General features: G+C 35.7%; 2 protein-coding genes across 2 annotated transcripts; one reads left to right on the top strand and one right to left on the bottom strand.

Moving 5' to 3' along the window:
- The first annotated feature begins 32,005 nt into the window (after nt 1-32,005).
- Nucleotides 32,006-33,442, top strand: LOC141685736 (uncharacterized). Its single transcript, XM_074490823.1, has one exon. It carries the CDS (start codon nt 32,006-32,008, stop codon nt 33,440-33,442), a length of 1,437 nt encoding a protein of 478 aa, XP_074346924.1.
- Nucleotides 33,443-41,044: 7,602 nt separating this feature from the next.
- Nucleotides 41,045-42,028, bottom strand: LOC141685735 (uncharacterized). Its single transcript, XM_074490822.1, has one exon. The coding sequence runs from the start codon at nt 42,026-42,028 to the stop codon at nt 41,045-41,047; it is 984 nt and encodes a 327-aa protein (XP_074346923.1).
- Between the last annotated feature and the right edge of the window lie 30,061 nt (nt 42,029-72,089).

Raw genomic sequence — 72,089 nt, 5'->3', positions numbered from 1 at the left:
AAACTTTCCTCGCACTTTTCTGTCCAAACAAACTTCTCGTTCTTTCTCGTTAACTTTGTCAATGGAACGACAATCTTTGAGAAATCTTGCACAAATCTTTTATAGTATCCGGCTAATCCCAGAAAACTTCTGACTTCCGTCGGAGTCTTGGGTCTTTCCCAATTCATTACAGCTTCTATCTTGGCTGGGTGCACTTTAATTCCATCTTTATTGACTACATGACCAAGAAATTGCACTTCCTTTAGCCAAAATTCACACTTTGAAAACTTCGAATACAACTTTTCTTTTCGCAGAATTTCCAAGGAAATCCTCAAATGCTCCTTATGATCTTCTTGCGTTTTTGAGTAAATCAGTATATCGTCGATAAACACAATAACGAACTTATCCAAATACTGCTTGAATACTCTATTCATAAGATCCATAAATGCAGCTGGCGCATTCGTCAAGCCAAATGCCATTACCAAAAACTCATAGTGTCCGTATCTCGTTCGGAACGCTGTCTTGGGTATATCTTCCGCTTTGATCTTTAACTGATGATATCCAGATCTTAAATCAATCTTTGAGAAACACGAAGCTCCTTTCAACTGGTCAAACAAGTCATCGATTCGCGGTAGGGGATACTTATTCTTGATCGTCAACTTATTCAGCTCACGGTAATCGATGCACCATCACATACTTCTATCCTTTTTCTTTACAAACAACACTGGTGCACCCCACAGGGATACACTCGGTCGGATCACTCCTTTGTCCAACAAATCTTGTAACTGAGCTTCCAATTCCTTTATTTCGACCGGCACCATGCGATAGGGAGCTTTTGACACTGGTTCCATACCAGGAGCCAAGTCAATCGTAAACTCGATCTCTCTGTCTGGAGGTAGTCCAGGCAATTCATTAGGAAATACATCCGGAAAATCTCTTACTACTGGAATATCCTCGATCTTTACAGATTCTTTCTCCACGTCCACGACATGAGCCAAATAAACTTCGCATCCTTGATGTATTAATCTTCTTGCCTCAATAGCCGTTAGAAATTTCTTCTCTTGCCTCTTTCCTTTAAATATCACTTCCTTGCCATCCTTGGTTCTTAACTTCACCTTCTTACTTTTACATTCTATTTGCGCCTCATGGTTTGACAACCAATCCATTCCTAGTATAACCTCAAATTCTCCTAACTTAAAAGGAATTAAGTTAGATGAAAAGTGCCGACCTTCTATAGACACATCACAATCAGGACAAATCTTATTAACAACAACTTTCTCTTGATTTGCTACCTCTATAATCAAATTAGGCTTTAGAGGGTACGCAACACAATTTAACTTATCAAGAATACTTTCAGAGATAAAAGATCTAGTTGCTCCAGAATCCATCAAAACTTTTACTTCTACTGAGTTTATAACAAGCATACCTGCCACCACGTCCACATCTTCCACCGCATCTTTCATTGTCATGTTAAAGGTTCTAGATCTGGGTTGAGCTGATGGTGCTGGGAGAGACGGCGGTCCAGCAATTCTGAGAACATTAGCCTTCTGCACAGGCTCCTTGCAATTTCTAGCCATATGGCCCACTTTGCCACACTTGAAACAAGCCAAATCAGGCTTCCTTACTCCATTTGAACATTCTGAAGAATAATGCCCCTTCTGGTTGCACTTAAAACATGTTATGTCCAGCTTATTACACCTCCCCGGGTGTCTCTTTCCACAGTTCCTGCATTTTTGCATCTGGGGCCTGCTATCCTTTCCCGGTTGTCCAGCTTTCTGGAAACGGTTATTCTGAGCTCCATTCCCGGGTCTAAACTTCTGGAACTTTTGGTTCTGACCTCCACCATTCTTCCCAAACTTCCCTCTGAACTTTGAGCTTCCTTGCTCTTGCTCAGAGCTTTCAAACTTCCTCTTTCTTCCTTCATTTTCTCTTCGAGCAGCTTCCCGCTCACCTTCCACAATCATTGCTTTCTGAACCAAAGCAGCATAATTCTTAATCTCCAACATTGCTATTTGACTCCTAATCCACGGCTTGAGTCCCTGTTGGAACCTCTTAGCCTTCTTCGCTTCCGTATTTACGTACTCAGGTACAAACCTAGACAATTCTGAAAACTTCACCTCATATTCTGCTACCGACATTTCCTCATGTCTAAGATCCAGAAATTTCATCTCCAACTGATCTTGCATATAACTTGGCAAATACTTTTCCAGAAACATCTCCGTGAACTTCTCCCAAGATAAGTCTTTGCCTTCCAACAACACCTTAGAAGACTCCCACCAGAAACTTGCGTCATCTTTCAAATAATAACTTGCATACTGAGCTTTCTTATCATCCTTAACTTCTGCTAACTCAAAGGCTTTTTCCATCTCTCTCAACCACGACTGCGCTTTAATTAGGTCTGGCAAACCTAAGAACTCTGGAGGATGAACAGATTGAAAGTGCTTACAATTTCCAACTTTAGGGGCCACAGGTTGTTGCAAAAGCTGAGCAAGTCTGCTCATCATAGTGGTTTCTGGGTTTATTTCTGGGTCTTGGGTGGGAATTTCTTCTTCTTGGTGGTCTGGTGAGTTGGCCATTTCTTACAAACCTGATTGAGCAATTATTTAGCAATACGATGGCATGACATATATATAACAATAGTTTCTAGGAAATCTCTTTTGTGGGTTTTAAGTTTTACCCAATTTTGCACATGCAATCCTTATTACTACATAATTCCTCATATCAGTGTTGTTTTATCATGGCACGTAATAGGGTTTTATGATCTTTAAACATGGTTGTACGAAAACATGGCATTGAGAATAGTTTATAAGATAATCAAGGTGCACAATGGAAATCAAGACAATAGAATTATTTAAACAAAGGTTACATAGAGAATATTCTGGATATTAAGCATCTGAAATAAGGTACAATAAATAACAGGGTTAAATAGAGGAAAAATTGGAAAACATCCCCCTATCTACCCCTAACTTCCAACTACTACTACTACTACTACTACTACTACTACTACTACACTGGTCTGAAATACAACAAGATAAATGAAAAAGGAATCCCGGCATCTGACCAAGTATCCCAAAGCCTACCGGCGTTGAAAAACAACGACAATCTACGGGCTCAACCAACAGTCCCATCTAATCATCTAGAATCTCTCTCAACACAACCAACATCTAGCGAATGATCTTATGCAGCCTCCGGGCCTCAGCATCAGTATCACTATTGGATGGTCCCTCATCCAATCTCCTCCTGGCAACCTGCTCCACCATCTTCACCCGAACTCGCCACTCATCATCCATAACAGAAGCACTCTGCCTAGACTCTCTGGCTAGTCTATCCACCAAAGCTCCCAACTCAGGAATGCGGGAGTACACAAAGTCTCGATCCTGGGCTAACTTGCCACCAACACTGACAGAAACAGTCTTAGGCATCTCCGACTCTGGCTCAGGGGCAGGGGTCTCTGAATCTGGCCTCAGGGGTGAAATCTGCATGGGGATCTCACTACTCTCAGAAGGGTCCTCCTCTGGGTCTGAACTAACATACACAGGCTCCTCTGGAGAGGGTGGAACGGGATCCACAGGGGTACCAGTCAAACTAATCTCTGAGTCTGAGTCACTACCACTACTAGGATCTTGAGAGAAAACACAAAACATCAACCAAGAAATAATGTTAGGGTTAAATAAAGCTTCCAGCTAACTCAAACCCTAACTCTAGTTTCTGCTTTACCAATCAACACTTTTCCTTAGACTATACCTAATAGTCTAACTCAACTCTATATGAGTCGAACTCTCTCGCGATATAGATATATTCCCAAAATACCCCTTTGTAAATCCTAACTTGTCTCAGGGACTAGATCCTGTAGCTCTGATATAAACTTGTGATGCCCTCAATCTCGGGGTTAGGAAATGAGCACTCACACACCTCTAATCTATTAATTAAATATGCATAAACCCCGATTAACCACTAACAGGATCAACAGGATAAAGTATGAGACAAGATTACAACTACCAATCATAATCATAACTTACAAACCCAAAATATTATTAAATAAACAATATCGATTCCGGCTGGGAACCGATAGATAACCCATTATATCTTTATACACTTCTTTCTAGGCGCGAGCTCACTCATAAAAACCACTACCTGCTCTGGAAACCGGAAGCCCTCAACACAGTAGGGACCATCAGGTACGCTCTTACGAGCAGTGCGCCTAAGCCTGGCCATCTTCTTGCTTAACTGCCATGGTTAGATTAAGACAAAACAAATGAGTATAAAACTCAGCAAGTAACTGAATAGCAGTTCTACAATATCAAATCACAATATGCTTTATCAAACTAGGGCATTCAACTTTAATTAATCTAGGTGGAAGATTTCCATCTTTTTGGGTTAAGGAAAGGTTTCTGAAGAATAGCATGGGGCTTTCAAGGAACAAGGCTCAAAGCAGGACGAAAGCCGACATTCATCACAAATCATTATAGGATTAAAATAGATCTTCTGATAGAGGAAAGCAACAGTATTCCAAAATATAGAATCAATCATATGATCAACAATTTCAAGAATCAGGGTTCTCGAGCTTTAAGCTCCACAATGACATAATCAACTCTTTTCAAAGCAATATAAACCATTTTCATTTTCAAAAAAAATCAATTTACTGAACAAAGTTTCAGTTCCCTTTTTAAATAATCACTTAGAACCCTTGATTGGATCACTTTATCTTTCCATTTTGATTGGATCACTTTATCTTTCCATTTCATTATATACGGGTGACCAGCCCGTATCGACCTCCATTCCGGTCTTTAAGGTACCAATCGGCATAATTTCAGCCTTAAATTGGACTAGCCCCACTAGCCTCTTACCATGACTGGACTAGTCCCACTAGCCTCTTACGTCCCAATCCAATACATCATGAATTCATTTGGAAAACCTTGAGTTAGAAAAACAAGTAGGTTTTCAAAAATTCATTTTATCATTACCAAGCATTTGAAATCATTCGGACTCTTTCAAGTCGAAACTCATTCTTAAATCAGATTTTAAGGAAACAAAGGGAGTAATTCAAAGATACGCAAGGAACAATTCATAAGAATTTTGTATCAGGGATAACAAAGCACTAAATTCGAAGGATTGACATTGGTTTAGGGATCAATAGGATGATCAAAGAAACAGAATATCGTTAAACAGGGTTAACCAAGATAATCAAAAGGTTCAATATAATTCATGGCATAATAGGTAACTTGAACAGAAAGGTCAGATTATCAAAGAGTGAAATCAATAAGCTTATCAATAACAGGTTATCAAGAACAAGGATACTTCAAATCAATATCAGGGTTTCATAAAACAAGGGTTTCATAAAACAAGGGTTTCATGCTTAAACAGTTCAATACTCTACATGGTATGAACAACATTCTCTTTATAATCATTTACACAAGTAATCAGATTTACTTGCCTGGATTTGCTTTCCTGAAGGTTGAACTACTGCCACCTAGTAAATCCTTTCCTTTCCTAGCCTGAATGCCCTCATGCTCCGAATCTACAATATAACCAAAAATCTTAATTAGATTCCCAACTCTCGTTCCCGGAACGATCACTCTATACGATAACTCGATTATATCTTTGACTCGAGTATACGAATATAGCTTATACATATAAGCACATAGCACATAGCATATCCCTTTCTCGTAACTTTTATATCCTTATATACTTAGCAATCAAAGCGTACTCGCTTAACCTTGGCTATTTCTCAAATCATACTAACATAACTCTTTTACGACCATAACTATTACTTATAGCTCTTAATAACAAACGATTTAATTTCCTTTTTCTTTTATCCCTTAAGTCAAACCATACATACAAAACACATCCACATATATTCAATTTCAGTCTCACACATTCATGCACAACTTATGGAATTTACAAGATTCATTTATTCACTTTAACCTTATCCTTTTTAATCAAAAATCCGAATCATAATCACATTAAGGGCCAAAATCAACTTCTTTTAATCATCAAAAATTTGAACACAACACTACTTAATCTTTGTCATGCAACCAACTCTCACTTAGCCATTAAATCACTTAAGTTCACCTTTTTACTCCTAAGAACCCCATTCGGGTTTTTTCCATAAATCAACATACAAGAATGGATTTTTAACATGCAAGGCAATACATCACATTTCCCACTTATTTTAGTTCTTAACTAGATCATTCCATTCACTTAAACACAAAATCATGCAACACCTTACTCATTCAACCAACATGCATTCACTTAATCAACAATTAACCCCTTTTTATCTCATTTTTCATTCGACAAGAGCATGATCTACAACCCAAGGACTAATCAATAGCATGGACATCTTGATCTTCTTTAAAACTAACATGCATTCACTTTTTAGGCCATATAAACTTAGTGTTCATCAAAATCAATTCACAAAAATCGAATTCCTCTTTTTAATTAACAAAAAGCCGAAGCAAAAATCCACATGCAAACCTCAATTTTTGATTTTCTAAGCAACAATCATTTGTACACATTCTTTTACTCCCTAACACAATCAATGGAATCATTTTATCAAGCACACACTCGATTTTCATCAAAGAAGCAAAACCCTTTTTCAAATCTTCAAGAAATCATAACATGCAAAGCAAAAATCAAATGATCACACCATGGAAAATCCACCGGCTCTCCTTTGGATCATGGTCGGTGGTGGTCGAACTTGAAAGAGCCCATAACAGATCTCTTCTCGAGTTTATGACCTCCAAACATGCTTGAATTCACTCTCATGGTTATGCATCAAGAAATGGTTTTTCTTGAACACCACCATAGTGATTATCCAACAAAACTTTTATAATTACTTACATGCAAGTAGGAATCGAAGTGTATACCGAAAATAACAACTAATGGTAGCAATATCTTGGTGTTTGAGTGTGTTTTGGTGGTTGCATGCAAGTGAGAGATGTGAGAGATGAGAGAGCCGAGAGAGAGTGAGGAAAGAAAAAGAAGAGAGAAAAAAGTGAGTGCACGGGAAAGAAAAAGAAAATGGGGGAGGAAGGGGTGATTTATACTCCATCAAAGCAAGGGCAAAATGGTAATCTAATAATTCCTTTTTGACTCACACATTCTTTCTCTTTTTACTCAAATGCAACAAAATTCAAATATAAAATATATCTCTCTCGGAAAGGTGAGAATTACTGAAAATGACAATTTTAACACGTAGGTCTCGAAATTAGATTTTTATCCATTACTCATAAAAAGAATTTGAGCGAACGGTTGATTTTATATGAATTTCGCAAACTTGCTTTAATAAATACATTTTTCACATATAATCAATTTAAAAATACAAAGATCAACAATTAAATTCACTCATCATTTTTAAAAAGTCTCTAGGACCATTACGAAAAAAACAGAACAAATCCCATATTTTTATCTTTCTCGGATGATTTTATAGAAATGCGCGATGGTTAATTAAACCTTTATTTAAATCACGTAATTCCTTTAAAATTCACAAAATTGACACAGAACACATAGTCATGCATACAGTCAAGCAATCACATATATACAGTCATAGAACTACTCCGGTTTGATCATAGAACTTATCCCTCTTTAATCTTTATCCTCTTTTACGCGTACCGGGTCACATTCAGCCGGACGGCCCGACACTCAGTGTTTCGATTACGCTTCTCATTATCTTCACCAATCAACATGTCACTTAGGACGAAATACTTTATTTATTCATTCACTTCATTCAATCACACATAATTCACATTTAATATTTTTTAATTCCATATTAGGACGGGTTCCGTTCTACCTGACGGCCCGACACCACAGCTTAACTTCTAAGCTGACTCTTGAAATTGGAACGTTTTTATCCACGCTCCCAAACTCTAGTATACAGATAAGACAAATAATCATCACTTAGTCACATAATTATAATCACATCATAAAACACATACTTTATTCTCTTAATTACGTCGCAAAATTCTCAGTCGTCACATTTTCTCTTTACAGGCTTGCCAATTTGGTGTCGTTGAACGTTACATTAAGGCTTTCAATCACCTTCTGATCAGCAATCCATAAACCCTGTATGCTTTAGATTTCAGAGAGTAGCAAAAAAATATGCCTTCTTCTATTTTAGCATCAAACTTACCCAAATTCTCATATCCTTCTTTAAGCACAAAGTATTTAGCTTAAAAAAATGAAAGTATTTCAGTGTTGGTCTTTTGTCAACCATGATCTCATAAGGAGTCTTTCCATGATCTTTGTTAATCAGGGTACAATTTTGAGTGTAACACACTGTGTTGACGGCTTCAGCCTAGAAGTAGGTAGGAAGTCTTGATTCACTTAGCATAGTCCTTGCTACTTCAACCAAGGTACAATTGTTCCTTTCTACTACTCCATTTTGTTGTGGAGTTCTTGATACTGAATATTGTCTCAAAATACCTTTTTGTGTAGAATTTATTAAGAAATGCATTCTTGAATTATGTTCCATTATTTGATATAATCTTTCTGAGTGGTATCTTTGCTTCCATCTCAATATTCTTTATGTGATCAATAATCATCTATTGTGCTTCATCCTTTGATTGTAAGAACAAAACCCATGTGTACTTTGAGTAATCATCGACTATCACTAAATCAAATCTCTTCCTTGATAGTGACAACACATTCATTGGACCAAATATATCCATGTGAAATAACTGAAGATGTTCGGTTATGCTTGTCATGTCCTTGCTTCTATGTGATGCTTTATTTGACTTCCCTTTTTTCACATGCTTCACAGAGTCTTTATTTACAGAATTCCATCTGTAGTAAACCTCTCACCAACTCCCTCTTTACCAGTGAGTTTATTGTCCTGAAATTCAAGTACGAGAGCTTCTTGTGCCATAACCAACTTTGTTCTGATGAAGCTTTGTTGTAGAAACACCTCATCATCCCATCACAGGTAGACCTTAAGTCAGCTACAAACAGATTATCTTTTTTTACTCCCTGTAAAGTAAGATTCTCATCTTTTCTATGAGTGATTAAACACCTTTCTGGTCTGAAATCAACATTGTATCCTTTATCATAAAATTGACTGACGCTCATAAAAATATGCTTAATCCTTCCACAAGAGAGATGTTTTCAATGATGAAATTCCCAATTTCCAAATTGCCATATCCCGTAGTAAATCCTTTCCTGTCATTTCTAAAGGCAACTATAGGGCCGACTTTCTCAACCACACCTGTGAGCAGGGACTTATCACCTGTAATGTGTCTAGAACACCCGTTGTCTAGAATCCACATGATCTTTTCCTTTCGTACCTTACCCTGCAAACACAGATTGATTAAGAATACTTTGTTACCCCAAGCTTGCTTGGATCCTTAAGGTTTAGGGGTAGAAACAAGATCAACATTTAAAGTAACCTTAACAGGATTAACTTTCACTTTTACTATTTCCTTCTCAGTGCTAGTCTCAACATTGTTGTTAGACTTGGAGACAGAAGGTACAAAAGTCTTTGCCTGCGTGTGCTCATTACTCATGCTTGTCTTAGTGTCAGTGCAAATGTTAGCAGTTGCATGAAAAGATTTAAAATACTCAGAAATGATAACAAAATGCACATAACATACAACCAGCTACTCCATAAGGCTCATGAAAATGAGGCATGTTAGGCATGTTAGGCATACTAGAAGATGCAATAGATTCTACTTTAACTTTTGTTCATGCGTGTGTAAGGTGTGCAGCAGAATTACATTTATTACACAATTTTCTAGATGTAGATGAGGAAGATGCAAAATTAGATTTCTTATTTACACCCACCTTGTCATTCGTGTTCTTCTTAGACTTAACCTTAACACTCCCATCAGTCTTAGAGTCATTTATGGTGTCTGATTTCTTAATTATGTTTGGTTCTTGTTTATCAACTTTGTTACTTTTGTCAGTTTTGGGTTTTTCCTTACTCACTGAAACCTTGAGAGTCTTTGGGGATACCTCTACCTTCTCTTTCTCCTTATCCTCAACAATCAATTCCTCATTGATCAACAAACTTACGTCATCTATAGGTTCTGAAACAGATTCAGTGAACAACAGAGATATAACATCCTTAATAACTTATGGTACCTTCTCCGAGATAAACATATGTGTCCCTGATGCACCAACATGTTTCTTATCTGCTAACTTAGAATAATCAAGTCCTATAGATGTTTTAGAATTAAACATCTGACTATCTATCATCTCCTTCTGAACCACAACTACATATTTAAACGCCTGTAACTTCTTTTCTAAATCATCAATTTACGTTCTAAGAATGGCTTCTATGCAGTTAACCTTATTTTATAAGTACTCAATTTTCTATTTAAGGTCTTCTAAGGCAACTACAAGAAATTCTAGTTCTTTATTTCTAGAGTCCAGACTTTCAACTTTAAAAGTTAACTTATCATTTTCAAGTTTATATGCAAACATGATTGTATGAACATTATATAATTCTAAATTAAGTTCATGCATAATAGATTTTTATTCAGATTCAGACATATCAATAGTGGTAAGTTCAGTAACCTTAGATGATTGTGGTGATTCCTCTGTAGAGTCTGTCATAAGAGCTAGATTCACATAATCTTCCTCTTCATCTGAATCAGTATCATCTCAGCTTTTTTCGGAAATGTATGCTCTTCCTTTCTCCTTAACGACATATGCATTCAGCTTTTGTTTCAGCTTCTCATTCTGTCTCTTCAGATCTTTGTAAGTTTCGTTCTTTTCATATGAATCTTTTCCCTTTGCTTCCTTGGGCTTTCTGTATTCAGATGCAAAGTACCTCAATTTATTGCAGTTGTAACATCTTGTTTTGCTCTTGTCTACCCATCTTGACTTGTAACCTCCTCTAGAGCTTGAACTTGACGAGTAGCTTCCTTTCTGAAATCTGTCAGATGAACCCATTAACTTGTAGTTGGGCTTTCTTCTAAATCTAACATGACTGAATTTTGAATCCATGTAAGCCATCAATTTATCCTCCAACTCTTCAAGTTCTTCTTGAGTATAAAACTTACTTTCATCTTTCGGCTTACCTTGAGAAATTTCAGCTACAACAATTTCCTTGATTATCGAAGATGGTGTAACCTTGACTTCTGAAGTTTCAGGTTCATGAGCAACAAATGCAGTGGTTTATGCAAGTTTTGTACTCTTGTTGTCAACAGAACTAGGGACATAGATTATAGCTCTTTGCTCTTGTTCCAATTCATGGGTTCTCCATTTTCCATAAATCAGATTTAGGGGCATGGTGATAAAGTTAAGTCTTTCTCTTATGGATGTGTTCTTCTGTTCCAAGTGAACTGGTAGAGTCAGCATGAACTTCCTGTTAGACTCACGCATCGAATAAACTTTCTTTTATAATTTCAGTTCGCTCAGCAGTCTTGAATATCTTTCAAAAACAGAAGACAGTATTTCTCCGGGTTGTATTTTAAACGCCTCATATTTAGTCGTCAGAATATCCATTCTGTTTTCCTTGACTCAGTAGTACCTTCCATTAACAATTCAATGGTTTCCCCTATTTCCTTTACACTATTACCTCCTAAGATTTGATGACTCATATCTTTATCAGTTGATTCCACTATTATGAGGTGAAGGATTGTGTCCAGACTTATCAACTCCTTATCGGTCTTTATATATTTGGACGGATCCCTGGGGGTAGATTTGGAAGAAACTCTAACACCAGTTGAGGTAGTCGATTCAGCAACCACTTCAATTGAAATATAAGGACCATTCAGTAATATCCCAATATATAATGGATTTGAAGCTTTAATGAACAACATCAACTTTTTCTTCCATAGGTTGTAATTTTCTTGATCAAACGGGGGAATTTTGATACTTCCAATTCTTTGGTTCTTCATCATCTTGGCGGAATTAAAATTATATAAAATTTAAAAACTTCAAGATTGAGAAGTTTACAAATTTTAAAAATTTCAAGAAAGTTTTCCAAGAACTTGTTTGATTTGGTTTCTTTCTTCACATCTTCATTTGTATGTCAATCAACAAGCTCAGATACCAATTATTAGTCCCAAAGTATCGTAGAAGGGGGTTGAATAAGATAACTACAATTTTTTTCGATTCGTTTGAAATTCTTCGTTAAATATACAGAATCAAAATAGACACAAAATAATTTGAGAAATATATTATTTTATAATTATAAACCTTGAGGTTACTACACTACAATCAATCAGTTGATCAGCTACAATAAATTTAAAAACATAACAGTATGTTTACAAGGTAATAAATTTGGCCTTCAATGGTACTTCATAAAAATATAGTTGGGAGCTGAGGAAAATAACTGAACGAATTGATTTCATTCTACTTCTTCTGGGTAGACTTCAGTTTACTTTAGACACATGGCTTATTCTCAGCCAAGCACCATATTAATTGCTCCTTTGATTTCAATAAATTTACCAAGTGCTAAGTGGCAAAAAGAGTGAACTTCCTTGACTATTTTTCTTTTAAGTTGCGACCACAAGGAAATAGTTTTTCTTAAAAATAATACTCCTGAGTTATGACCACTAGAGAACCAAATGCCTTAGAAATAATTCCAATTGTTCGCACAGGGAAATAAACTTTCCTTGTTTGTTTATCTTCTAAGTTGTGCACACAGGAGTCACTAGTTCTTCTCTTTCGCCTCTTTGCTACTAGGTACAATTTCTTACTTAGAATTTATTCTATGTTGCGCCTAAAAGCAAGGAGACACTTCATTTCCTTTGTTCCAAGTGCCAAGTTATGCATACAAGGGATGTAAAACTTCCCGCCTTAGAAACTTTTGCTGAGTTACGCCTAGGGTGATAGACTCCCATACTTAGCATATTTTCTTTGTTTTTCAAATACAACTAAATTTATCATTTTCATTGATCCATTTTATGTTGTATTAGTTCTAATTCTTTTGCATGATTAAATCAATCCTTTTATGATATGTTGACGCTTAATGCACTGGTCTGGTTCACAAATGACTAACAATAAATTGGATTCACTCAATTTATTTACTATTCTGAGCTAATACAACTTGTTGGTCATTCATTACTTCAATCACTAAAACCCTTGATCTTTAATACATCATATAAATACATTTCATTGTCACTAGAAGTCCTTTGACATTTTATTCTTCACGAAGGCTTGAACATGTTAATGAACTTCTTTTCATGACCTGGTTACATACTTAGAGCATTAATTTTATCTGTTTATTATCCAGTCTTCGTCTTCAAGGTTCTTGTGCTTCATAGTTAATATTATTTATCTATTTTTGTTTAATATTAAGTTATATTTCCTCAATTATATATTACGATACATTATACTTTACAAATTAATATATATATTTTTTGGTAAATGGGGTGATTTGCTAATTATTGTGTGTTTAATTTTTCTAGAAAAACAAAAATGGTTGTAGATGAGCAGACATCAGATGTGTAACCATTAGATATGAAGCCATCGGATACACATGTTTTTGTTATAACTCGGAAGCGCGAGCGTGGACGCAAGTACAAGAATAATTCAGATGTTCCCAACTTTAAATTTGTAATTAATTTATAATTTATTTAATCCCTAAATCTGTGTTTTATCTTCCAAGTCCATTGTCCATTATTGATTGAAACTACTATCTATATTGTTTTGTAGGAAATAATTCAGAAAAAGCACACTTCACCAAAACCACTTGACGGTATCGAGGAACTAATTGCTAGAGTAAAAAGCTCTCATGGTCCAGTATGGCTCATTGACATACACGACATGAAGGCACTGAAAAATTATACTCCAAATATATCAGATGCATGCTTAGAAAAGTTGACAAACAAAATAAAATAATACGTTGTAGATGTAGAAGACAAGTTTAACATGAATTTTTCTGATGAAGTTGCCAAGTTTAAGAAGGTTCAAGACAATGTGACCTTGGTTCTCCATAAATTAATTGAAGAAAATCCAAGGATGAACATTGACATGACTCAAGTTTTTGGGATAATTTCAAGTGACACATGAAATTATATATAAAATTTTTTTTGCAACATCAATTATGTTACAATATGTGTGTTTCCATAGACAACACAGTGAGTCCCATATGTGTGGCCCATTTTTTTCCCAGTTAGTAACTTTATTGCAACATAAAATCTATGTTGTTATACTATAAAAAATTATGTTGCAATTGGTATCTATAGTAACATAAATTGTTGTATTACCTTAGATTGACCCCGATGTTAGGTTAGACACATACAGTTACTCCCTTTCATCCAACACCCAAAAAGTATTGCAATAGGCCTCTTTTGGCATATGAAAATATTTTTTGGGGTATAAAGTAACACTAATTTGAGGTTTCTAGAAGCCATATATGGCATAGTGTACTAAATTAACAATTACATAGTCATATTTGGACATGACCCAACTCGTCAAATCCTCCAAGAATATTTTATTACTTAACAAGTTGTCAAATCTTTAACGCAAAGTTTCGAACTCAGTGTGAAAATCTCTTCTTCTTTTTATTTCTATGATATCTCATTATGGGCTTCATTCGGCTCGATCTCTCCCACCTTGCTTCTCTCGATTTGTGAAATCTTCAACCACTACGCCATATATTACCTATCACAATAGTTTGATTTAAGGATGTTAAGGAAGTGAAATTTTTTGTTATATTAGATACGACCATCTTAGCCTACCAAAACACTGAATATTTGATGTTACTATAGCCTTTTCACCATGCTACCATATATGCCAAAATGCTACACACTGTAATATATGAGAAGTATGTTACTATACGGTATAAATAAATTAAATATTAACATTTTATAAAAAAAATTATATATACATATATATAACTTTAAAATTTATATAAATTGAATCTAATATTGTGAAATTAAGATATTTAATTTCTATAAATTGAATTTAATTTTTTAAAGTTATAAAATGTGATACATATATGATATTAATTCTAAAATTCTAAAATTAAAAAAATGTATAATCTGAATAATATATAAAAAAAACTAAAAAAAAAAGTGCGCTGAGTCAAGGGAAATTTTGGATCGATAAAATTTGGACACGCGGGAGATTGAATTTTTTTGGGCTTCATTAAGTCAACATATTATCTACATACACGCTCTTCATTTTTTTCTCACTTTTCTCTCTCTCATTTTCTCACGGTTTCAAATTCAAGGGTTCCACGCAATGGTAGAGCTAAACTTACGGTTCACACTAAACTCACAATCTTAGGGCTCTAATTGAAATTAGGTATTTTTTTAAATTGGGAATTTTTTTTTATTTGATTTTTTTGTTAACTTCCGTTTTTAATTGATTTTGTTTCTTCGTTTTAGTTTGGCTAATTGAGGGTTTAAGTTTTAGCTTGGCTGATTTCGGGCTAATCGAGTTTCAGCTTGTCTAATTGAGGTACTACTCTTTTATTTATAACAAAATAGTATTGTATGCTAATTAATAATATGTGATGCATGTTGTATTTTATGTTATATTAGGGTCAATTCTATATTACCTTTGATAGCTAAGGTAGCATGCAGACAACTTCGAATTAATGTTACCTTAGCCTTTTTTGGGCTACGGTAACATATTCTTGAGTTGTAATAACATAACTTAACTATTGTTGTATGCCATTTACGACGTAATGAACTTGTGATTCCTTGATTGATGTATGGAATGTAACATCCCGATATTTTATAATTATTTTTAGTTGGATTATTTGATTTAATTATTTATTAATATCAATATGTTGTAATTAAATTAGTTTGTGTAAGTTTATTTTTATATTTATAATCAGAATATTATTTTAAGAGTATTAGTTTTAAAAAAATAGTAATGCTTTATTAAAAAAGAATGAGGGTTTTAATAAAAAAGGGATAAGGAAGAGAAGAGTTAGGGTTTGCGTTATTTTGATCAGAGAAGAGAGGAGAGAGGGAGAGAGAAAGATAAAATAGATGGAGATTGAGATAAATATCAAGAACTTTTTGGAGGGTTATGAATTTGGCATTGGTGAAATTAGGGTTCTTGTGATTTGTGGTTCTGAAATCGTTATTAGCATTCTCGGTTACTAAGATCTCGAGGTACGGACATCTTTTTTTGTACTCTTTCTTTTCAAATTCTAATTCGTGTGTACGAATATATTTCTTGTACTCTTTATTTTCGTATTCGAATTCGTGTGTACGGACATCTTTTTTGTACTCTTTCTTTTCGAATTCGAATTGGTGTGTACGGATATCTTCTTTGTTCTCTTGTTTTTCGTTTTCGTATTCTTCATTGTATACGATCTGATTTCTTGTTAAATTCATATCTAATTCATTATCTGTTAGAATTTGTTGATTTTGATCATTTCGGAAAGGTCTTTTAATTTCCTACAACTTTAGTTCCTTGCCATTTGTGAAACTCGGTCTCTAAATATGAGTTTTTCTGCAATTTATATGACCTGCCTGTTTTACTTCGGGATTTGAATATCCAACCTTTGAAAAATCATATTAAATTGAATATTTGTTCAAATATTATGAGCAATACCATTATGGAAAGCTCTTTTCGATATCTGCAATTTGCGTTTACATTCTGCTGCTAAATTCTGTGATTTTGATGTCTTAAACATCAAAATACAATTGTAATCAGGGGCTTATTCCATTCTGCAGTCCGCATTTATTTGTTTTCTGAATTCGTTACTTGTTCGTTTTTGACAAGCCTTACCATTCTGGAAAGGTCTCGGAATTTCCTACGACTTTCGTGTTTTGTACTTTTTCATTTGACTTCATCTTTATGTAGTAATTTGACATTCTTTGAAACTGATCAGATTTGAGCTTATCAATAATTAGTGGTTTGTTATGTTATTTTGTTTCGTGATGTTGAGTTATTGTGTTTTGAAGTTATTTGATAAATTTATATATGATTTTGGAGATGTAAGATATTTGAGTGTGTGATCTTTGAGTATTTATTTTGAGTTATTTATGTTATTTGTATGACTTGGGAGTTTGTAAGACATCTGTCGCGAGTGGATAATCTCGTGTTTGGCACTTCCTATGCGATGTACTTAAATTGTATGAGCATGTCGCCGAAGTTGTGGGACACGTATAGCCAAGGCTAGTATGTGTATGATTTGGCCTTTTGGGTAGCACGTACTTATTGTCGTGCAAGCCCCTGTAAGATATTGGGTAGCATTTGCTTTGTCCTGTGCAAGCCCCCGTAAGTTTTGATGACTACATATTTCTGGATTACCGAAAATGTAGGACATCCTGTAAGTGTAAGATTGTCTCCCATGTTCATATGTAAGCTATTTTTTGTATTATTTGTAAGTGTGAGAATATGTGTAAGAGTATGTGTAATGGTATGATTTCATTTTATCATTATTCTTTCGATTATATTATTTGTGATTATTATGTATAATTGATAAGGATATGTGTAAGAGTATGATAAGTTTTGGGTGGTAAGCATTTAGTTTTTTTTGTGAGTTGATTATTCATTTTTTATATTGTCTCATTCACTATTATTATTGTGCTTCATTCAGATATTCAGTTGTGTTCTTAGTCTCGTCATCTTTTAATTTTTGTTCAGTTATGCTTTATTTTATATCCGTATATGAGCCTTTCGTTCACTGCCGGTCCTTTGTTTTCTTGTTTTCCTCCGGCAGGTATTCTCTCTTTTAGGTGGGTTATTTAAGGGGAAGAGTGCGAGTTCCAAGACATTGAGGAGTTTTGTATTTTCTTAGATTTTCTTTAGAGTTTGTTGATTTATTTGTAATTTAGTTGTATTTTATATCAAGAATTAAAAGTTTTGCCGGATTTTAATGGAGTTTGGATTTAAATAAGTATTATCTTGAGAAATTTTATTAGTTGGGTTGTTAAATGGAACCCTGTATAATACATTTTGTTTTAGCATCGTATCCTTTTGTCAAATATTATAAATAAATTTGGAAAAGTTAACTACAGTAATTATAGAGCCACTTTCTAAGCTTTCACTTAGAAATTACTTTTTAATAGAAAAAACTACGCAAGAAAACATACCATAGTTCATTTATCTTTTAAATCTATGTTTCCTTGGTTAATTCATACTCATAAAGTACGCAACAATCAGAGCAACTACAAAATATATCATTTCCTTAACATAAATCATACTTCTATATTTGATTTATGGAATAAATGTCACCATTAAAAATCTTACATGCATTTCTTACTTGCATTATGGTCTGACCAGCCTCATTAATATTTACAAAACCATATGAACAAGTATAAAACATTCTTGCAACATCTAGAATAATCTTCCATATGGATTGAGTATGTTTTGAGTAAAAAATAATTAAACTTGTCACAACGATCGATATATATACGAAACGATTATACATATAAAACAAGGATAAATCACAAACACCAAACAAACTTTCATTAAAACTATTTATCGAGACCAATAAGGACATTGGACACAATAATGTGAGCATAAAAGAACTTAATAAATAATAAATAGTTTAACAATATATAAGTGAAATGATTTGTGAAAGACTTGTGTATGGGATAAATGAGATTCTATTTTGTACATAGTCGGGACGTTGAGTTCTAATTTGATTTTTGAGGTATAGAATGTGTCTAGAGCACGAACACAGAACACAATCTAGAATATTCCTGACATTTCTTTGAAATTCAAAGGAAAAAAATAACAATACTAGAAAGTTCAAGAGAATACTTGAACAAATTGGGCTTGAAAAGGGCTGTTAACCCAGTATCAACAAAGGCCCAAAAGAAAAGCCTAAATTCAAAAACAATTAGAGAAGGCATAAAATCTAAATTTAAATTCCAAATTTAATTTGGAAAGCCAAATAGCCCAAAGTTGGCCCATCAAAAAGACCTGCATTTTTTACCTTATTTTTGGTCAGAATCCAGGACGTGAATTCTGGTCAAATTACTATAACTAGAGGTCCCTAAAATGACCCAAACTTCAACCTTATTTCTGGTTGAAATATAGGACATGGATCCTGGTTGAATTTCTTCGACTAAAGGTCCCTAAAATAACCCAAATTTTGAACTCATTTCTGGTCAAAATTCAGGTCGCGAGTCTTGGCAAAATTGCTTCGACTAGAAGTCCCAAAAAGTTTAGGCCTGTCAAGATTGGACACTACTTGACAACCCAACACGAATTTTATGATTTAGGACTATCCTCATACAGGGTTATGTCGAAAACAGGTTAGACCGAAAATTGACCCGAATAAAAAATACAAGTTACCGGTGCGCCCGCTTAATTGGAACCCGACCCACATAAGTGAAACTATATTGAAAAAATTATTAATATATAATATACTACTAATATAATTGATCAATTAAACTTAAACTTATGAAGCTTCAATCATTTTTATTATCTTCTTTATTTTTCAATATATATATATATATATGAATTTCAATTAATTAACATGTCTTGAATAATTTCATTACACAAAATATAATATTTTTAAACTTAAAAATGTATATTTTTCATAATACAACACAAACGAAAGAAATAATCATATACAATGGCTTGATAAATAAAATACTCAATTAAATTTACTAAATTATTTGAATAACTATACTACTAGTAGATAAAATATTCATCCATTAGTGGGTTGGGTGACCTGTTTAATGAATGGGTCGGGTTAATGTCAGACCGAAAATTTGATTTAAGAATATGACCTGTCACGAACCCGACACCTAACCCAAAATTGACAGCCATAAAATGACCCTCATTTCAACTTCGGTCCTGATTGAAAACCAAGTCGTCAATCCTGGTCGAAATGCTGAGACCAGGAAGCCAGGGTTGGCCATGTTTTCGACCAAGATTCCAGTCGAAAACCAAGTCGTGAATACTAGTTGAAAATTTAAAAATAAATTTTGATAAATCCCAAAAAAACTAGAAAAGTTATAGAAAAATCTTAAAAAATGTGATATTTATAGAAAAATAGGGAAATAGTTTATAAAAATTCATAAAAATGGCACAATATATTTTGATAAATATATCAAAAATAAAGGAAAAATACTTGAAAAATGGTAAAAAAATCCTAGGAACATGAAAAATATGGGAAAATAAAGGGAAATTGTTATAATTGTCATATAAAATAAGATAGCCTCGAATAAGGCCAATCGTTTAAATGTGTAGGTTCCTCATCACTAAATAATGAAATGATACATGGAGAAGAACGTGAACATAACTTTCGTGAAACCTCCAAATGTTTCCCCGAAATTGGGGGCATATGATATGGGTAAAATATAACCCTTAGGCGCATTAAATATGACGTTGATTAAACCGAGAATGGTTCATTTAGTAAGGCTCAAATATTAAGGATCAGTAATTAATGTTGCATTACTTAGCCCCCAAAGGCCGAAAATTATGATCTAGTCAAAACACAATAAACTTAAAATGCTAGGCCCACTAGTTTAAAAGGACGAAATTACATAAGGCCCACAAACTATGAATTTATTTATTATATTCATATATCATAATTTAGCAACAATAATAATCAAAAAAATAAGTTACTCAATTGCAACACAATTCTATAAGAAAGAAAATCTTTACTTCCCATGACTTCAATTCACCTTGATTAGTTGTATTTGAGAACAATTCACTCTTAAGCCATTTGAGATGGAGTTCATTGAGAAAATGTGGTTTTAAATATTTAGCTTCTTATTTGATCCTTGGATTTGGGAATTAGTGCAAGTATTTGTGTTTGAATACATCAATACTCTCATTCCACACTTTTGCATATTCAAACACTATTAGGTATATTTGTTAGAGAAGTTCTTAAAATCAAGAAGAAACCAAGAATTACATTTAACCCTCCCTTCTGTAATTCAACTGTTAGATTTTCTAGGATTAACAATTGGTATCAGAGCGAGCTCTTGATACACTAAGAGTTTAAAGATCAAAGAAACTAACAAGATGAGCAGGAAGGATGTTGGAGTAAAGATTCCATTTTTGGATAAAGATAACTATCACCATTGAAAAGTGAAAATGCACCTGCATCTTCTCTCTCAAGATGAAAGTTATGTGGATTGCATTGAGAAAGGCCCTCATGTCCCTAGAAAAGTTGCTACAGATATTGAAGGAGCTATATGTGATGAGCAAACTGTTCCAAAGCCACAAGCAGAATGGACAGATTAAGATATTGAGCAAGTATACAAAGACAAGAAGGCCATGAATATTCTGTTCAATGGTCTTGATAGAGATATGTTTGACAATGTCATCAATTGCAAGATTGCTAAAGATATTTGGGTTACAATTCAAATCATATGTGATGGAACTGAGCAAGTGAGGGAAAATAAAATGCAACTTCTAATCCAGTAGTATGAACATTTTCATTGTGAAGACAGTGAATCTTTAAGTGACATCTTTAGTAGATTTCAAAAACTAATAAATGCACTGAAACTGCATGGAAGGGTCTCTCAGACAAAATATTCAAACCTGAAGTTCCTTAGATCTCTACCAAAGGAAAGAAAGTCTATGACTGTCTCTCTCAAAAACTCACAAGATTATAAGGAGTTTACCTTGGAGAGACTGTATGGGATTCTAAAAACTTACGAACTTGAGTTAGAACAAGATGAGAAAATATAGAAAGAAAGGAAGAAATGAGGATCTATAGCACTGGTAGTTGAACAAGAGAGAGTGAAAGAGATGAAGGTTGAAGCTGGGGAATCTGCACCAAACTCTAGGGTTTGTGAAGGCAAAGGAAAGGGGTTAGTAGCTGAACATGAAGACCATCTTAGTTAAGATGAAATGGAGGATATAGATGAACATATAGCTTTCCTGTTAAGAAGGTTTTCCAAGCTCAAATTCAAAAAGAATTTTGGAGCAGCCAAGCCAAATAGAAACATGGTGGATAAATCCAAATTTAAGTGTTTTAAATGTGGCTTGAGTGGCCATTTTGCAAATGAGTGCAAAAAGCTTAATCCAAGAAAAAGAAATTTGAGCAAGTTGACTATTAAAAGAAATAATTTGAATTTCTCAAACAAAAAGAAAGAGCTTTCTTGGCTCAGGAAAATGACTTGGCAACATATAAAAAATATTATATTCCAGTGGGTTGTGGTTCGGGTGCATAATATTTCTCAAAATTACATGTTCACGCTCCATATAACTAAAATTACATATATAATCAGAATTTATTTTTGTTCTCATTATATTTTAGTATTTGAAATCCCTACATAAACAGTATTATGATGAAGAAATCTATATCTTGTACTGAATTAAAAAACCTATAGTGTTTTTTCTTTTTTTCCGATTAAATAGTTTGTCGATTGAAGTTGAGCTGGTTCCATATTGTACTTAACTATGATTAATGTTTTCTCTGGTGACGAAAAATATAAGGACCTTCACCATCATATATGTCCGACTCAGGTAAATGCAAATAGATTATCATAGATTCGAATGTGCGTCAACATGATAAAATATATGTTGAATTAAATAGTTTAGATACCCATATTTCAAATTTTAATGAATTTTTTTCGGACGTATTTATTTTCTTCCTACGTAGTAGTGCATAAAGTCACATACCTTCTATAGCATGATGTTGATTTAGGTGGCAAAATATCTTTGAACAAAAAAGACAATTTTATTCATGGGGAGGATTGTTGTGAACTTGTGTTTCCTTGATTGGTGTATAAAACCCTGTGTAACATATTTGATTTTACCATCATATCCTTTTTTCAAATATTGTAAATAAATTTGAAAAAGGTAATTATAATAATTATAGAAACACTTTCTAAGCTTTCACTTAGATATTACTTTTTAATAGAAAAAACTACGCAAGCAAACATTTTGTAGTTCAATTATCTTTTAAGGCTATGTTTTCTTGGTTAATTCGTACTCATAAAGTAAGCAACAACTGGAGCAACTAAAAAGTATATCATTTTCTTAACATAAATTATACTTCTATATTTGATTTATAGAATAAGGGTCACTATTAAAAAATCTTACATGAAATTCTTATTTCCATTATGTTCTGACCAGCCTCATTAATATTAATAAAACCATATGAACAAGTATAAAACATCCTTGCAACACTAGAAAATCTTCCATATAGATTGAATATGTTTTGAGTAAAAAATAAATTAAACTTGTCACAATGATCGATATATATATATGTATATATATAACCAGGATAAATCACAAACACCAAACAAATTTTCATTAAAACTATTTATCGAGACCAAGAAGGACAATGGACACAATAATGTGAGCATAAAAGAACTTTATAACTAATAAATAGTTTAATAATATATAACTAAAATGATTTGTGAAAGACATGGGTAGGTGATAAATGACATTCTATTTTGTACATAGTCGGGACGTTGAGATTTATTTTGAATTTTGAGGTACAAAATGCATCTAGAGCACGAACAAGGAACACAATCTAGAATATCCTAGACATTTCTTTGAAATTAAAGGGAAAAAATAATAATAATAGAAAGTTCAAGAGGATTCTCGAACAATTTGGGCTTGAAATGGGCTATAAACCCAGTATCAACAAAGGCCTAAAAGAAAAGCCCAATCCAAATAAAATTTAGAAAGACATAAAATCTAAATTTAAACTCCATATATAATTTAAAACAAGCAAAATAGCCCAAAGCGGCACAACAAAAAGACCTGCATTTTTGACCTTATTTCTAGTCGAAATTTAGGTCATGAATCCTAGTCGAATTACTACGACTAGAGGTCCCTAAAATGTCCTAAAATTTGACCTCATTTCTAGTTGAAATATAGGTTATGGATCCTAGTTGAGTTTCTACGACTAGAGGTTCCTAAAACAACCCAAATTTCAAACTCATTTCTGGTCGAAATCCAGGCCATGAGTCATGGCCAAATTGCTTCGACTAGAGGTCCCAAAAAGTTTAGGACTGTCAAGATTGGACACGACCCGACAACCCGACATGAATTTATACTCTTTAGGGTTGTATCTATACAGGTTATGTGGAAAACATGTCAGACCTGAAATTGACCCGATTAAAAAAGACAAGTTACGGGTGCGCCCGGTTAACTCGAACCAGAGCCGCATAACCCGTGAAAATATATTTAAAAAAAATAATATAAATAATATACTACTAATATAATTGATAAATTAAACATATACTTATGAATGTTCAATCATTTTTTATTATCTTCTTTATATTTTAAATGATATATATGTATATATATATTTCAATTAATTAACACGTCTTGAATAATTTCATTATATAAAATAATATTTTTAAACTTAAAAATGTATTTTGTTCATAATACAACACAAACAAAAGAAATAATCATATATAATGGCTTGATAAATAAAATATTCAATTAAATCTACTAAATTATTTAAATAACTATATCACTAGTAGATAAAATATTTGTCCACTAGCGGGTCGGGTGACCCGTTTAATGAATGGATCAGGTTAGTGTCAATATTTTGCGGGTAAAAAAATTTCAGGGCCGGTTTAGTGTCAGACTGAAATTTTGATCTAAGAATATGACCCATCACAAACCCGACACGTAACACGAAATTGACAGCCCTATGACCCTCATTTCGACCTCGGTCCAGGTTGAAAACCAAGTCGTCGATCCTGGTCGAAATGCTTCGACCAGGAAGCCAGAGTTTGCTATGTTTTCGACAAAGATTCTAGTTCAAAACCAAGTCGTGAATACTGGTTGACAATTTGAAAATAAATTTTAATAAACTACAAAAAACTAGAAAAGTTACAGAAAAATCTTAAAAATGTGAAAATTATAGAAAAATAGGGAAATAGTTTATAAAAAATCATAAAGATGGCACAATATATTTTGATAAATATATCAAAAATAAAGGAAATATAGTTGAAAAATGGCAAAAATTCCGAGACACGAATAAGGCCAATCGTTTTAAATGTGTAGGTTCCTCATCACAAAATAATGAAATGATACCGGAGAAGAACGTGAACTTAAATTTCGCGAAACCTCTAAATATTTCCCCGAAATTGGGGGCATAATATAACCCTTAGGCGCATTTAATGCGACGTTGATTAATTAGAGAATGGTTCATTTTGTAAGGCTCAATTATTAAGGCTCGATAATTAATGTTGCATTACTTAGGCCCCAAAGGCCGAAAAAATTATGATCTACTCAAGACTCAATAAAGTCAAAAGTCTAGGCCCACTAGTTTAAAAGGACGAGATTGCATAAGGTCCACTACCTATAAATTTATTTATTAGATTCGTATATCATAATTGAGCCACAATAATAATCGAAAAAATAAGTCACTCAATTGTAACACAATTCTATAAGAAAGAAAATCATTACTTCTCATGACTTCAATTCACCTTGATTAGTTGTATTTGAGAACAATTCACTCTTAAGCCAATTGAGATGGAGTTCATCGAGAAAATGTGGTTTTAAATATTTAGCTTCTTCTTTGATCCTTGGATTTGGGAATTAGTGCAAGTATTTGTGCTAAATATCCGTAGAAAAGTTACCAATTTTTAGCGTGTTCAAATATAAACACAAAATAGCATAGCACATCCTCGATTAATTACAAATATTAAATTTGAATACCTCCAAGATATCCAAGCCATTATTAAAAGAAGGAAAATGCTTGGTGTAAAAGAATGATAATTACGTAAATATGCTCGTGTACTTCACTACAAGAAAAAATGCTAATTTCGACTGGAAAAATCGGTCAAATTTAGCTTAATTCGACCGCGCGCGATCGAATTTACCTAATTTCGACCGATTTTGAATCGGTTGTAATAAAGGGAGTCGAATTTAGAAGTTCGGTCATATTTAACTAAATTCGACCGTCTAATTACAACCGGAAAAATACAACCGCTTAAATTCGACCGAAAGAATTCGACCTGAGGCAGTCAAATTAATTTATCAATTTAAAATTTAAAATCCCACCACAATAATTAAAATTTTCGAAAAAGTTTGAAAGTCCCGCCCAAAACATAAATTCAATTGTATGTGGCCAAAAATTAATTTTAACTGCTTTTGGTTGTAAAATAAATTCGACCGAAATCAATCAATTTTAACAAATTAATTTAAAAAAAAACAGCATATATTAGTGCTCCATACAAACAAAACCAAAGATCCAGAATTTCATAAAGATCAAACGGGTGGTTTTTAATCACATAAGCAATTACTTGGTTTACAAAACGGTCCCGCAAACTGAATTAAGATTTACCATAGTCAATCTAACTGTTTTATAATCAAATAGTTAAACAGAAGTATAAAACAATCCCAAACGATCAAAATGGCTTTCATCCTTGCATAAAATCTTTCAGCCTTCTTAATTGCATCAAGCTTCGCACCAATCAACTCCACTCCGTATTTTCTCAAGTGCCCCACTTTCTGCCAACGCCACTGCAAGGTTAAGCGCTGTCTGCCCACCCATTGTCGGTAACAAAGCATCAGGTCTCTCCTTCTCCAATACTTGCTCAACTAATTCAGGCTTCATTGGCTCAATATACGTCATATTCGTTGTCTCAGGATCAGTCATAATAGTAGCTGGATTAGAATTAATCAGAATAACTTCATACCCCTCCTCTCTAAGCGCCTTACACGCCTGAGTCCCAGAATAATCAAACTCACACACTTGTCCAATAACAACATGACCAGCACCAAGAATCATAATCTTCTTTATATCCGTCCTCTTTCCAACTGCTTTATCAAACATAATCCCATTCTCCACCTCATTACTCTTCACCGGAACGGAATTAATTCTGCTTCGGGGTTTCATAGAACAAACAACTGAAGACCTATTAAAATTAAAAGAAGCACAAACATTCTTTCTTGACAGGTTTCTTGAATAGAAAAACAACCGAAACGAACTGGGTTCCGACAAATTAAGATTTAACAGAGTCACAGAAGAAGCTGTATTGCTAAGTCTAGTTGAGGCATTTGGACAAACAAGTTGATGCTGCCAAGAATCAATGAACAATGAGCAACAGTAATGAGTAGAGCATTCCTCTGGCTCTTTATAATAATAAATTGAAAAAGTTTCGAGTGACCGGCTAGGCCTTTTGCGGATTGGGTTTTGAATGAATTGTCTTACCTTTCTCGCCTCCTAATTAAAATAAAAGATAAACTAATTGAATCAGAGATACACGTAACAGAGAGAGAGAGAGAGAGAGCGAGAGAGCGAGAGAGAGTGAGGGAGGGAGGGAGGGAGGGAGAGAGAGAGAGAGAGAGAGAGATAGAGAAAGAGAGAGAGTACAATTTATCGGCTTTAGAGACGAGCTTCTGGGGATCGGAAGCTGCCCTGGCTGATCACTTTAATTTTCCGCTGATCTTTGCAACAATTAACCATCATCTCTTACTTGGAGAGGGAGAGAGAGATTGAACAAAAAAAATTGGAGAGTCAGATACAGACGACTGATTAATGTATGTGAACATGGTGGCGCGACGTACATGAAGTAGTAATGATTTGTAGGGTTTTGAGATGGGGTTTTGAACAGGGTTTGTTGGTCTTTATAATTGGGCCTAAAATCTGATCCCACAATTTGCTTTATTGAGTAAAAAATTGATCGGTGGATAATGTATTTGTAAATGTAAAAAAGAGAAGTAAAATAAATATTTTAGTGTCAAGTTCAAGTTTTTAGGTTTTCAAAAAGAAATGTTATTAGCTTTTGAAGTTGGTGGACAATGAAAGAGATGTTATTTATTTACTCTCATGAATGGATTTGATGAGATTTAACGTAAAAATAGATTTTATTTTAATTTATTATATATTTTGATATTTCAAGGGATTTCTTTATATTAATATTCATACGACTATCCAACTACCTAGTGAATTTAAAAATAATTTTCAACTATCCAACCCTATAGATGTCAATAAATATATATATTAGTGATATAACCAAAGTTTTTAGATCAAAATAATTTTATTTGGTTTTCCATTTTAAAAGTAAAACATCAATTTTACTAGTACAACTACCTAGTGTTTAGTCCTGATGTTTTGATTCTTTTTGAAAATATTTTTCTTCGATCCAACTAGATGGATATTGATAGATATATATATTGGTGATATAACCAAAATTTCAGATCAAAAAGTTTTTATTTGGTTTGTCATCTTTACAGTCAAATATCAGTTTGACTAGTACAACTAACTAGTGTTTAGTCATAAATTGGTGTTTCAATTTTTTTAAAAATATTTTTCATCGATCCAACCATATGGATGCCAATAAATATATATATTAGTGATATAACAAAAATTTCATATCAAAATAATTTTATTTGGTTTGCCAGTTTAACAGTTAAACATCAGTTTGACCAGTACAACTAACTAGTGTTTAGTCATGAATTGGTCTTTCGATTTTTCCAAAATATTTTTCATCGATCCAACCGTATGGATGTCAATAAATATATATTAGTGATATAACCAAAGTTTTAGATCAAAATAATTTTATTTGGTTTGTCATTTTAACAGACAAATATTAGTTTGACTAGTACAACTAACTAGTGTTTAGTCATGAATTGTTTCGATTTTTTAAAAATATTTTTCAGGGATCAAACCGTACGGATGTCAATAAATATATATATTAGTGATATAACCAAAATTTCAGATCAAAATAATTTTATTTGGTTTGCCATTTTAACAGTCAAACATTAGTTTGACTAGTACAACTAACTAGTGTTTAGTCATGAATTGGAGTTTCGATTTTTTCAAAAATATTTTTCATCGATCCAACCGTATGGATGTCAATAGATATATAAATTAGTGATATAACCAAAATTTGAGATCGAAATAATTTATTTGGTTTTCCATTTGAAAAGTCAAGCATCAGTTTGACTAGTGCAACTAACTAGTGTTTAGTCCTGAATTGGTGTTTCTATTTTAAAAAAAATATTTTTCATCGCTCAAACCATACGGATGTCAATAAATATATATATTAGTGATATAACGAAAATTTCAGATCAAAACAATTTTATTTGGTTTGCCATTTTAAAAGTTAAGCATCAGTTTGACTAGTATAATCAACTAGTGTTTAAATCCTGAATTGGTGTTTCTATTTTTTAAAAAATATTTTTCATAGATCCAACCATACAGATGTCAATAAATATATATATTAGGGATATAATGAAAATTTGAGATCAAAACAATTTTATTTGGTTTGCCATTTTAAAGGTCAAGCATCAGTTTCACTAGTACAACTAACTAGTGTTTAGTCCTGAATTGGTATTTCGATTTTTTTAAAATTATTTTTCATCGATCCAACCGTACGGATGTCAAAAAATATATATATTAGTGATATAACAAAAAGTTTAGATCAAAACAATTTTATTTGGTTTACCATTTTAAAAGTCAAACATTAGTTTGACTAGTACAACTAACTAGCGTTTAGTCCTGAATTGCTATTTCAAATTTTTTTTAAAATATTTTTCATCGATCCAACCATAAAGATGTCAATAAATATATATATTAGTGATATAACTTAAGTTTCAGATCAAAATAATTTTATTTGGTTTGCCATTTTAGAAATCAAGCATTAGTTTGACTAGTACAACTAATTAGTGTTTAGTCCTGAATTGGTATTTCGATTTTTTCAAAAATATTTTTCATCGACCCAACCGTACGGATGTTAAAAAATAAATATATATATATATATATATATATATATATATTAGTGATATAACAAAAATTTAGATCAAAACAATATTATTTGGTTTGCCATTTTAAAAGTCAAACATTAGTTTGACTAGTACAAGTAACTTGTGTTTAGTCCTGAATTGCTATTTCGATTTTTTAAAAAATATTTTTCATCGATCCAACCGTAGGGATGTCAATAAATATATATATATATATTAGTAATATAACTTAAGTTTCAGATTAAAATAATTTTATTTGGTTTGCCATTTTTAAAATCAAGCATCAGTTTGACTAATACAACTAACTAGTGTTTAATCCTGAATTGGTATTACGATTTTTTAAAAAATATTTTTCATCGATCCAAAAATACGGATGTCAATAAAAATATTCTCCCCAATATTCATAATTTCAAAATATTCACTATCATTAAATAGGTTTTTTTATTAAAAATTAAAATTATGAAAAATCTTAAATACAACCTAATTCCATTGAAATATAATTTCGAAAAGGGCGGGAAATTTCCCTCACTTCTTTTCAAAAACTTTAAAAGTATGAGCAAATTTCCCTTCATTTTTAAATAAAAAATTTGACTAAAATCGGTTAAATTTAGGAGTGCAAAATAAAATATTTTACGGGAAAATTCCCTCCAGTTTTTTATTTGGGCTAAATTCGACCGGAAAAAAAATTTGGTCGAATTTAGGAGCTAAATTCGATCGGTTGAATTTTGACTGTTTTAATTTCAACCATTTTCAGTTAAAATTGATTGTAAATACGACCGCTGGATTTCGACCGAGGCCAGTCGAATTTAGCCGTGTCGAAGGGATTCGACCGCCTGCGGTCAAATTTAACACCAGTCGAATTTAAATCAGTTGTATTTAACCCTATTTTCTTGTAGTGCTTGAAATAGAGATCAGTGTTAAGAAATTACTGAAAGTTTCGAAAAAGACGATAATGAATGATGATGGTAATACCTGCTACAAGATGAAATAACATTGATTTTATAGTTTCGAACAATTAGGAGGAAACAATACTTTTAAAATTTAATAAGCCAGCTTTGATCGACATGAATCTGTTCATCAAAACCTTTCTAAATATCGCAATGTGATTAAGCATTTAGTTAATTAATGAGGTGGTGGAGAAGTGTTGTAGTATTCTAGACTTGATATTGATGGAGTCATTGATGGAGATGGAGAAGATTAGTAGTATTCCTGACTTGAGGGAGATGGTACCATTGAGGGAGATAGAGCAGGTGAAGGTGGTAGTGATGGTGATGATACTGGTTTAGTTTTGTAAATGTAATGAGGAGGTGGTGGAGATTTATAAGTATAAGGAGGTGGAGGAGATGGGGATGGTGGTGGTGGTGATTTGTATACGTATGGAGGAGGTGGTGATGGTGATGGAGGTGGCAGCGATTTGTAAATATAAGGAGGTGGAGGTGAGGGGGATGGTGGAGGCGGTGATTTATAAATATATGGAGGATGTGGTGACGGGGATGGTGGTGGCGATTTGTAAACGTAAGGAGGTGGAGGAGATGGCGATGGTGGGGGTGGGGATTTGTAAATGTAGGGAGGGTGATATCAATATAGACTTAAGTGAGTCAACCAATCAGAGACTCAAGCCAGTCAACCAATCAGATTTAACAAAGAAGCCAACCAATCAGCATTCAATATTTCAGAAAGTTTGTTAGAGTATTTTGTCTTGTATATAAAAGTAGATCCATCTTACTCAGCACTAATCAATTACTTTATAATGTAAAATACAGTTCTTGTTATCAAAATAGTTAGTTACATTTTCTTCTTCATTATATTTGTCATGGTATCAGAGCCGTCATGATTCATACACTTACATCCGCTACATTGATCTTCATCTTCTCTCCGATTTCGATCTGTACAGATCACAATCATCTTCATCTGTTTCAAGTTTGACAATCGTATTCATCTGTTTTTTTTAGTTTAATTCATACAGTTGCTTGTTTGTCCGTACAATTACTCAAATTAGGGTTTACAACTTCATCATTCTTATATTGTGTAATTTCTAATCATGACGATGAGCTATGCTGCTGCTACTGCTGGAGCTTCATCTTCTGCATCAGGTTCACAACAACATACAAAGATTTTTGATGTTAATCATCCGTACTTCCTGCAAAATTCTGACAATCCAGGTACTCCCATAGTCACTCAGCTCTTGACTGATCAGAATTATAATCAATGGAGTAGATCTGTTGAAATTGTGTTATCTGCTAAGATGAAATTAGTTTTAATAGATGGAACCTTGAGTACACCTGTTATTACTTCACCTCTTTATAGCTTATGGATTCGTTGTAACAATATGGTGTTGTCTTGGTTATTAAACTCCATTTCTACTGAGATTCGTAATAGTGTGGCCTATTTCACCACTGCTAAGGAGATTTGGGATGATTTAGTAGTCCGATTTTCTTAATCTAACATGCCTCGCACATTTCAGTTACGAAAGGAACTAGCATCTATTCAACAAGGCTCTATGAGTATCACAACCTTCTTTACTAGGTTCTGAACTCTTATGTCTGAAATAGATAATCTCAATCCCATTCCAAAATGTGTATGTGTTAATAACAATTGTGCCTGTGATAATGCTAAGAAATTGGAGAAATATGAAGATGCTATCAAGTTAAGTCAGTTCTTGATGGGGCTAAATGATCAATATACTACTATTCGAGGCCAGTTGCTAATGATGAATCCTATCATTACTCTGTCTCAAGCTTTCTCTCTGTTACTGCAAGAAGAATCTCAGAGAGATTTTGCCAAAACTGCTCAGAATCCTCTTTCAGATGCTATGGCCATGGGTGTTAAGTACAGTGGACGGTTTAGATCTAAACCTGGAAATAATGGCCAAACTGTTGCTAAGAAACAAAGCTCTACAGACTTGTTCTGTGATTACTGTCATAATTCTGGACACATCAGAGACAAATGTTTTTGTCTACATGGTTACCCTGATTGGCACAGGTTGTTTGGAAAACCTAAGCCTAAACCAAAGAAACTAGCTCAACCTGCTTCTATAAAATCTGCTGCTCATGTTTCTACGTCTGATCTCGGGTCTCATGTCTCAGGAATTACATCTACTAAGTCTACAGCTACTGAATGCAATGAGTCATCTATGTTCTCAGCTGCACAATGTCAACAATTATCCAAAATGATTCAAGATTCCCTCAAAATGAACACCAATTGGAATATTAATGCTACTAGCTCTCAACTTGCTGGTAATTTTTCTTGTTCAATAGTTAGTGTCAATTATGTGCTTACTACTACCACTGATCATTGTGACTCATGGATTTTAGATTCTGGAGCCACAAATCATATCAATGGTCATCTAACATTTATGACTAATATCAAATCTTTAAATTCACAACTATATTTACCTAATGGTAACACAATAACTATTACTCATATTGGTGATGTGTGTTTAAATCCTACTTTGGTCCTTCATGAGGTGTTATGTGTACCTCACTTTGAATGTAATCTCATATCCATTGCCAAACTCACATATGATCTTTCATGTCTTCTATATTTCTCTGCCAATACTTGTTATCTACAGGACCCTACTTTGAAGAAGGACAGGGAGATTGGTAACTTGCATGATGGTCTGTACAAACTCAGTGCCTCCAAACTGTCTTGTTTACCTGTTTTGAGTTGTATGTTAAATTCTGCTAATACTACTCTCAATAATAAGAAATGTAATGTTACTTCTATTGACAATGCCAGTTTATGGCACTCCAGAATGGGTCATCCCTCTACTGGAGTTCTTCAGAAATTAAAATTCATTGATGATATGTCTAGTCAATTCAATGCTTGTGATATATGTCATATGTCTAAACAACATAGACTTCCTTTTTCTTCCAGTCAATCTCAAAGCTCTGCTTTATTTGATCTAGTTCATGTAGATGTCTGGGGCCCCTATAGTCAATGTACTCATAATAACTGTAGTTATTTCTTACAGTAGTTGAGGACTATTCTAGGGCTACATGGACCTTCTTGTTTCATCATAAAACTCAAGTGCCAAATCTGATCAGAAATTTTATATCATATGTTAAAACTCAGTTTGATAAAGTCATAAAAATCATAAGATCTGATAATGGGACTGAATTTACCAATCAAGATCTTACTTCATATCTTACCTCTCTGGGCATTATGCATCAAACTTTTTGTGCTAGAACTCCCCAACAGAATGGCAGAGCTGAAAGAAAACATCAACATCTACTTAATATTGCCAAAGCCCTCAAATTTCAATCTAATCTCCCAAATTCTTTTTGGGGAGACTTTATATTGACTGCACTCATCTTATTAATATGCTTCCTTTTAAGCTTCTCCATTATAAAACTCCTTTTCAGTTATTATTTGATAAAGAACCAGATTATTTGACTCTTAAAGTTTTTGGGTGTCTGTGTTATGCCACCAACACCAATGTGTCAGATAAACTTGCTTCTAGAGTCATCAAAGGAGTTTTTATTGGCTATCCTCATGGTAAGAAAGGGTATAAAATTCTGGATCTACAAACTCAAAAGAGCCTCATGTCTAGAGATGTCAACTTTGTTGAACATATTTTTCCGTTTAAGTCCACAGACACTTTAAATGCTAAATCATCAGATACACCTTTGTTCCCTATACTTTATATAGGTCTAGATGATATTGACTCTCCTTCTTTTATAGAGCTCAATTCTGAGACTCATCTGGTACAGTTACATATCAATCCAGAGACTCATACATCTCAACCAATTATCACATCTACTAGACCTACTAGAGTCAGACAAGCTCCTAAAAAATTTAAAGACTTTGTTGGGTTACCTTCTACTCATGCAATTACTATATCTCCTCCTTCAGGGTCAGGTTTGTCTTCTCCATACCCTATTAGTCATTATTTGTCTTATGATAAGTTCTCTCCTTCCTATAAAGCTTTCACAGCTGCTATTACCCCTGTCAAATTACCTTATACATTTGCACAAGCCTCTCCTAATCCTCTATGGTTTAAAGCTATGAAAACTGAAATTAAAGCTCTTGAGGATAATCATACATGGACATTAGTTCCAACCCCTACTGATCATCACATTGTTGATTACAAATGGCTGTTTAAGATCAAATACCTTCCTGATGTCACTATTGATCGATACAAAGCTCGTTTAGTGGCTAGAGGCTTCACCCAAACACATGGCTTAGACTATTTTGAAACATTTGCACCTATTGCGAAAATGAAAACAGTTAGAATCTTGCTTGTTGTGGCAGCTTCTAAGAATTGGGATGTTTCTCAAATGGATGTTACTAATGCATTTTTACATGGTGACTTGGAGGAAACAGTTTATATGCGATTACCTCCTGGTTATCAGTTCCTCACTAAGTTACAACTCCCTCCCAATGTTGTTTGTTTACTTAAAAAATCATTATATGGTCCGAAGCAGGCTCCTCGGTGTTGGTTCACTAAGATCTCTCAGGCTCTTAAGGATTATGGTTTTACACAATCTCACAGTGATAATAGTTTGTTTACTATTACCAAGCTGGAAGCTTCTGCGCGGTATTAGTCTATGTCGATGAGATTTTGGTGACTGGATCTGCCGCTTCTATAATTCAGAATGTCAAACAATGTCTGTTGTCCAAGTTTAAAATCAAGGATCTTGGACCTATCAAATATTTCCTTGGTTTAGAGGTTGTTAGGTCAAATGATGGTTTTACATTAATCAACGAAAGTATGTACTTGATTTGTTAACAGAAACTGGTATGTTATCTGCCAAACCCTCATCTATTCCTATGGAGCAGAATCATCATCTTACTGATAACTACTCTAATCTGCTCAATGTCAAAGACTCTACTTTATATCGACGAATTGTTGGCAAATTGGTTTATCTTACTATTACTCATCCAGATCTGTCATATTCAGTACACATTCTGTCTCAACATCTTGCATCTCCTCGTATTGATCATTTAACTGCTGCTTATAAAGTATTAAGGTATATCAAGCAATCTCCAGGACAGGGCTTACTTATTGCTGCTACATCTCCTCTAAACCTCATTGCCTATTGTGATTCTGACTGGGGTGGGTGTCAGGCAACTCGTCAATCTCTCACCGGATATTGTATTCTGCTTGGAAACACTTTGGTGGCTTGGAAATGTAAAAAGCAACACACAGTGTCTCAATCTAGTGCTGAAGCTGAATATCAGGTCATGGTTGCCACCTGTTGTGAAGTTACATGGCTTGTTGTTATTCTTGAAGATTTTCAGGTGTATCCTAAGCTTCCGGTCCCTTTTCATTGTGACTCTTGTTCTGCTATTTACATACCATCTAATTCTGTCTTTCATGAATGCACAAAACATATCAAAATTGATTGTCATGTAGTTCGGGAAAAAATGCAGCAAGGTCTGATTTCTGCTTTTCATATTCCCACACATTTGCAGCCAGCTGATATGCTAACGAAGGCTCTTGGTGCTGCTTCTCTGCTCAACTTAAGCTCCAAGTTGAATGTCTGTAATCTTCACCAGCCATCCAACTTGAGGGGGATGATATCAATATAGACTCAAGTGAGTCAACCAATCAGAGACTCAAGCCAGTCAACCAATCAGATTTAACAAGGAAGCCAGCCAATCACCATTCAACATTTAAGAAAGTTTGTTAGAGTATTTTGTCTTGTATATAAAAGTAGATCCATCTTACTCAGCACTAATCAATTACTTCATAATGTAAAATACAGTTCTTGTTATCAAAATAGTTAATTACATTTTCTTCTTCATTATATTTGTTAGAGGGGGTGGTGACGGGGATGGAGGTGGTGGAGATTGGTAGACATAAGGCGGTGAAGGAGATGGGGATGGTGGTGGGGGTGATATGTAAATGTAGGGAGGAGGTGGTGATGGTGGGGGTGGGGATTTGTAAATGTAGGGAAGAGGTGGTGATAGGGATGGAGGTGGTGGCGATTTGTAGACATAAGGAGGTGGAGGAGATGGCGACGGAGGTGGTGGCGATTTGTAAATGTAAGGAGGAGGTGGTGATGGGGATGGAGGTGGCGGAGACTTGTAAATATAAGGAGGAGGTGGTGATGGGGTTGGGGGTGGTGGAGATTTGTAAATGTAAGGAGGTGGGGGAGAGGGGGATGGTGGAGGTGGTGATTTATACATGTATGGTGGAGGCGGGAATGGGGATGGAGGTGGCGGAGATTTATAGATATATGGAGGTGGTGGCGATATATAGGAATAGAGTGTTGGCGGTGGAGGTGGTGATTTGTATGCATACCATGATGTGGGTGGTGGAGATGAATAAACATAAGGCCAACTATCGTGGGCACTTACATTAGCAGATGCAACACACAGTGCGAGTACATAAAATAGCCAAACCAAAAATTTGGCCATTTTTGAATTATATTATCTTGAGTTCAGTTGTAGTTGAGACTTGAGACTGAGAGTGTCAAATCCGTACTTGAGATATATTGGTAGGTGTCCGAGAGTACTACTAAAGAGCAGACTTCATGTTGTGAATGTTTAATTATAGCCACAAGCAGAATGGACAGATAAAGTTATTGAACAAGTACACAAAGACAAGAAGGCCATGAATATTCTGTTCAATGGTCTTGATAGAGATATGTGTGACAATGTCATCAACTGCAAGACTGCTAAAGATATTTGGGTTATAATTCAAATCATATGTGATGGAACTGAGCAAGTGAGGGAAAACAAATGCAACTTCTGATCCAGCAGTATGAACATTTTGATTGTTAAGACAGTGAATCTTTAAGTGACATCTTTAGTAGATTTCAAAAACTACTAAATACATTAAAGCTGCATGGAAGGGTCTATCAGACAAAAGATTCAAACCTGAAGTTCCTTAGATCTCTACCAAAGGAATGAAAGCCTATGACTGTCTCTCTCAGAAACTCACAAGATTACAAGGAGTTTACCTTGGAGAGACTATATGGGATTCTGAAAACTTATAAACTTGAGTTAGAACAAGATGAGCAAATATAGAAAGGAAGGAAGAAAGGGAGGATCTATAGCACTAGTAGTTGAACAAGAGAGAGTGAATGAGATAAAGGTTGAAGCTGTGGAATCTGCACCAAACTCTAGGGTTTGTGAAGGCAAAGGAAGGGGGTTAGTTGCTGAACATGAAGACCATCTTAGTCAAGATGAAATGGAGGATATAGATGAACATATAGCTTTCCTGTTAAGAAGGTTTTCCAAGCTTAAATTTAAAAAGAATTTTGGAGCAGCCAAGCCAAATAGAAACATGGTGGATAAATCCAAATTCAAGTGTTTTTAATGTGGCTTGAGTGGTCATTTTGCAAATTAGTGCAGAAAGCCTAATCCTGAGAAAAATAAATTTGAGCAAGTTGACTATAAAAGGAATACTTTGAATTGCTCAAACAAACAAAAAGAGCTTTCTTGGCTCAGGAAAATGACTGGACAACATATAAAAAATATTATATTCCAGTGGGTTGTGGTTCGGGTGCATAATATTTCTCAAAATTACATGATCACGCTCCATATATCTAAAATTTCATATATAATTAGAATTTATTTTTATTCTCATTATATTTTAGTATTTGAAATCCCTACATAAACAGTATTATGATGAAGACATCTATATCTCTTACTGAATTAAAAAACCTATAGAGTTTTTTAATTTTTTCTGATTAAATAGTTTGTCGATTGAATTTGAGCTGGTTCCATATTGTACTTAACTAGGATTAATGTTTTCTCTGGTGACGAAAAATATAAGGACCTTCACCATCATCTGTGTCCGATTCAGGTAAATGCAAATAGATTATCATAGATTCGAATGTGCGTCAACATGTCAACGTGATAGAATATATGTTGAATTAAATACTTTAGATACCCATATTTCAAATTTAATGAATTTTTTTCGGACGTATTTCTTTCTTTCTGCGTAGTACTGCATAAAGTCACTTACCTTCTATAGCATGATGTTGATTTAGGTGGCAAAATATCTTCGAACAAAAAAGACAATTTTATTCATGGGGAGGATTGTTGAAACTTTTAAATAAAAAAAGTGAACTTGTGTTTCCTTGATTGGTGTATAGAATCCTGTGTAACATATTTGGTTTTAGCATCGTATCCTTTTTTCAAATATTACAAATAAATTTGGAAAAGATAATTACAATAATTATAGAAACATTTTCTAAGCTTTCACTTAGATATTACGTTTTTAATAGAAAAAACTACGCAAGCAAACATATTGTATTTCAATTATCGTTTAAGGCTATGTTTTCTTGGTTAATTCGTACTCATAAAGTAAGCAACAACCGGAGCAACTAAAAAGTATATCATTTTCTTAACAGAAATCATACTTCTATATTTGATTTATAGAATAAAGGTCACTATTAAAAAATCTTACATGAAATTCTTACTTCCATTATGTTCTGACCAGCCTCATTAATATTAATAAAACCATATGAGCAAGTCTAAAACATCCTTGCAACACTAGAATAATCTTCCATATAGATTGAATATGTTTTGAGTAAAAAATAATTTAAACTTATCACAGTGATCGATATATATATATATATATATATATATATATATATATATATATATATATATATAACAAGGATAAATCACAAACACCAAACAAATTTTCATTAAAACTATTTATCGAGACCAAGAAGCACATTGGACACAATAATGTGAGCATAAAAGAACTTTATAAATAATAAATAGTTTAATAATATATAACTGAAATGATTTGTGAAAGACATTGGTAGGGGATAAATGACATTCTATTTTGTACATAGTCGGGACGTTGATATTTATTTTGAATTTTGAGATACAGAATGCGTCTAGAGCACGAACAAGGAACACAATCTAGAATATTCTATATATTTCTTTGAAATTAAAGGGAAAAAATTATAATACTAGAAAGTTCAAGAGGATTCTCGAATAATTTGGGCTTGAAATGGGCTATTAACCCGGTATCAACAAAGGCCCAAAAGAAAAGCCCAAATCCAAATAAAATTTAGGAAGGCATAAAATCTAAATTTAAACTCCATATATAATTTGAAACAAGCAAAATAGCCCCAAGCGGCCCAACAAAAAGACCTTCATTTTCGACCTTATTTCTAGTCGAAATTTAGGTCGTGAATCCAAGTCGAATTACTACAACCGGAGGTCCCTAAAATGACCTAAAATTTGACCCCATTTCTGGTTGAAATATAGGTTATGGATCCTAGTTGAGTTTCTTCGACTGGAGGTTCCTAAAATAACCCAAATTTCAAACTCATTTCTGGTCGAAATCCAGGCCATGAGTCCTAGCCAAATTGCTTCGACTAGAGGTCCCAAAAAGTTTAGGACTGTCAAGATTGGACACGACCCGACAACCCGACACGAATTTGTACTCTTTAGGGTTGTCTCTATACACGTTATGTGGAAAACATATCAGACCTGAAATTGGCCCGATTAAAAAAGACAAGTTACAGGTGCACCTGGTTAATTCGAACCAGACCCGCATAATCCGTGAAAATATATTTTAAAAAATAATATAAATAATATACTACTAATATAATTGATCAATTAAACATATACCTATGAATGTTCAATCATATTTTATTATCTTCTTTATATTTTAAATGATATATATATATATATTTTAATTAATTAACACGTCTTGAATAATTTCATTACACAAAATAATATTTTTAAACTTAAAAATGTATTTTGTTCATAATACAACACAAACGATAGAAATAATCATATATAATGGCTTGATAAATAAAATATTCAATTAAATCTACTAAATTGTTTAAATAACTATATTATTAATAGATAAAATATTTGTCCACTATAGGTCGGGTGACCCGTTTAATAAATGGATCGGGTTAGTGTCAATATTTTGCTGGTAAAAATATTTTAGGGCCGGTTTTGTGTCACCTTGATTAGTCACTCAATTGCAACACAATTCTATAAGAAAGAAAATCCTTACTTCCCATGACTTCAATTCACCTTGATTAGTTGTATTTGAGAACAATTCACTCTTAAGCTAATTGAGATGGAGTTCATCGAGAAAATGTGGTTTTAAATATTTAGCTTCTTCTTTGATCCTTGGATTTGGGAATTAGTGCAAGTATTTGTGCTAAATATCCGTACATAAGTTACCAATTTTTAGCGTGTTCAAATATAAACACAAAATAGCATAGCACATCATCCATTAATTACAAATATTAAATTTGAATACCTCCAAGGTATCCAAGCCATTATTAAAAGAAGGAAAATGTTTGGCATAAAAGAATGATAATTACGTAAATGTGCTCGTGTACTTGATATACAGATCAGTTTTAAGAAATTACTGAAAGTTTCGAAAAAGACGATAATGAATGATGATGGGAATACATGCTAAAAAATGAAATAAAATTGATTTAATAGTTTCGAACAATTAGGAGGAAACAATACTTTTAAAATTTAATAAGCCAGCTTTGATCGACATGAATCTGTTCATCAAACCCTTTCTAAATATCGCAATGTGATTAAAGCATTTAGTTAATTAATGAGGTGGTGGAGAAGTGTTGTAGTATTCTGGACTTGATATTGATGGAGTCATTGAAGGAGATGGAGAAGATTAGTAGTATTCCTGACTTGAGGGAGATGGTACCATTGAGGGAGATGGAGCAGGTGAAGGTGGTAGTGATGGTGATGATACTGGTTTAGTTCTGTAAATGTAAGGAGGAGGTGGTGGAGATTTATAAGTATAAGGAGGTGGAGGAGATGGGGATGGTGGTGGTGGTGATTTGTATACGTATGGAGGAGGTGGTGATGGTGATGGAGGTGGCGGTGATTTGTAAATATAAGGAGGTGGAGGTGAGGGGGATGGTGGAGGCGGTGATTTATAAATATAGGGAGGAGGTGGTGACGGGGATGGTGGTGGTGGCGATTTGTAAACGTAAGGAGGTGGAGGAGATGGTGATGGTGGGGGTGGGGATTTGTAAATGTAGGGAGGGGGTGTTGACGGGGATGGAGGTGGTGGAGATTGGTAGACATAAGGCGGTGGAGGAGATGGGGATGGTGGTGGGGGTGATTTGTAAATGTAGGGAGGAGGTGGTGATGGGGATGGTGGGGGTGGGGATTTGTAAATGTAGGGAGGAGGTGGTGATGGGGATGGAGGTGGTGGCGATTTGTAGACATAAGGAGGTGGAGGAGATGGCGACGGAGGTGGTGGCGATTTGTAAATGTAAGGAGGAGGTGGTGGTGGGGATGGAGGTGGCGGAGACTTGTAAATATAAGGAGGTGGCGGTGATGGGGATGGGGGTGGTGGAGATTTGTAAATGTAAGGAGGTGGGGGAGAGGGGGATGGTGGAGGTGGTGATTTATACATGTATGGTGGAGGCGGGGATGGGGATGGAGGTGGCGGAGATTTATAGATATATGGAGGTGGTGGCGATATATAGGAATAGAGTGTTGGTGGTGGAGGTGGTGATTTGTATGCATACCATGATGTGGGTGGTGGAGATGAATAAACATAAGGCCAACTGTCGTGGGCACTTACACTAGCAGATGCAACACACAGTGCGAGTACATAAAATAGCCAAACCAAAAATTTGGCCATTTTTGAATTATATTATCTTGAGTTCAGTTGTAGTTGAGACTTGAGACTGAGAGTGTCAAATTGGTACTTGAGATATATTGGTAGGTGTCCGAGAGTACTACTAAAGAGCAGACTTCATGTTGTGAATGTTTAATTATAGGCAATAACATAGGCTTTATATATAGTGATCAATGCTTTATTAGTACTTGGTCATGTTGGGAAATTTCAGGGATGACTGTCTTTTCTAAACAGTATAAACGTTTGTAGTAATGTTGCACTTGTTTGTACATACTGCAACTGCATGCATGAAGTAGTCAAAATTTGTAATGGCAGGTGTGTGCCAGTAAAGAATGAATGCTGACAGCATCGTTTTGGAAAAGACTTGCCAATCAGGCGCCAAATGGTACATGAAGCGAATGTTAATACTTCAGTAATTACTCAAAACAAAAAATTGATGCAGCATGTAAAAAGATAGATAGCACTTCAGCCACTTCTTTATTCTGCCGGAACTGTTTTTTGAACTTTAGCAAGCTATGGCAAGACAAACACATACATACAGTCTACTATTTAATTCATGAATAGAATTATGGAGTCTATATTTATTTATTTTTTGAGATTTAATCTGTTGAAAATTCATCCTCCTTTTTGTTTTAAAGAAAGTTGACGCATCTAAACTCTTTTTCCAAAACGCTTGGTCTTAAACTACATTTTAGAATTATTGTGTGGTCGGGCTTTAAATTTTAATATTAAATATTATTATGTACAGATATTTTTTATATTTATTTTTTCAGTACTTTAAATTTTTATTTTTGAATGCAATTAATTGATTTTAAGATAAGTATATTTAAATTAAATAGTCATAACTCATACTTGAATTACTTAAAAGAGCTTTTTTTTAAAAATAGTTAAAATAGCTTATAACCCCACCATACACAGATATTATTGTAATCAAAGATTATTATATTTAATTAAAATATAAATTTTAGCAAATTCAACTAACTATATTTAAATTTATATTAGTTTAATATGTTTCAACCCGAATCAATTGTCAATAGCAAAAAAATTATGTTAGTTGAGACCCATTATTATACTTACTATCTTTTTTAATTTTATTTTAGTGCGAGCTGATTATTATTTTGTTTTTGTCTTATGACATTATATTGACGCACGAATTTCCTTTCAATTTTGTTTGTAGTCTGCTCCAATAATATAATATTTTTAGAGAGATCAATAATATTTATTATTTTGATTTAATGAAAATCATTAGACATAATGTATTTTCTTTTAAATATTACTATAATTATGGTGAACAGACTTAATAGCAACCAAATTTTAATTGTTTTGTATTTAATATAATAGTATATATATATATATCGAACTATTACATATTTTTTTAATATTAAATATCATTAGCTTATATGTGGGATGCACCGCTATTTTTTCTATTTATTTTTCAGTACTTCTAATTTTTATTTTTAATTATAATTAATTGATTTTAAAATAAGTACCTTTAAATTAAAATAGCTCAAAACCCCTCCATACACATGTCTTTTTATTATTACATGATTTTATTATTTTAATTTATATTAAAAAATTTAAAATATCAAAATTCGTTACTTTAGAATTTTTAAATGATATGATTTAATAATAATTATATATTAACACGTATATATTCATGATATTTTTAGAAATAAAGGCAATTTAGTTACATAGTATAAAAAGAATAACGTGTTTGAGTTAAAAAAAGGTAAGTAGTTTGTTAATAATATTTAAAATATTAATATATTTTTTTTCAAAATAGAATTATCCATATTATTTTTGAAAGTGAACTTTTTTTAAAATGGATAGCACTTATTTCTGTTTTTTGAACTTTAGCAAGCTATGGCAAAACAAACACATACATAACACACATATTTAATTGATACACGTATTTAATTGATGAATATAATTATGGAGTCTATTTTTTTTATATTTTTAATATCTAAGCTGTTGAAAATCACCTCCCTTTTTGTTACCAGGAAGGTTGATGCATCTGATAATATAATATTTTTAGAGAGATCCATAATATTTATTATTTTGTTTTAACGAAAATCATTAGACATAATGTATTTTCTTTTAAATATTACTATAATTATGGTGAAGAGACTTACTACTAACCAAATTTTAATTGTTTCATATTTAATATAATAGTATATATATATATATATATATATATATATATATATATATATATATATCGAACTATTACATATTTTAGTTGAGACGCGTTATATCAACCAAATCCGGCTAATTATACTTACTATTTTTTTAATTTTATTTTAGCACGAGCTGATTATTATTTTATTTTAGACTGAATGGATAATATGTATTATTTTGTTTTTGTCTTATGACATTATATCGACCCACGAATTTCTTTCAATTTTTTTTTGTAGTCTGGTCCAATAATATAATATTTTTAGAGAGATCAATAATATTTATTTTTTTATTTTAGCCCGATTCGTCAAATCCTTTATTTTTATATAAAATAGGATCAATAGTACAATTTTGTTTAGCCCGACGGGGTGAATTTTATATATTATTTTATTTTAACGAAAATTATTAGACATATTATAATTCTATTATGAATATGTATTTTCTTTTAAATATTACTATAGTTATGGTGAAGAGACTGACTACTAACCAAATTTTAATTGTTTCGTATTTAATATAATAGTATATATATATATAGAGAATAAAGTTCTATGGAGTACACCTTTAATTGGAGTCCTCAAGTCCATCTATATTCTCCAAATAAAATATCTTCTAAAACGTGTTATCTTGCAAAATATGTTTCACAAATATCATTACTTCAATAAAATCATGCAAATTTCTTATATTTACAAGTACAATATGTATGTTCTGCAACATGAACATTTATGTTCTGCAATATGAATATTTATGTTCTGCAAACTAAGCATATTTTTTAGAACGTTCTACTTGTAAAATCTATGCAATATGCAAGATTTTTAATAAAATTGTGATATTTGTAAAATATCATTCGAAAAATAATACGTTTTGCAACAATTTAAGATATATTTTACTTGTATAGACTCAAGGACTCCAATGAAATAGGAACTCCATAGAACCTAACTCATATATATATATATATATATATATATATATATATATATATATATATATATCGAACTATTACATATTTTTTTTAATATTAAATATCATTAGCTTATATCTCGGATGCACCGCTATTTTTTCTATTTATTTTTTCAGTACTTCTAATTTTTATTTTTAATTATAATTAATTGATTTTAAAATAAGTACCTTTAGATTAAAATAGCTTAAAACCCCTCGATACACATGTCTTTTTATTATTACATGATTTTATTATTTTAATTTATATTAAAAAATTTAAAACATTAAAATTCGTTACTTTAGAATTTTTAAATGACGTGATAAATATCTTCCCTTATCCATTCTTGTATTTCTCTGCAACGGTTCCAAAATTTGCCCTACCCAATAACTTAAATCGTAGCCTACTTGGATCTACTACGCGTTTACTTATAAAGAGAGATTAAGACTTGGTGAATTTGCATACATATGATTTCAAGATCTGGAATCCAGGAGAAGAGTATTTGGTATTGGGGGCGTGGAATTATTTTCTCACTGGTTACCCATATTTTCATTACCCACTCCACTATCCCAATAAACACACACAAATAATCTATACATACACACAAAAAACTTCCTGGCAAGAAGTCATAAAGAGAAATGACACAGTTCGTGAAGAAAGATGATGATCTCTACGACAAAGGAAATTTAGAGGATGTTCAATAAAGCCCTAGGCTAAGGTTTGTCTTAACCTATATTTATATTATGCTATCAAATTTTAGTTTATTTCAAATTGTTACACTTTTTACATATTGTGTACGTGCACACACATAAGTCGGGCTCTTTCTGAAAATAGTCTCTTCATTTGAATGAGGGGAAGCTGCGTACAATTTACCCTCCGATAAGCGTTTGGTTTGGTTTGGTTTATGATTTAATAATAATTATATATTAACTGATATTTTTAGAATTAAAGGCAATTTAGTTACATAATATAAAAAGAATAACGTGTTTGAGATATAAAAAAGGTAAGTAGTTTGTTAATAATATTTAAAATATTATTTATTTTTTCAAAATAGAATTGTCCATATTATTTTTGAAAGTGGACTTTTTTTAAAATGAATAGCACTTATTTTTGTTTTTTGAACTTTAAGCAAGCTATGGCAAGACAAACACATACATAGCACACGTATTTAATTGATGAATAGAATTATGGGAAAGTTGATGCATCTGAACTCTTTTTCCAAAACACTCAGTCTTAAACCTTAAAACACTGCACTTTAAAATTATTTTGTTGGGTGGCTTTGAATTTTAATAATAAATACTACTATGCACCGATATTTTTTATATTTATTTTTTCAATACTTCTAATTTTTATTTTTGAATGCAATTAATTAATTTTTTAATTAAGTATATTTAAATTAAATAGTCATAACTCATACTTGAATTACTTGAAAGAACTGTTTTTTTAAATAGTTAAGATAGCATATAACATTGTAACCAACCAAACTTTTATTATTTAGTCTATTATAATATATTATATCAACACAAAATAAATATTAAAAACAAGTTTTTTAGTCGGAGAAAATAAAAAAAGTTAACATGTTTTACTTTAAAAAGTTAATAAATTATATACTAATTAAGTACAATAATGAAATCATTAATTGTAATGGTAATTATTGAATTAATGAAATAAAGTACCTTAATATTTTGTCCATTTTAATATAGTATTGTAAAACGTGGAAAATATGTGTTTTTATTGGAGAAAATAGAAAGGATAAGGTGTTTTACTTTTAAAAAGGTACTCGGTTTCAAAATACATGTCCACTTTTAAAATAAATTTTTATTTCAATTTAGTTGTCTACTTCACCAATTTTGAATGTAAATTTATATTTTCAAAGTCAATTATATTCCACATATCTCTTATTTATATTTTCAAGATCAATCTTATTTTACATATTATAGTCATATAATGCAACTAATTAATCAATATCCACTTCCCTTAATATGTGCGATTTTTCAGTGGACATAAAATTTAAGTGGAGGGACTAATTAATTTTATACTAACTAAATAATGGTAATAAGGTAAATAATTAATTTATTAAGTAAAGGTAATTAATTAAATTAACGAAGTATCTTACCAACCAAACTTTTAATATTTCGTCTATTATTTTATATAGTATAGATTTTAATAAATTAAAATTTAAAAAAGAGGCTTTATTAGCTGTTATGGATAAAAAACTAAGGTTATTATTTGCTGTATTTATTACTAAGATTCGGGAGTTCAAGGCCTTTAATGGCTGCTCTCGTGTTTCGTAGCTTAATTCTGCCTTTACGAGATGCCTACGTATCTCTGTGAATTAGAGAATCAAGCCAAAAAACGTAGTTCTGATCTGTGGGGTGAGATCCCTTATATAGGTGTGAGAGTCCTTGAATTGGACTTGGCATAGGAGACTTGGTGGTCAAGTCTCTGAATTAGGATAGACTTAGGAGTCCTAGGAAGTAGGAAGCTGACTCCTTATCTCATGAGGTTCCTTGGAGGCCAATCTACAAGGATTTATATTCCCACTAGGACTTATCTTAATAGCTGTTTTCCTCCCTTATTTATTAATTACGAAATTAATAAATAATCAGGGCTTTTGGGCCTTCTTTGTTCCATCAGGTCTGATCTGGTCCATCAGGCCTGATCAATGTGTTGACCTTTTTGGTCTGAATGTCGTACATCTTCTTATTGGGCCTAGCAGCCCACACCTTATAATATTTAATTATACAATCATGATTTATTTATCCCTATCATTTGCCCCCCAACTTTTGGGAAACATTGATTAAGTTTCGCAGAAGTTAAGTCTATTCATTCCCTTACAGGGTTTCGTTTCTGCGTAAAGTGTGGAGCGACCTACACGTTTATAACGATTGTTCCTTTTATTTAGGAATTTCCAGGAATTTTTCCCTTAATTTTCTGGGATTTATCCTTAATTTTCTGGATTTTTTCCTTAATTTTCTGGATTTTTCCCTTAAGTTCTGGGATATATCCTTAATTTTCTGGATTTCTCCCTTAATTTCTGGGATTATCCTTAATTTTTTGGATTTTTCCCTTAATTTCTGGAATTTATCCTTAATTTTCTCTATTTAACCCATTTTTCTAATTAAATAATCAGAAAAATAGAACTTTTGCTGCTCAATACATCCTAGGCGTTGTTGATCCACGCCTAGGAGACAGTTTCCTAACAACGTCTAGGAAACTTGCGTCCTGGGTGTTGTTGGAGGCTGATGCTTCCTGGGCGTTGTTGATCCACGCCTAGGAGACAGTTTCCTAACAACGTCTAGGAAACTTGCGTCCTGGGCGTTGTTGGAGGCTGATGCTTCCTGGGCGTTATTGATCCACGCCTAGGAGCCATACTTCTAACAATGGCTCGGGACAATACACCCTAGGTGTTGTTGAAGGCTGATGCGTTCATAGATCCTAGGCGTTGTGCACCCACGCCTTGGAGACAGGTTTAGCACCACGCCTAGGAGACATACACTCTGGGCGTTGTTAAAGGCTAATGCTTCCTGGGCGTTGTTGATCCACGCCTAGGAACCATACTTCTAACAATGGCTCGGGACAATGCACCCTAGGCGTTGTTGAAGACTGATGCTTCCTAGGCGTTGTTGATCCACGCCTAGGAGCCATACTTCTAACAATGGCTCGGGACAGTGCACCCTAGGCGTTGTTGAGGCTTTTCGAGCCTTGATTCATTCAATGAACTTTGATTTTTGATTACAACTCTTTTCAAAATTCAAATTTTATGGGCTTCCCGCTTTTTTTAGGCCCATTTCTTTAGGTCCAGGCACGTTTGTGCATCCTTAAGCTCTTCTATTTAAGAGGAGGAGTGTGAGTTCATTTCTCACACTTCACTTTCACAAAAAAAAATTCACTTCTACTCTGCAATTATTCTCTCAAGAATCGCCACCTCAAAGCGATTTCCGGCTTTCTAGTCTGCCGCTTTCTGGGCTTATTTTGAAGATTCCGTTTGAATCTTCATCTTCTTCACTCACCTTCAAGAGCTTCCTGGGTTTTTGTCTTCATCCATGGCGGATTCTGATTCATCTCACTCTCATGTCCCCCAAGCTGTTGCCCGTCCCTCTAGGGCCAGCCGAGGTAAAAAATCTCTTGTACATTCCTCAGTTATTTCTCTTAGGGATCTTTTAACCGAATTCGGGCAAGCCTTTCCTAACATGTTACACTTAGATGCATATAATTATCCTTCTAGATTTGGTCCAGATCAAGTAGGTACAATAGCCCGCCTTTTTGGCATTTTACACCCTTATAGGGCCGAGGCTCCAGGCCCAAATGATAGGGCCTGCTACCCAAAGCCTGGGGCCATTCAGGTCTATAAGGAAACCTTTTATGCTGGTTTTCGCCTTCCTCCTCATCCTTTTGTTTTTCGCCTTTTGGCTGAAGCCCGAGTCTGTCCGACCCAACTTACACCCAATTCTTGGTGTTTTATTCACTATTATATGGCCCACTCTCGTAAATACGGTTTTGAGCCAAATGTTTGTGTCTTTCGTTATTTATTTAAATTTGTAAATGCTTCTGAGGACCAAGGATGGGTCAAAATAGTTCATAGATCCTTGGCCCGCTCCTGCTTTATTTCTGGCACCAACCCCGACTCGTATCCAACATGGAAGAGTGAGTGATTTTATGTGTTTCTGGATTCCGAGGAGGGTTGGGACCATTTTTTCAGGCCCGACTTCTCAAAAAGTATAGACGGGTCCTTAAGAGACCTAAAATTGGGGATAGATGAGGATGCGGCCATCACGGCCATCACTGTTGATAACTTGCATCATTGCGCTCTCATCCTTTCACAGGGTAATTTGCAAGGTTTAGGTCTAAGTGACCTTGGTCCTGAGGGTATTTCTTTCCCCTTTTTGTTCCATTTTCTTAATTCCTTATTTGTCCTTCTTCTTGTGTGCCTGTATCTGCCTGCAGCTAGGGCAGCTTTGGACACGATCTTCAAGAAGCGGGAGGCCCGTGCTGCCAAGGGCTCTGCTATTGAGACCCACCGCGACAAGCGGGTTAGGGTTGGTGACGGCCCTTCAGTCACAGTTCAGGAGGCCGTCCCTACCTTTTTATCCCAGAGGCCTCTTAGCCTTGACGAGGATACCTCTCCTTTCACCATCACTTGGGGCCTTCAGAGGAGGGACACGGTGGTAGGAAGTTCTGAGGCTGCCGCCATTTGGTCTGAGAGTGTGATTACGCCTCGTGACAGGGCTGAGATTATAGAGTCTTCTGATGACCTACAGATTGAGCGTCTGGGTGCTCAGGCCGTGGCTTCTGTAAGCCTCTTCTTCGTCTCCTTTTTTAACTATTTTTTTTATTAACTCTTTCATACTTACTTACTGTACTTGGATATGCTCGTGTAGATGAATACCTATCTCCAGGATGCCCTTCACAATTTGAAGGATGTGAGGACTAGCCTAACTATTGCTGAGAGAGATAGGGATAGGTACCTCAAGGCTTCCGAGGCCAACTTCACCCGTTTCTGTGAGGTAGAGAAGGAGCTGGCGGATGAAAAGGAGAAAGTTCGTAAGCTGGAGCTGGATGCTCAAAGGGCCCGAGCTGAGGTGATAGCTGAGTATAAGGCATCTCAGGACTTTCAAGATGTCCTAAATGCTGAGTACGATGCTAACTTCCCCGAGACCTTTTCTAGCTGTTGGGAGCAGATAGTAGAGGAGATTGGGAAGAAGATTCCGGAGGTGACTCTCACTGCCTATCCAGTCCCTGTTATTCCTCGGAAAGAGCCTCTTCTTGATGATATTCCTCTTTCTCCTACTCTTACTACTTCTGCTGAGGCCGCAGCTGTTTCTCCTCGAGATGCTGATCCTGTGCCAGTTCCTTCTTCTGCTACCGATGAAGGAAATATTGATGATGACTTTTTCAAGGATCTTTGAGTATTTTGTTTTTCTTGTTTTTCTTGTTTGCCCCATTGTGGCTTTCTATGTATTGACTTAATCGTATTCAGAACTTATTACCCTTCGGGGTTTATTATGCTATTTTAAGTTATTTGTTTGCTTTTCTACTATCCTTTTCAAGTACTTGTAATGTTAGCTTGCTAGCCTTTTTAAAGCTATCTCCTATTTTCCTCGTACTTGTACTAAAATAGATAAGCAAACTTAATAATAGTATGAACCAAGTAGTTCTATGAACTAAACAATTGTAAAACAAGTTTTACGGCAACTCTTGGGATTCATCCCTTACACCATTCCTAAAAACAAAGCTAAAACATGTAAATCCTAAGCAATCAAAGCTTCAAGGTGCTTTTCAACCAACTTGTCACCTTGACAAGTGAGAATCATGTTTAATGGCTTTACACATAGTAAACCTTCAGGTTTTGTGCATGCCAAGTTCTCGGCACTTCATCACCATCCATAGTCTCCAGCTTGTAGGTTCCTCTACCTTGTACACTCTTGACCTTATATGGCCCTTCCCAATTTGGGGCAAGTTTCCCTTTCTGCCCTACACCAGAAGCTTCCACCTTCCTCAAGACTAGGTCACCCTATTTGAAGAACCTTTATTTAACCCTTAGGTTGTAGTAAAATGAAGCTTTTTTCTGATATTCTACTATCTTTGCATGTGCCTTATCTCGCACTTCATCGATTAAATCCAGGGCTAACCTCTGCCCTTCCTCATTTTCTTCTGCATTGAAAGCCTGAATCCTTGGAGAGGAATGTGATATCTCTACTGGAACTACTGCTTCTGCCCCATATGCCAACATGAAGGGAGTTGCTCCTGTCGTGACTCTACAGGTAGTCCTGTAGGCCCATAATATTGGAAGTATTTCATCCACCCAATTATTTCTTGACTTCTCGATCCTCTTCTTTAGTCCATCCAGGATTATCCGATTTGCTACCTCCGCTTGCCCATTGGCTTGCGGGTGAGCCACCTGTCGTGACTCTACAGGTAGTCCTGTAGGCCCATAATATTGGAAGTATTTCGTCCACCCAATTATTTCTTGACTTCTTGATCCTCTTCTTTAGTCCATCCAGGATTATCCGATTTGCTACCTCCGCTTGCCCATTGGCTTGCGGGTGAGCCACAGAGGTGAACCGTAACTCAATTTCATTTTTTTCACAATACTTCTTGAATTCCTCATTGTTGAATTGTGTTCCATTGTCAGTGACGAGAATACGGGGAATTCCATATCGGCACATAATATTTTCCCACAGGAATTGTGCAACCTGCTTAGTTGTGATCTTGGCCAAGGGTTTGGCTTCGATCCACTTGGTAAAATAATCAATGGCTATAATCAGAAACTTCCTTTGTGCTGTGGCCATGGGAAAATGCCCCAAAATATCCATTCCCCACATAGCAAAAGGAATGGGCGAGTTGATAGAGGTCAGCATCTCGGGGGTTTGTCTAATAACAGGTGCATGCTTCTGACAGCGGTCACATTTCTTCACGTATTCTTTGGCATCAGCCATCATTTCTGGCCAATAAAAGCCTAAACGAGTTATCTTATGAGCCAAGGCCCTGCCCCCCAAGTGTTGTCCACAAATACCTTCATGCACTTCTTCAAGAGCCAAACGTGCCTCATCGGGCCTGAGACACCTCAAGTAGGGAACCACGAAAGATCTTTTGTAAAGAATCCCATCTATCAAAGAGTACCTTAGTGCTCGAACAGTTAACTTCCGTGCTTCAGTTTCATCGCTTGGCAACCAACCGGTCTGAATGTGAGCCTTGATGGGATCAATCCATGACGTCCCCAGGCCTATGGGAGCCACAAGCTTAACATCTATGCTTCGTGTCTTCAAAACACAGAAGTACACACTTCCTGAACTTTCTTCAATCTCAGATGAAGCAAACTTTGATAACACATCTGCCTTAGCATTTTCTTCCCTTGGAATGTGCTCAACATGACATTCATTAAATTGGGTCATCACAGCCCTTACTAGGCGGACATATTTAGCCATCGTCTCATCCCTTGCCTCAAATTCTCCCTTTACCTGGGATATGACCAGCTTCGAGTCTCCACGGACCTTTAAGTTTTTGACTCTAAGTGTTCCAGCTAGGCCAAGGCCAGCTATCAGGGCTTCATATTCTGCTTCATTGTTTGTGGTTGGAAAGTCTAGCTTCATAGCATACTCAATTAAGAACCCATCAGGGCTTTGCAAAACCAATCCTGCTCCACTGGAGTTCGTTTTTTATGCTCCATCAAAATAGAGAACCCAATATTCTTTATCATCCTTCTCTTTGCCCCTATTATCGACTCCCTTGTCTTGAGGTATGGCATCTTCCTGCCCCCCGACTTCTTGGTTGGGTATGGTACATTCCACCACGAAGTCAGCTAGTGTCTGGGATTTTATTGCCGTACGTGGCTTATAGTTGAGATCGAACTCTCCCAGCTCTATTGCCCACTTAATCAATCTCCCACTTGCCTTGGGACTGTGAATGATATTTCTCAGGGGCTGATTTATTAGCACCTCAATCTGGTGAGCCTGAAAATAAGGATGCAGCTTTCTCGAAGCCATTACCAAGGCTAAAGCGAATTTCTCAATAGCTGAATAATTCAACTCAGCACCATACAAAATTTTGCTGACATAGTATACGAGTTTCTGGACTTTCAATTCCTCCTTAACCAACACCGCGCTCAAGGCGCTCTCTGAAACAGCCAAGTACAAGAATAAAACTTCACTCAGAACTGGCTTGGCCAACAACGGGGCCTGGGCCATATACTTCTTTAATTCTTCAAATACCTTCTGGTTTTTCTCACTCCATACAAAGTTTTTGATGTTCTTTAGTGACTTGAAGAATGACAAGCACTTGTCTCCTGACTTGGAGATGAATCGTCCTAGCGCAACAACCCTTCCTGTGAGCTTCTGAACATCCTTGACAGTTTTTGGTGGTTCCATATCCAGGATCGCCTTTATTTTATCGGGGTTAGCCTCAATTCCCCTCTTTGAGACCATCAATCCCAAGAATTTTCCAGATCCTACTCCGAAAGCACACTTCGTAGGATTCAACATCACCTTGTGGTACCTCAGGACCTCAAAAGCTTCCCTCAAATGGGTTATATGATCAGTCTTTACTAGACTCTTGACTAACATGTCATCAACATAGACTTCCATAGTCTTACCAATAAGATCTTTAAAAATTTTGTTTACCAACCTTTGATAGGTAGCTCCTGCATTCTTGAGACCAAACGCCATAACAAGATAACAATAAACACCAAAGTCAGTGATGAATGATACCTTTAGAATTTCATCCTTATGCATTTTGATCTGGTTATATCCGCTAAATCCATCCATAAAACTCAGCATCTCATGTCCAGCTGTGGCATTAATCAAAGTATCAATTCTTGGCAGCGGAAAACAGTCTTTAGGGCATGCATCATTCAGATCAGTAAAGTCTATACACATCCTCCATTTCCCATTAGCCTTCCTTACCATTACAGGATTTGCTAACCACTCCGGAAATTGGATCTCCTCAATGAAACCAGCCTCTAAGAGCTTTTCTACTTCCTGTTCTATAGCCTCTTGTCTTTCCGGGGAAAAATTTCTTTTCTTTTGTTTCACTGTCTTCCAGCTTGGATCCACGTTTAGCTTGTGAGTAATTAACTCCGGGTCTATGCCTAGCATATCAGCTGCTGACCATGCAAACACATCACTATTTTCTTGCAAAAATTTCACTAACTTCCCTCTAAGGGGCTCCTCTATCGGGCTCTAATGAAAGTCATCCTCTCAAGATTCTCGGGGTCTAAAGGAACCGAAACCAATTCTTCTGCTGGCCTTCCTCTATTCTCGTCATTTTCTCGAACATCCATATCTTCAATAGGAAGAACCTGCCCCCCGACTCCATCTGCCCTCAAAGAGGCCACATAACAGCTTCTAGCCATTTTTTGATCTCCTCTCTCTTCTCCAATCCCGTTTTGGGTGGGAAACTTCATGACTGAATGGTAGGAAGAGGGGACTGCCTTGAAGGAATGTATCCCTGTTCTCCCCATGATAGTATTATAAGTTGAACTAGCCTTTACCACCACGAAATCTAGCATCTGCGTTGCTTGCCTTGGTTCCGTACCTATGGTGGTCGGCAATTTGATTATCCCTTCCACAGGACATTCTACTCCAGCAAATCCATATATCGGCATATCGGTTGGTGTCAACTGGGAGTCGTTATACCCCATCCTTAGAAAGGTGTCGTGGAGCAAGATATCCACAGAAGCACCATTATCCACAAGGACCCTCTTAACCGGGCTATTTCCTATTATCGGTGTTATGACCAGCGGGTCGTCATGGGGAAACTTCACACCCTCTAGGTCGGAATCATCAAAAGTCAATGTTACTTCTGTCCTGGCCCTCTTCGGGGCTTCTCCAACAATATGCATAACCTCCCTAGTATGTGCCTTTCTGGAATTTTTGGACAATCCAGGCAGTTGGACCTCCAAAGATCGTGTTTATCACAGGTCCTCGAGGGCGTCGCGGTCCTCCAAAAATTGCATTTATAACTGACCCTCTAGGTTGGGGATTCCGCCCCTGATCGTCTTGGTCCCTCCTACGATCTTCAAAGTTCTTCCTTCCATTATTGTTTCTGTCCCCTCCATCTCCAGTATACTTGTTCAATCTTCCTTTTCGAATCAAAAACTCAATTTCATCTTTCAATTGCCTACACTCATCGGTGTCGTGGCCAACATCCTTATGAAACCTGCAATACTTGCTCTTATCTAGCTTGGCGGGATCAGCCTTCAAGGGCTTAGGCCAGCGAATATCTCTATCTTTCTCAATCTCCATCAAAATCTGACTTCTAGGAGCATTCAGCTTAGCGTATTTAGTGAACTTTTGCCCAGGTCCTCCCTTCTTGGGGGTTGAATCAGGGTTTTTTTCGGTTCTAGGATATTTGTCCTTTGCAATATATTCTAAATCAGTTTTCCGCTTCTTGCCTCCGGTGGGCTCATTACTTACTACGGTCTTCCTCATACTTTCTTCAACCTTGATATACTTCCATGCCCTCTCTTGGAGCTGCAACATGCTTTCAGGGGGACGTTTGGCCAAGGACATCTTAAAAAACTCGTCCCTAGTTCCTTGTTGTAGTGCTATCATGGCTACCTTATCATCAAGGTCTGGGACTTTTAAAGCCTCCTTTGTGAAACGATTCAGGTAATCTCTCAAGGATTCCTTAGCTCCCTGCACAAGACTCATAAGAGATGCTGAACTTTTCTCATGGACTCTTCCACTGATGAATTGCTTAATAAAAGCCTGACTTAATTCTCTGAACGATCCAATAGAGTTTGGGGGCAGGAGACTGTACCATCTTTGAGCCATACCCGACAGGGTTTGAGGGAAGGCCCGACACTTTATAGCATCATTCACGGGTTGCAGCAGCAGTGTATTAGAGAATGTCCTAACATGATTAGCGGGGTCTTCCGTGCCATCATAGGCTTTAATAGTGGGCATATTGAATTTCCTTGAGATATGGGCATTCATTATCTCTTCTGTGAAGGGTGGAGTTGGATCATCAGGATCTCCAAGGGGAAGGAGATTGCTTGGATCAGTTCTTGGGACAACAGCCCTTCTTCGTACCGGACCATCCAGGTCTATGACAGGAGGAGGATTTCTCCCCCTAGGAGGTATATGGGATCTGGTGGCCTGGTGAGCCTCCAAATCACGCCTCAGCCTTTGGATTTCAGCCTCATGAGCCCTGATCCTTTCCTGCACTTCTTGGGGATTTGCCCCTGGGGTGCTTTGAGGGCGTTGCCTTCCATCGGCCATTGGCTTTTTTCCAGGACGCCTCCTTCTCGGGGCCACTTCATCATCCGAAGATTCAGAGTCTCTCTCAGTGTAAGGACCATAAAATTCCCGATCCTCGGGGATAGGAGCCAAACCTCGTATATAGGGGGCGACTGCCCTCGTGCTTCGCTTCGCCCAGCATATCCACTTCCTCCAACCTCAGGGTGAAGGGGCATCCCATAAGGGGGGTTAGTAGTAACAATAGTTGAATATTCATACCCGACGGGTCGAGAATTCACAGGTATATGCACTTGTTGAACTTGAGGATTCGTACCTTGAATAGTCGGAGGAGTTGTCCCTTGTGGCTGAGGTTGAGTTGCCCCTATCTGGGCTTCCCCCTGAGTAGATGCATAAGTTGAATGGGGAGGAACCTCCACGGTTGACGAAATCACCTGGGTTGTCTCTGATGGTGTTCCTTCCTCTAGAGCTCTAATTGTTCTCCGTGTTCTCGCCATGGTTGTTGTTGTGCTTTCCCACAGACGGCGCCAAATGTTATGGATAAAAAACTAAGGTTATTATTTGCTGTATTTATTACTAAGATTCGGGAGCTCAAGGCCTTTAATGGCTGCTCTCGTGTTTCGTAGCTTAATTCTGCCTTTACGAGATGCCTACGTATCTCTGTGAATTAGAGAATCAAGCCAAAAAACGTAGTTCTGATCTGTGGGGTGAGGCCCCTTATATAGGTGTGAGAGTCCTTGAATTGGACTTGGCATAGGAGACTTGGTGGTCAAGTCTCTGAATTAGGATAGACTTAGGAGTCCTAGGAAGTAGGAAGCTGACTCCTTATCTCATGAGGTTCCTTGGAGGCCAATCTACAAGGATTTATATTCCCACTAGGACTTATCTTAATAGCTGTTTTCCTCCCTAATTTATTAATTACGAAATTAATAAATAATCAGGGCTTTTGGGCCTTCTTTGTTCCATCAGGCCTGATCTGGTCCATCGGGCCTGATCAATGTGTTGACCTTTTTGGTCTGAATGTCATACATCTTCTTATTGGGCCTAGCAGCCCACACCTTACAATATTTAATTATACAATCAGGATTTATTTATCCATATCATTAGCGTATTTATTAAACAATGTAATATTTAGTTGAGCAATTTTTTTGATAAGATTCGAAACTTAAATTTTTGTTAGTGCTAATTTTTTTTGAATATTAAATATAACCATTCCCGTCTATTTGAATAAAAAGAATCTAACAGTTGTTATGTTTATCAAAATTAATTATCAGCACTAAAATATTATCAAAGAATCAGTTAATTTTACATACATTTTCTAAATGGAAAAGTTATAAAACATTAAAGTTCTTTATATAACTAGATAATTCTATGAAAATAATTCAATTCTAATTTTATTTTTTAATTAAAATTTATTAATTTTAAAATAATATCATACATCATACATGCTTTAGTCAAAATAGCTTATAATCTACCAATTCATGATTTTATTAAATAATAAAATCTTAGAAAATAAACGAGCTATACTGAATATAGAGATTTTATAATTTCACTTGATATAATATATGAAGAAATCTAGTTACAACTCCCAAGAAACTATTTCTAAGAACAGGTTCTTGCAAAAAATAATATTATAATTAATTTTTGCTCACTGTTGTTTTCATGCATTTGAACTTTTTCTCAAGGAGGGATCTCAGCAGGGGGTCCTGAAGTCCAGCCACAAGGGACGAGTTCCCCGTCTCCTCAGGGGAGAATCCCCAATTTTAGCAGCTACGTGTACTTGTGAATTCTCAACCCGTTGGATATGACTACTCAACGATCATGTCCACTAACCCCCTTACGGGATACTCCTATAACCCGAGGTTGGAGAAAGTGGGTGTTCTAGCCGACACGAAGCACAAGGGCAGACGCTCCAATATAACGTGGCTTGACACCTATCCCAGAAGGTCGAGAGTTCTCTGGACCCTATTCTGATAGAAATTTAGAATCATCCGATGACGAGATCGCTCCAAGGAGAAGGCGTGCTGGTAAATAACCAATGCCTATTACCAACCAGCGACCCAGAAGCACTAAGGGACGAATCCCCAAGATGTAAAAGAGAGGATCAGGGCTCATGAAGCTGAGATCCAAAGGCTGAAGCATGACCTGGAGGTGCACTTGACTTCAAGGCCTCCACCTATTATGAGGCAAAGAGATCTTCCTCCAATCATAGACCTGGATAGTCCAATACCAAGAAGGGTTATTGCCCTAAGGGATGACCCTGATTTAATGCCTCTAAAAGATCCTGATGATCCAACTCCACCATTCACAGAAGAGATAATGAATGCCCATATCTCAAGGAATTTTAAGATGCCCACCGTCAAAGCATATGATGGTACTGGAGACCCGGAAAATCATTTTAGGATATTTTTTAACGCCTTGTTGCTACATCCCATGAATGATGCTATTAAGTTTCGGGCCTTTCCTCAAACCCTATTGGGTACGGCTCAAAGGTGGTACAACCGTCTACCTCCAAACTCGATTGTATCTTTTAAGGATTTAAGCCAAACTTTCATCAAGCAATTTATCAGTGGTAGAGTACATCAGAAAAGTTCGGCATCTCTCATGAGCATTGTGCAAGTAGCAAATGAGTTCTTGAGGGACTATCTGAATTGTTTCATAAAGAAAGCCTTAAAGGTCCTAGATCTTGATGACAAAGTAACTATGATAGCACTATAGTAGGGAACTAGAGATGAGTTCTTCAAGATGTCCTTAGCTAAGCGCCCCCTGAAAGCATGTTACACCTCTAAGATAGGGCCAGGAAGTATATCAAGGTGGTGGAAAGTATGAAGAAGACGGTAGTGAACAACGAGCCCTTTGGTGGCAAAAAGCGAAAGACTGATCAATAATATAATGCCAAAGACAAGTATCCTAGAATTGAGAAAGACGTTGACTCAACCCCGAAGAAGGGAGGGCTTGGATAAAAGTTTACCGAATGTGCTAGGTTGAATGCTCCTAGGAGCCAGATCTTGATGAAAATCGAGAAAGATAGGGATGTTTGTATGCCTAAACCCCTGAAGGCTGATCACACAAAGCTAGATAAAAGAAAATATTGTAGATTCCACAAGGACGTTGGTCATGACACAGATAAGTGCCGACAACTGAATGATGAAATTGAATTCCTAATCCGAAAAGGGAGATTGAGTAAGTATACTGGGGATGAAGAGAAGCACAATAATGGAAGAAGGAACTTTGATGAACGTAGGAGAGATCAAGATGATCAGGGACGAAACCCTCAACCCCGAGGTCCAGTGATAAACACGATATTTAGAGGACCAACTGATGTTGGATCGTCTAAACACTCAAGGAAAGCTTATACTAGAGAAGTCATGCACATAATGTGGGAAGCTCCGAAAAGGGCCAGGACAGGAGTAGATATGGTATTTGATGATTTCGACTTGGAAGGGGTCAAGTGTCCCCATGATGATCCCCTAGTCATAATGTCACACCCCCAACTTAAATAGCAAAATAATTATAGCTATTACATCATTTTATTGAGTACTACACAACCAAAATCCAAGATCTTACAGTTTAGGGTTTGGAACAGCCCAACACTACCAACTATTACATCTGATTACAAATACCGAGTCCTCACACAACTATTATTACTTATTCTACCTGAGCTCGAACATAAGCATCAACATCACAGGTCTTACGGGCAGTCTGCTTGAATCTAACCATGGCTGCTAGCTGTAATATCAGGGTAAAGCAAGAAGTGAGCCAAAAGCTCAACAAGTGCTAACAATACAACGCAAAGCATAAATCGAGATATACCTTTAGGAATGACAATGGAATGACATAATCAATGATAATCGAGAGATAAAACTTATGTGAGTTGGCATCATTTTGCTTGCATCAAAACAAATTTTAAAACCATTCTTAATCAAAATCATTTTATGACGCTACGGATTACAGCCGGTGATCAGCCGCGAAGTAACCCCGAACCTCGCTGGGTTCTAAAACATTATTGGGAATCCCTAGGCAACTTTTAAGCCTAATATAAGTGTGGAAAGGACTCGCGTCTCAGTCCAGATCCACCATTCAAGAAAACATTTGTCCCCCTTTGGGACTGAAAAATCCACGTTTTAATCATTTTAAAAACTGATGCCGATTTATGACAAAATCTCTTTCGACTGTAATTATTTTTATCAAGGGATTATAGATCAACTTGAAACACTGGAAATATGACACTAAATCTCAGGGCCATGATCTACTAGACTTTACTATATTAGGGTAATTGAGAGGTTTCCATAAACAAGAACTTAGACAAGGAAATTAAGCCAGGCTATTGGATAAGATGAAAGAGTAATGCCAAACTAGGCTTAAAGCAACGGTTGTAGACAAGATATAGGTATTAGAACATCAAAAGATAGGCATCACTGGTTCCAATAGGATAAAGGTGTTAAAATATAAAGAAAGTGATCATCAGCTCAGTATATAACAGGGTATCAAGCTTTAGGGTAAGGATAGGGTTATCAAACAATCATGAATGTATTTAAGAAATGTTTGGCTTTTAGGTATCAAGATAAAGTTTCTATCGAGGTTATTTCAAGAGTTGAATCAAAGCATCAGGGTGCAACATCAAGATTTCTCAGGGATCAATAGCATGATAAACAAAAGGATCAATAAGATATTATAACGCATCTCTAATTTATCATGGCATTAAACTATCATGAAAGACTTTTGAACTACTTGCAATATGTACTCGAGGGTTCATGGCATCTCTATGTAACTCAAAGATAAACAAAAGATACGCTTGATTTAAATACATCAAAATGACTCAGGATAATTGCATCGATATATATATATGAACTGTTTACAGCAAATACGAAGGTCAAGTTGAATCACTTGCCTTGAGATAGACTGGTCTGGTCTGACTGGTAGGAGCAACAACTGGAGCTTCACTCGACTTTTAAGGCAAGTTTTCCCTCGTCTCGAGATCCTACATAAATAATAATAATCCTCATTATAATATATTCTTTCCATCTTAACCTATTTACAACCCGAAATTAAACATGGATGGCACTTAGGCCTATACACACTTAATTCATATCCAACATTTATATTTTTAAATATACACACGTAGCCACATAATCACATATCGTATATTAATACCAAATAACATCACATACACCATAACGCCACACTAGGCTTGGATGATCTCGACTCACCACTTAAATTACTTGGTCGCTAACTAAGCGAAGTCTTCGAATTTGGGCTTCCTAACTCAATGTGCCTTTCCTAAATTATCCAAAACCTATTGACCCTCACTTGTGCCTTTTGTTCTACTGACCTTATACGATCTTACAACTATGGTGGTCGACCTAATACTCACTTCTAAGTGTCCTAAAACTATGTGATAAGTGAAAGTGCTCACTGGTGTAAATTTCAGAATGGTAACTAAGGTTTCTTGAGTGCATTAGACACTCTTAAACTACAAGTTTTTCTTCAAAATTTTTACACAAGACTCTCCTGACCTAAGGGCATCTCATAAGCTTGATGTGGCTCAAAGGCCTGGCTTGGGCCTTCTTGGGCCTAAGCTAAAAGTCCAAGGTTCCCCTGTTTTTCTGGGCAGAAAATGCCCTGACTTGAATTAACTTGTGGCACATGGTTCTAGCTCATATCCTATGAACTATGGTTGGAAAAACTTCTCTGACATACCCTCTAACTAAGGCCCAATTGGGACTAATGAGGGCCTACCCATGACATGGCCAAATCTCCCTATTTCTAAGTTGCAACAAAACTGTCCCCTGCTGGACAGATTTTGTTATTCTACTTGTGCACCTAACCAAATGACATGCAAACCTCCAACCAACTCCTAAAACCTATTATATACTCCCCATACTAACTTCTGGTGGCTTGGGCCTCAAAGTGCACATCAATGACATGGTCAAAACTCACTCTAAACCTCAGGGTACTAAACTGATTTTTCTGCAGAAACTATAACTTCTCATTTTCCAAGATTTTAACTTGACAAACCCAACTAACAACAACTAAATACTTAAACCAAGACCTATACTTGGTATTCTACTGAACTAACTCCCTTTTTCTTAAAATACCCTTGGTGAGATCATCCTTACCTAAGGTGCAACTATGGCAAAACAAAAGAGACTACTCTTAACAAATCGCAAATCTTCATGCCTTTGAAACAACAAGATATATATTTTTATAAAAGATAACCACAAATTATTACCATGCAACAAGAAGCATAAATCAATATTATCACATTATTCCTACTGAAATTAAGGCTCACTAACAAAATCTTTCCAAATAATCAAAATTTCACAACAAACTAAGAGAATTCCACATGCATGCATGCCTTCGGGTTTTTCAAACCAAAACAACATGATTTCCAAATAAATTTTTATCATAATTCAACATGCAAGCCTAACATGGATTACAACTAAATGATCAACTAGCATGCAAAAGGATTTTATCAAGACTTTACTACAAAATTCATGTTATCATCACAAAATACACAAAAATGTTAACAAGGCAACAAAACACCATCCATTCGGCTCCTATCAAGTCATGGCCGAATGGATTAGGGTAAAAACAGCATTCGCATAGGTGTAACACTCTTATGTCTAGCCATTCTTGACCCTATGATACTATAACTCATGGTGAAAGCCTTAGATTCACAAGAATCAAGGAGGTTCACTTTGAGTTTAACAAAAACATCACCATGCAAGGTCAAAACATAGGTTTTTCACTCTTATACTTTTGAAATATATAAGAATAACATATAGGGAGTAAAATTACTTGAATATAAGATGATTGTTTGGGTGAAAGAATGAAGAAATGAAGGGGATGGAGGGCCTCGGCTATGGGATGGCCGAGAGTGAGGGTTGAGCCGAGAGGGAGGGAGGAGAAAAGGGGAGGGTGGAGTGAAAAATGGAGTGATCATCACTTTAGTTTTGTTTTTATGTCTTTGACTAGACTAAATGTGAGTGGATTTAGGAAATGACAAGAGTAACCCTCTAGCTAAAGTTAGGCAAGTTTGCATGCAAGGTCAAGGAGGTAATTTGGCTAGCAAAATGTGAGTTAGTGGGGTGGAGAATGTCTTCTTTGCCCTTTGGTTAAATAGAAGAGAGTTTGCATGCAAGGTTATTCATGTAATTTGATAATTATTAAGCAACTAATTTCCAAAGATTTATTTTTATATAATAAAGTACAAGTTCAAAAATTATAAAATTTATACCATAAAATAACTTGGATTTTTAGAGACTTTATAAAAATCATTTTCAAAATTTGTGTACAAAATGTCTTTTAAAAGAAAATTTTTCCAAAGCTTAGAATATTCCTTATAAATCAAAAATAAAGAAATTAAATAAATTCTTGCTTTGAAAAATCATATACTACCCAAAGCAAATTTATAATGCAGAAATTTTCACTCACACAAACGTACAAGCATTGAATATATTTTTATTTAACTAATATTATTCACAAATAATATTACATAAAATGCCGGTCGTAACATCCTCTCCCCCTTAAGGGATTCTGTCCCCAGAATCTAAGAGAACAGATGAGGATACCGGGAACGCATATCAGACTCTAACTCCCAAGTCGACTCTTCGACCTTAGGGTTCCTCCAAAGTACTTTCACTAACTTTACTGATTTATTTCTAAGACTCTTTACTTGCCAGTCGAGTACTTTAACCGGTTGCTCCACAAATGACAGGTCTGCCTGAATTTCTACAGGTTCATATTCTATCACATGGCTAGCGTCAGGATTGTACTTCTTAAGCAACGACACATGGAACACATTATGCACATGCTGATACTGAGGTGGTAAGGCCAACTCGTAGGCCACCTTTCCTACTTGACTCAAAATCTCAAAAGGACCTACGTATCTAGGTGCTAACTTTCCTTTCTTGCCAAATCTTATCAACCCTTTCCTAGGTGACACTTTTAGCAACACAGCTTCGCCAATTTGGAATTGAACATCCTTACGCGCTGGATCCGCATACTTCCTCTGTCTATCTTGAGCAGCAAGCAACCTTTTCTGAATTAACTTGACTGAGTCATGCAACTGTTGTACCAATTCTGAGCCGAGAATTCTTCCTTCTCCTACTTCATCCCAACTTGTTGGTGATCTACATTTTCGCCCGTACAAAGCTTCATATGGTGGCATGCCGATACTGGAATGATAGCTGTTGTTATATGAAAATTCAATTAATGGCAGGTGGTCGTCCCAACTTCCAGCAAAATCGATTGCACAACTGCGCAACATGTCTTCAATTGTTTGAATTGTTCTTTCACTCTGGCCATCAGTCTGCGGGTGATACGCCGTGCTCATATTCAACTTCGTGCCAAGACATTCCTGGAATTGCTTCCAGAATCTTGAGTTAAATCGGGGATCTCTGTCTGAAACTATTGATACAGGTACTCCATGCCTTAATACGATTTCGTGCACATACAGATGAACCAACTTGTCCAGTGACGACTTCTCATTTATTGGAAGGAAATGCGCCGACTTCGTAAGACGATCAATTATAACCCATATTGCGTCATGTCCGGACTTTGTTCGTGGTAGTCCTACTATAAAGTCCATAGCGATGTTTTCCCATTTCCATTCTGGAATCTTCAGGGGCTGAATTAATCCGCTTGGTCGTTGATGTTCTGCCTTTACTTTCTGACAGGTATAGCACTTCGCAACCCATTCTGCCACGTCTCTTTTCATATTTGGCCACCAAAAGTTCTTCTTTAAGTCTTGATACATCTTGGTGCTTCCCGGGTGGATTGAAAATTTCGAATGGTGGGCTTCATGGAGGATCTCATTCTTTAATTCAGATACATGGGGAATCCATATTCTGGATGAAAACCTTAGTATTCCTTGCTCATCCCTTTTAGTATTAATCTCTTCTCCAGATAACTGATTTTTCTCTTTTTCCATTACTTCCTCTTGATACTTCTTTATCTTTTCCAGTAGTGTTGGCTGAAAGGTCATTGCATGACAAACTTCTTTGACTTTCCCATAAGCACAAAGTTCCAATTCAAATTTTCCGATTTCTTCAGATAACTCTTTTGATGTTATCATTGCATTCAATCTTTCCTTCCGACTCAGCGCATCGGCCACTACGTTCGCCTTTCCAGGATGGTAATTTATCGAACAGTCATAGTCCTTAATCATTTCCAGCCATCTCCTCTGCCTCATATTGAGCTCTTTCTGAGTAAAAATGTACTTTAAGCTCTTGTGATCCGTGTAGATTTCACACTTTTCTCCATAGAGATAGTGTCTCCAAATCTTGAGTGCGAACACTATGGCGGCTAGTTCCAAGTCATGCGTCGGATACTTTAGCTCGTGCGGCTTCAACTGTCTTGACGCATATGCTATTACCTTACTGTGTTGCATCAACACACAACCCAAACCCTTATGTGAAGCGTCGCTGAATATTACAAAATTCCCTTGATCATCTGGAAGTACTAACACCGGAGCTGTTACCAACTTCTGTTTTAACTCTTGAAAGCTATTTTCACATTCTGCACTCCATTCAAACTTTTGATTCTTTCTGGTTAACTTGGTCAATGGTGTGGCGATCTTCGAGAAATCCTTGACGAATCTTCTATAGTATCCGGCCAATCCTAGAAAACTTCGCACTTCCGTAGGAGTCCTTGGCCTCTCCCAACTCATAACTGCATCAATCTTCGCCGGATCCACTTTAATTCCATCATTTCCAATAACATGCCCCAAAAATTGAACTTCCTTTAACCAAAACTCACATTTGGTAAACTTGGCATACAACTTCTCTTGTCGGAGTATCTCCAATGCTATCCAGAGATGCTGCATATGTTCTTCTTCCGATTTAGAATAAATAAGGATGTCATCAATAAATACCACGACAAATTTATCCAAATACTTCTTAAATACTCGATTCATCAGATCCATGAATGCGGCCGGAGCGTTGGTCAATCCAAACGGCATTACTAGGAATTCATAATGCCCATATCTGGTCCTAAATGCGGTCTTGGGAATATCTTCTTCCTTGATCTTTAATTGATGGTATCCCGATCTCAAGTCAATCTTCGAAAAACATTTTGCTCCCTTTAACTGATCAAAAAGGTCATCTATCCTTGGTAGCGGGTAGCGGTTCTTGATCGTTACTTTATTCAACTCCCGGTAATCTATGCATAGACGCATACTCCCATCTTTCTTCTTCACAAAGAGAACAGGTGCTCCCCATGGCGACGTACTTGGTCGTATCACTCCCTTATCCAATAATTCTTGTAGCTGGCTCGCCAACTCTTTCATTTCTGCTGGTGCCATCCTATACGGAGCCTTTGAAACTGGTTCCGTGCCTGGAGCAAGGTTGATCTCGAACTCAATTTGTCGATCTGGTGGTAAGCCTGGTAGTTCGTCGGGAAACACATCGGGGAACTCATTAACTACAGGAATATCTTCCATGCTGGGGCTGCCTCTCTCTGAATCCACTACATATGCTAGGAACGACTCACAACCTTTTCTAAGTAACTTCTTAGCCTGAATAATTGTAAGAAATAGTCGCTCTTGCCTCTGTCCCTTAAATACTACCTTCTCTCCACTCTTCGTCTTTAAATTCACTCTCTTGGTCTTACAATTTATCTGCGCGCTATTCTCTCCTAACCAATCCATTCCTAAGATTATATCAAACTCTCCCAGCTTGAAGAGTATCAAGTCGGCCGAGAACTTATATCCCGAAATATCAATCTCACATTTTGGACAAAATTGATTCACAGGAATCTTCTCTTGGTTCGCAATTACCACATTTACTACCTCACTCATAACCGTTTTATCACATTGGATCTTATCAACAAAAGATTCTGATATGAAAGATCTTGTGGCTCCCGAATCAATCAATACTTTGGCTTTGACATTATTGAGTAAAAGTGTACCTGCTATCACCTCAGAATTCTGAACAGCATCTTTCATCTTTAGATCAAATGTCCTTGCTGTTGCTTGCGGGGTTGGTGCGGGTGGTGGAGGTAATGCCAATACCTCAGCTGGCACGCTTGCGCTGGTACTTGCCACGTTCATCAGAGCTCTGACTGGTCCTGTTGCCTTACACTCCCTAGCCATGTGTCCAGTCTTCCCACATTTGTAGCACGTAACTCCTGGCCTCGGCATCTTGCACTCATTTGCCAAATGTCCCTTCTGATTGCACCTATAACAGGTCATACTCAGCTTATTGCATACTCCGGGGTGCCTTCTTCCACAGTGCTTGCATTCTGGCCTCTGGAACCTGTTTTCTCCAACTTGCCCTTGGCTTGCCTGATTGTTCCCTTTTGATTCTTGCCTTTTGCCCAAATTTCCTTTCCTTTGAAAATTTCCGCCCTTCTGGAAACCAATCCTCTTTACATTCCGATCTTGCGAATTTCCAGCTTCAGACTTTTCTCCATAAAATGGAACCTTCCTCTTCTTGTTATCCCTCTCTTTCCTTGACTGCATCCCATTATTCTCAATCAGAGCAGCTTTCTGTACTACTCCCGCATAAGTCTCAAGTTCAAACATAGCCACCCTATCTCTGATCCAAGGCTCCAATCCTTGCTGAAATTTCTTTGCTTTTTCTTCCTCAGTGCTGGTATATTTTGTCACAAACCTTGACAACTCAGTGAACTTCTTCTCATATTCCAGTACAGTCATGTTCCCTTGCTTTAACTCAAGAAATTTTAGCTCCATCTGATTCTGCATGTACTTAGGGTAATACTTGTCCAGAAATAACTTCTTAAATCTCTCCCAAGAAATCTGCTGAGTGACTTCCATAGCTTTTACTGATTCCCACCAATAAATGACTTCTCCCTTCAAGAAGTAAGTGGCATACAGCGTCTTCTGATCGTCCCCTAACTGTACCAACTCAAAAGCCCTTTCTATCTCCTTGATCCATGTGTTTGCTATCACTGGATCAGTGGTATCATGAAATACAGGTGGATTCACACTCTGAAAAACCTTGAAAGTGACAATTTGTCTTGGTGGTACTGGTGGTTCAGGTGGTTGATATGGCTCACGGTTATCTTGGTTTTCAATTCGTTGTTGAAGAGTTAGTTGTTGTTGAGCTATAGCATTGGTTTGCTGTTGCAAGGTTTCCAGTAGTTGAAGAATGTTTGGGTCTGTGGTGGAGGTGGTTGTTGGGTTCTTCTTTTTGGGAGGCATGATCCTGAAATAAGAGTTGTGTTATAACAAATATAATTGATAAAATGATTCGAGGGTATCGCATGGCATTCTTGTTTACATATGGGGTCACGTTTCCAAATTAAGCAGATAGGATGATAAAAACATAAAATAACAGTTGAGAGCAAATGGAACAATAGCACATAATTATTGAAATTTTAAAGGTCACAGTACATAGGATTGGGATATAGTCTGATTCTAGAAATAACAGGCTTATTTAAAGGAAAGACGGAAACAACTGGGGATTCCATAGAGTCTAATAGTACAACAACATGAAAGGTAAATGGAAAGAACTAAGGCTCCACTCCATCTGAACGGGGCTTGGTAGACTTTTCCTCTCGAAGTGTCTTCACAATGCTCTGGAGCTCATCCGCCACCATCTGAATGACATACTGGCTGGTACGGTCCCGGTGTGCTGGCATCTCCTCAAGCTTAGTGTTAACGTACCGAACCAAGGTCTCAAGTCTCGCAATCATCTGCTCCTTGGGCTTCCCTTCGTAGTTTCGGCTGTCCGGATACACGTTCTTCAGTCGGTCTATCAGTCGGTCGTACTTGCCCTGAAGCATGTCGAACTCGCGCCTCAACTCAGCATACACGGAGAAAGCAATAGTGTCGTCCGACCCAGAGGATGACGAGGAATGCGCCCTTTGCTGACAACCAATAAGAGGAGTATTAATAATAATTTACTTTACCTACTCTCTCGCATAATATCTATAACCTACTCACAAGTCCTATAACCTATTTGGGCTGTTCAGGGACTCTAAACCGTAGCTCTGATACCAAAACCTGTCACACCCCCAACTTAAATAGCAAAATAATTATAGCTATTACATCATTTTATTGAGTACTACACAACCAAAATCCAAGATCTTACAGTTTAGGGTTTGGAACAGCCCAACACTACCAACTATTACATCTGATTACAAATACCGAGTCCTCACACAACTATTATTACTTATTCTACCTGAGCTCGAACATAAGCATCAACATCACAGGTCTTACGGGCAGTCTGCTTGAATCTAACCATGGCTGCTAGCTGTAATATCAGGGTAAAGCAAGAAGTGAGCCAAAAGCTCAACAAGTGCTAACAATACAACGCAAAGCATAAATCGAGATATACCTTTAGGAATGACAATGGAATGACATAATCAATGATAATCGAGAGATAAAACTTATGTGAGTTGGCATCATTTTGCTTGCATCAAAACAAATTTTAAAACCATTCTTAATCAAAATCATTTTATGACGCTACGGATTACAGCCGGTGATCAGCCGCGAAGTAACCCCGAACCTCGCTGGGTTCTAAAACATTATTGGGAATCCCTAGGCAACTTTTAAGCCTAATATAAGTGTGGAAAGGACTCGCGTCTCAGTCCAGATCCACCATTCAAGAAAACATTTGTCCCCCTTTGGGACTGAAAAATCCACGTTTTAATCATTTTAAAAACTGATGCCGATTTATGACAAAATCTCTTTCGACTGTAATTATTTTTATCAAGGGATTATAGATCAACTTGAAACACTGGAAATATGACACTAAATCTCAGGGCCATGATCTACTAGACTTTACTATATTAGGGTAATTGAGAGGTTTCCATAAACAAGAACTTAGACAAGGAAATTAAGCCAGGCTATTGGATAAGATGAAAGAGTAATGCCAAACTAGGCTTAAAGCAACGGTTGTAGACAAGATATAGGTATTAGAACATCAAAAGATAGGCATCACTGGTTCCAATAGGATAAAGGTGTTAAAATATAAAGAAAGTGATCATCAGCTCAGTATATAACAGGGTATCAAGCTTTAGGGTAAGGATAGGGTTATCAAACAATCATGAATGTATTTAAGAAATGTTTGGCTTTTAGGTATCAAGATAAAGTTTCTATCGAGGTTATTTCAAGAGTTGAATCAAAGCATCAGGGTGCAACATCAAGATTTCTCAGGGATCAATAGCATGATAAACAAAAGGATCAATAAGATATTATAACGCATCTCTAATTTATCATGGCATTAAACTATCATGAAAGACTTTTGAACTACTTGCAATATGTACTCGAGGGTTCATGGCATCTCTATGTAACTCAAAGATAAACAAAAGATACGCTTGATTTAAATACATCAAAATGACTCAGGATAATTGCATCGATATATATATATGAACTGTTTACAGCAAATACGAAGGTCAAGTTGAATCACTTGCCTTGAGATAGACTGGTCTGGTCTGACTGGTAGGAGCAACAACTGGAGCTTCACTCGACTTTTAAGGCAAGTTTTCCCTCGTCTCGAGATCCTACATAAATAATAATAATCCTCATTATAATATATTCTTTCCATCTTAACCTATTTACAACCCGAAATTAAACATGGATGGCACTTAGGCCTATACACACTTAATTCATATCCAACATTTATATTTTTAAATATACACACGTAGCCACATAATCACATATCGTATATTAATACCAAATAACATCACATACACCATAACGCCACACTAGGCTTGGATGATCTCGACTCACCACTTAAATTACTTGGTCGCTAACTAAGCGAAGTCTTCGAATTTGGGCTTCCTAACTCAATGTGCCTTTCCTAAATTATCCAAAACCTATTGACCCTCACTTGTGCCTTTTGTTCTACTGACCTTATACGATCTTACAACTATGGTGGTCGACCTAATACTCACTTCTAAGTGTCCTAAAACTATGTGATAAGTGAAAGTGCTCACTGGTGTAAATTTCAGAATGGTAACTAAGGTTTCTTGAGTGCATTAGACACTCTTAAACTACAAGTTTTTCTTCAAAATTTTTACACAAGACTCTCCTGACCTAAGGGCATCTCATAAGCTTGATGTGGCTCAAAGGCCTGGCTTGGGCCTTCTTGGGCCTAAGCTAAAAGTCCAAGGTTCCCCTGTTTTTCTGGGCAGAAAATGCCCTGACTTGAATTAACTTGTGGCACATGGTTCTAGCTCATATCCTATGAACTATGGTTGGAAAAACTTCTCTGACATACCCTCTAACTAAGGCCCAATTGGGCCTAATGAGGGCCTACCCATGACATGGCCAAATCTCCCTATTTCT

The sequence above is a fragment of the Apium graveolens genome, chromosome 9, assembly GCF_009905375.1.
Source record: "Apium graveolens cultivar Ventura chromosome 9, ASM990537v1, whole genome shotgun sequence".
Taxonomy (NCBI): Eukaryota; Viridiplantae; Streptophyta; class Magnoliopsida; order Apiales; family Apiaceae; genus Apium; species Apium graveolens.
Note: the sequence above shows the minus strand (reverse complement) of the source record. Positions and strands in the feature narration are given on the sequence as shown.

Coding starts and splice junctions, on each gene's coding strand:
- LOC141685736 (XM_074490823.1), top strand. CDS start 32,006: ATGTCTGAAATAGATAATCTCAATCCCATTCCAAAATGTGTATGTGTT.
- LOC141685735 (XM_074490822.1), bottom strand. CDS start 42,028: ATGGCCAAATTTTTGGTTTGGCTATTTTATGTACTCGCACTGTGTGTT.